Source organism: Eublepharis macularius, chromosome 17 (assembly GCF_028583425.1).
Source record: "Eublepharis macularius isolate TG4126 chromosome 17, MPM_Emac_v1.0, whole genome shotgun sequence".
Lineage (NCBI taxonomy): Eukaryota > Metazoa > Chordata > Lepidosauria > Squamata > Eublepharidae > Eublepharis > Eublepharis macularius.
Window position 1 is genome coordinate 11,298,822 of NC_072806.1, and position 71,870 is coordinate 11,370,691.

At 47.6% G+C, this 71,870-nt stretch overlaps 1 protein-coding gene across 1 annotated transcript; it reads right to left on the minus strand.

The window, feature by feature from the left end:
- Nucleotides 1-8,286: 8,286 nt before the first annotated feature.
- On the minus strand, nucleotides 8,287-44,496 carry WNT4 (Wnt family member 4). The gene is made up of 5 exons (XM_055001698.1): nucleotides 44,249-44,496; nucleotides 19,319-19,554; nucleotides 11,599-11,730; nucleotides 10,029-10,171; nucleotides 8,287-8,905 (listed from the first exon to the last, which is right to left on the minus strand). Exons 1-5 carry the CDS (start codon nucleotides 44,323-44,325, stop codon nucleotides 8,438-8,440), a joined length of 1,056 nt encoding a protein of 351 aa, XP_054857673.1. The 5' UTR covers nucleotides 44,326-44,496; the 3' UTR covers nucleotides 8,287-8,437.
- Nucleotides 44,497-71,870: the final 27,374 nt, after the last annotated feature.

The window sequence follows — 71,870 nt, forward strand, 5'->3', positions numbered from 1 at the left end:
CAAGAGCGGATTTCAATCAGAGGAGACAGTGGCTGCTTCCACACACGTTGGATAATCCACTTTCAATACTCTTTAGCTAACATTTGGAACTGCTTTTCCATGGCTGATTCCGCACACGTTGGATAATGCACTTCCAATCCTCTTTATAGATCATTTGGAACGGATTTTTTCATGTGCGGAACAAAAAATCCACCTCAAACGATTGATAAAGTGCATCGAAAGTGCATTATCCAACGTGTGTGGAATCAGCCCATGTGTGAAACAAAAAATCCAATTCCAAAGGATTGCTAAAGTGCATTGAAACTGCATTATTCAGTGTGCGTGGAAATGGCCAATATTGACCTTGGGGGACCAATAATGAGACTCAGGCTAAGGCATTTTAATATTTTTAATGCCAGTCTTGAACAGAGTGCTTCAGCCAGGCCTGGCTCCAGAACTCTAGTTAAGTCTGAAACAGAACTATGGCTGTGCCTGGATGACCCCCCCCTCCCCCAGTCCAAGTTTGATTCTGAATCAACAGTGAATTCCTCCACTGTCCTTTGCTACCCCCGTAGCGCCAGGGAATCAGTAGCTGAACCTTTATTTGTGCCATGGCCAATGAATTCCATTCCCAATCCTAGGGAGCGTGCCGAGGCAGAGGAAGGGAAAATGGCTTCGATGTACCATCCTAGACAGCTGAAGTTAGCCCAGGGATTCCCCATAGAGATTAAGGAAGTGATTGTTGGTGGGTGGCTCTGGACTAGCCGGAGATCAAGAGGTTAAAATCCAGCACAACGTTCCGTGTTCCGGAAACAACTCCCTGGAGGCTCTTCTGATCAGCACCACCAACATAGGACGCAGCTGGGGCACAGCGTGGGCTGCCTGCCCTTTCCCCATCTGCCCCGGCAGCTTGCTGTAGCTCAGATCCTTTAGTTCTAAGATGGATCCTCCTCTACGGCATTTTCATGTACAGAGAGAACAGGAGTTCTCTCTTGTGTAACAGAACAGCACGAACGGCGGGGGAAGAAACCCGTCCCATAATGTCAGCAGTGCTTCCGTGGCTGCATCAGCTCAAGAAAACTGTTCTATTTGGCTTTCTACTACATCTACCACGAGGGGGGAGATCCACAGGTGAAGACATAAATGGTTCCTACAGCCTTTTTAAAAAAGTGACTATTAAGTGGCAAGGTCACTCACAAGTTGATTTTGGAAGGGATATTGTCCCATTGAACCAGCCTCTTGAATACTCTTGAGTGTGATTCGGGTTGCGTCTCTTGCAATCAAGCTCTAGGGGCATGGGCTTCAGTTGCGAGAATAGAATTCCGCATTGCCAGAGTTGGAGCTTTCATTCTGGAAATTAACTTTTCCATCCTTCATGGCCACAGCAGGAGAAGGTTGAAAAGGTGCGGGATCATCGTTCCTTAAACCTCTGAGGCTCCGACAAAATAGGACATATTCTCACCTCCCTTCTTGACAATCTACTCTAGGAACACAAGAATATCCATGATACTTCAGACCAATGCCAGAGTTGCGCCAAATCATGAGACATGCAGCAGTTTTTTTTAAAGGGGGGAGTAGTAAGGGAAATAGAGCAGTCAGCATGCCTTATCTACTAGAGACTCGTCCACCAGACAGCTGCACACGTCCTTATTAAATGAACGGGATGAGCACTACTCATTAATTTAAAGCTGGAATATATCCTGGCCCCTGCTTAACGTGAACGTAGATGTCAGACGACTTTTTTATCTGCCACACCACAATGATTCAGGTCACCTCTGGGCCAGCGGTCCATCATAACCTGCCCCCCCCAGTATCTGATATTTAGAAATAGACTGGATACAATCCCGAAACAGAAAGAGATTAGGCAGAACGAAGCCCCCTTGGAACAAACAGAATCTGAAAGTATCTGAACGTATAGCTTTTTGCTCAACTCTCACTGCTTTAATGGCAGCATAAGAACGTACAAAGAGCCCTGACACAACACACCAAAGACCCATCTAGTTCAGCATCCCATTTCCCAGAGTGGCTTTCCAGATTTCCCAAGAAGTCCCCGTGGGGCATGAAGTCAGTATCCCTCCAGCAACCTGCAAGTTTAATTTCATTACCATTGATCGACTTATCTATGCATTTTTTGGGATCCTATTTCAATAAGGACCTAAGAAAAGCCCTGCTAGATGAGCTCAGAGGTCCATCAGCATTCTGTTCCTTGGAGTGGCTGGCTGCTAGTGCTTCCCACAAGCCCAAAAATGAACAACAAAGGCAAAAATCTTCCGTTGCTATTGCCTTCATCTGCAACTGCAAGTGACATTCATAGGTATACTGCACCTGGACATGGAAGGTTCATTTGGCCCTCTTACCTTAAGACAGAACTATCCTCCATGAATTATATCTCATGTTTTCAGGACTTTGCTCTTTGTCTTTGAAAACTGGAGTTACACTTCTGGGTGGTGCCCGTAACCTGGAGACCCCACTGCCCTGTAAGTATCAAATCCCATATTTATTTATGCAAAATCAGTTACACTGATGGCTACCATGATATCTGGGTTAGTGAGTACCGCAGGGGCTTTCAAAAATAAAGCACGGAAGAGTTCTCTGCAATGAGAGCCCGTGCCGTTCCCTTCCGGGCTCTTGGCCTGGCTCATTACGGCGCTGCTAAACAGGGGACATGCCCTGACCTGGATAGCCCAGACAAGCCCCATCTCGGCAGGTCTCAGAAGCTAAGCAGGATCAGCCTTGGTTAGTAATTAGTTGGGAGACCTCCAACCAGGTCCAGGGTTGCAGAGGTGGGCAATGGCAAGTCACTTGCCTTGAAAACCCTAGCAGGGCTTGCCATAATCTGCTATGATTTGACGGCACTATCCACCACCACCAAATATCGGATGCAATATAAATAAAACCCTAAGTTAAGTTAGTGAGGAATGCTGAACAGTTTGTGTAAATAAAAGAAGACATTCCCAAGGGTCAGTCTGTGCCTTGGAACTCTATTTATGTGCTGATTGCTGGTTGCCTTCTTGGCCCTTGTCCTAGGTGAACAGACACAACATGGAAGCCTGGGAAATCTTCTTCCTAGCAGAGGAGCTCACTTTCTGGTTCTGAAAGCCAGAGAAATGTTTCGAGAACTTGCTCTCTCCCTCCCTCACCAGGCTGGCAACATGAAAGTCAAGGAGAAAGCTGGAGCACGGCATCCAGAACTGAAAAGTGGTCCAAAAGACATGTCACTTTGAAATAAGGATTGATAGGAGAAGGGGCGGGGGGGGGGGTTTGCCCTGATGACAGCTGTGCTTTTCATCACGACAACAACAACATTTGATTTATATACTGCCCTTCAGGACTACTTAATGCCCACTTGGGGCAATTTACAAAGTATATTATTATTATCCTCAGGACAATCACCCTGTGAGGTGGGTGGAGCTGAGAGAGCTCTGAGAGAGCTGTGACTGATCCAAGGTCACCCAGCTGGGTTCTAACAGAGGAGTGGGGAATCAAACCCGGTTCTCCGGATTACAGTCCTGCCGCTCTTAACCACTACACCAAACTGTTTCTCACCAAAATAAAGGGATGCAAACACTATGTGGTGCCCCCATTGGGCAGGGACTTTGCTTCTTCTACATAACCCTGGTGTCCCTTTGGAAGCCTCTTGCCTCCAAGATGAGAGTGTCAGAGCCTAAACTTTAAGTGGAGAGAAATAAAAGCAGTTAACTTTCTCACTCTTGCCCTCTGAATGAGACTGAGTTAGTTGCAGGGTCCCTGTTGCTACAATAGCCTCTGCCCACCTCTGGGCAAGATGGATAGACAAGACCACTACCAAAGGCTCAACTATTTGCATCGCCAGGAATGGGTGAGCCAACCCCATGTGTCTGCCCACCCCCTTGCACAGGTCCTGCACTTAGAGAGAGACAGCTAGAGACCAAAGCTACAGCTCTGCAACCAGGCTGCCCCTGCCCAAAGATCTTATTTGCAGGAGGTTGGAGATGGGTCGAGATGGAGGATTCCGAGCCTGTTTCTTCCTCCTTCCTTACAGAGGAGGCAGAGTGCAAAGGGGCCCGTTCTGGGCAAACTGCTGAGCTCCTCACAGGAGGTTTTGCTGCCGTGTCACCCGGCAGCCAAAAAGTTCCAGCCGGACCTCATCTGGAGCCTGTTCCAATGGCCACAGCACTCCCCCGCCCCGTCACTGCCATGGCAGAGGCAGCCTTGAACGTCCCTCTTCCCCTAACCTTTCCCCTCTTGCTTTCCGTTAGGAAGAGGCAAAGGGGAGTTTTGCAGTGCTGTCTGCACTTGGCTGGCCCCTTGCAGGCATTATGGAACCAGCGCCAGAAGCTGGGGCTTTTTGTGGGCTGGGATCGGCTGCAGCTGGCTGGTAAATAAGCAAAGCACAAGAATGTTCCCGTAACAAATAAAAGGACCCCCCCTCATTTGACGCCAACATCAGATAAGATGCAAAATAACCCCTTTCCACAGGCTGCTTTGAAATGGCTTGCAAAGAAGAGAGGAGAGAGCAAATTTCCTTCTGCCCCGGGGATGCTCCTTAGAGATAGATGGGGATTCCTTTATCTGGGCCCAATGAGAGATTTGTTCTGTCCTTGCAATCTACCGTTCCTGTCTATTTGTTTCACGCTTCTATAAATAGACTGTCTCTAGGGTTTTGAGCGAGCAGAGAAAGCCGGCCGTGACTTCTCCAGATTGGAGCATGATTCACCAATAGCGAGCAAATGTTCGTAACGCTGGCCAAGGGACAGATTTGAGTCCAGTAGCACCTTAGAGATCAACAATTTATTTATTTGCTTAACTTTCTTTATCACCTCACCTTTCTCTCCAGAGGGAACCCAAAGTAGCCGATACCCTCTCCTTCATTTATTCTCCCAACAACCCTGCGAGGTAGGTTAGACTGAGTGTATGTGACTGGCCCCCCAAGGTCACCCAGCAAGCTTCCATGGCAGAGTGGGGATTCAAACCCGGGACCCCCCGGGTCCTAGTCCAGCACTCTAATGACGACACTCTGTGACTCTCAAAAGGTTTATACCCTGGAAATCTAGTTGGTCTTTAAGGTGCTACTGGATTCAAGTCTTGCTCTTCTACTGCAGACCAACAGGGCTACCCACCTGAAACTTGCAGCGGGACAGATGCCCACCCCATGCCCCTTCCAATAAAGCAAGCAAACCTCCAAACAGCCCTTCCTGGACTGAAAGGCCAGTGCACTGGAAATGAAAGAACACTTCTGGGCAGAGAGCCCCAGGAGCCCGCCTAGGGCTGTCCTTGGCAGAGATCCGTCTTTAAGGCACTCTGGTGTAATGGCAGAGCTTAGAGCACGGCACAGTAAAATGCCAAGAGAAAGGACAATGCAGGCTCGAGCTGGATCCTCTTGGGAGAAAGAATAGCTAATGGGAAATGACGTATATCCACAAGAGAAGATGGAGAGGGCAGAGAGAGGAGTGGCTTACTGAACTCATGGCAGTAGTGGGATTTGAACCAGCAGAATGCTGGTTCACAGCTCAGCCACTTAATTACCATGCAATAGCTGGAGCATACTTGCAGCTGGAGAGAGGCAGTGGAACTTGGGGAGTCCAAAGGTGGGAAGAACGGTGTTGGTTTGCCTCTGCAAGCTGGACGCATCAGCTGCGATCTGACACTTGTCAGAGGCCCCAGAACGTTTCTTGCCGATGTTTAACAGACCTGTGTGGCAGGTAATGGCAATGACTGAAGCTAGTCCCATGTGCCACATGTTCCTCACTTGGATTGCCCACAGCATCATGTTCTCAGGACGGGTTTTTAAAACCTTCCAATGCACGCAATGACGGCAGCAGTCAGATCCCCGGCAGGCCTCGGGCAAATAAGAGGGCGGATGGAATAAGGAGAGGGAGAGACTGGCAACGTAGAGTCAGATTGCTGGAGGTGGCCCTCCTGTTTCACGTATGGGAGGCCAGCTGTGTTTGCAGGTGGCTAGAAGCCTCTCTGCTTTCCTTCGCTTCCTTCTCCTTCGGGCTCCTCTCCTTTCCCCCCTACCATCATACCCCAATTCCCTTCACTTCTCAAGAGTACATGCCCAAAGCTCATGCCAAAGGACGTGGCTGCCCCGGATGTCTGTCCCTGGAACTCTCACATTGCTGCGGTGGGGGACTGGGGGGTAGGGAAAAGGGTTGACTCTTCCTGCCCATGCTGTTTTCTCTGTTATTAAAAAAAAAAGACCCTTGTAGTGATTGTTGTCATTTAGAGATACACCCTTATAGAAACAGAAGTTGGAGTTATAGGGGATCCCCAGGGTAAGCTGGGGGGGTGCATTTCCTGTGCCATCTCTGTCACCCCACCCATAGGCAGTTGGCTTGTCAGGCCTGAATGATCACTCATAAGACTGCGGTCTCATCTGTCGCAAGCCCCAACTTCTGGCCTCCTCCGCCGCCTCTGCCAGCCCTCCGTTGCCTTTCCTCCCCACCAACCAGCGTTGCCAGCCTTCAGATCTCCCAGAATTGCAACTGATCGCCAGACTATAGAAATCAATTTTCTTAGAGGAAATGACTTGATGGCATTATACCCTACTGAGGTCCCTCCCCAAACCCTGCCCTCTCCTGGCTCCACCCCCAACTCTTCAGGAATTTCCTAACTCAGAATTGGCAGCTATACCACCGACATTTCTCCATGAGAACTCCTAGCTAGGTCTTTCTGAGTTGTCACATTACTTATACCTCCATTCGATTGCAGCTGGGACACTGCAAATTGCTTGCCTTGTGCAGATGCCCAGAATACTGAAGCGTCCCCATCTCCCTTCTGGGTCTCACACTCTGCCTTGTTACAACATTTGGCCACAGGTGTCAGTATTGAAGTTGACCTTGGGTGCTGGTTAGGGGCAACATAACCTGCAAATCAGGTGTTGCCAAAAGCTCCCTCCGGTCTTCTACCTGCTGCTGTTCAGCACTGTGAAGGCAGGGGGTGCTGGTGAGCCATCCAAGATCCATCCCGTCTCACCCGAAGGGATGGAGACTCTCCGGGGCTAGGGAGCCCCAGATTTCCAGCCGCAACAAGGATTTTTACAGCTCTGCCTTCCCTCTTCCAGCGCCTTACAGCAATGCAGGAGCTAGGCTTCAGAAAGAGTCCTAAGGAGCACAGTTGTAAGATGTTAAATATTCCTTTAGGAAGTTCCCGTGATGAAAACTCTAAAGGGGAACAGATTTGTGCACGCCACTAAACACAAGCATGCCAAGCAGCTTCAAAAATCTGTCAGAAATCCCCATCTCTGACTCGCAACAAGATGTAAATGGTGAATAGTTTTCCAAAGGGAGGCACCGGGGTTCAGAATCGCTTAGACGTCTCACGAGGAAGGAGATGACGCTCTGCACATGTTCAGAAATGCTCTCCTCGTCAAGCCTCGTTCAGAAATGCTCTCCTTTATTTTGCACAATTCGTGGCTGATCTTTGGGGGCCTAAAACATGATTTCCAAAACAAGAGATTCTGCTGAAGGCAGTATGCCAGGACGGCAAGTCCTTTCGATGGCCAAGTATGTGAAAGTGATTGTGATTATGCTGTGTTTCTGAGCAGGTGCAGAGAGCCTTTCTTCTCCCAGTCTCTCCTTTGCATGTTCAGCCCCAGCATTGGAAATTACTTCTCGAGTTTAAGACCAGTGGCGTTCTATTCTTGAATTAACCCACAGATGGCGCTGAAAATAGTTTCTGGATACTGAGGCTGAGATCTGAACTAAGTCCCGACTCTGCTTACGAATTCTGTCATTGGAATGAGTTTAAGGATTTCTCCTCCCCCTGAAGCCGAGGCAAGCAAGTATGCCACACAGTTTGCACAAGAAGAGCTCTGACCCACATGGCGCAATCCGGTGGAAAGTTCTCCTCGTCAAGCCTCCCCCCTTGTAATGAACAGAAATGATGCCTCATTCATTGGCGCAAGACTTGTGCCAAGAGAATTTCCTGGTGGATTGCACCCTATATATGTTGGCAGGATGAGAGGAAGAGAAATTCCCATTTGGGCTATCCACAGATTCGTAAGCAACTCAGCAACAGAAAAGAGGTTATGTCCAAAACAGCTCCGACACTGAGAAACTACAAGACACCATTACAAAAATGCTCCATTCCAGGGACAGCACAAATGTCTCTGGATGGAAACCTCATTTTCCGCCTGGCATGACAATCCCCACCCATTTCGGGTTTGTAGGTGGAGCCGCAGAGCCTTGCCCGCCTAGCCTCTCCCTGCCCATATTAGTGGCACCATCAAATAAAAACACACCCCGTTCAGAAGAAAGGGGCTCTGGTTTGGGCAATAAATAAAGTAGATAAAGGAAAACAAACCAAAAAAAAATATAATCACTATTGCAACTTTAAATATTTTCCTTTTGTTGATAGAAAAAGTGCCCCCCTCCCCGTTTCCTCTCGCAATGCCTCCCCATGTTTGTCAGCCAAAGCCCTCTCTCTGCGCTTGGTCTCTGGGCTCCGGGCCCGAAGGCAGCTCCTGTTTCCCACGTCATCGACAGGTGTGCATTTCCACCACGCGATGGCACTGTTTACACTTCACAAAGCAGCACCAGTGGAATTTGCAGCTGCACCTTTCCACCACCTCCACCTCGTCCGTGTGGAAGCCCCGGCCGCAGCACATGAGCTCACAGCCATCTATGGCCTTGGAAGTCTTGTTGCAGTGCCTCCCGCTGGTGCCCAGGACACCATTCTTTAAGTCATGGTCACAGAAGTCCGGGCTGGAGTCCAGATAGACCAGATCCTCGTCCGTGTGTGGTTTGAACTGAGAATTTTTGGGCACCAGCACTTTGGTGGAGCCGATTTTCTTCTGCTCGACCTCGGTGGCCCCGTCGAATTTCTCCTTGAGCACGTTGCCCACTTTGCGGAAGGGAGGCATGGCTTTCCAGCAGGTCTTCACCTCGCAGGATCCCGATACCCCGTGGCACTTGCACTCCACCCGCATGTTGTTGAGGATGGCCTAGAAAAGAAGGGGCAGAGCTGTTTGAGGGTCCTTATGAAAAGTCTCGAGGATGAACGCCTTCTCGAAGAGGGAACACCGAGATCCATCAGACACAGTAGGGTGTAGTGGTTACAGCCTCTTGGACAACAAGTGGGAAAACCTTGGCTTAAATCCCCACTCTGCCATGAAGTTGACAGGGTCATTCTCTGTCAATCTAACCTATATTACAAGGATGTAATGAGGAATGAATGGATGAATGGGACCATATACACTGCCCTGATCTCTTTGGAGGAATAATAAATAATCAATTCCCCCCTTCTTCATCACATTTTCAGTGCAATCCCTTGAAGAGTTACTCCAGTCTAAGCCCACTGAAATCAATGATCTTATACTGGAATAACTCTGCTTAGGATTGCACTGCTTATGATGATAATGTAGTAAGTTGTCCCTTGCACTAGTTTTTATCCCTGAAGAAGTGAGCCGTGACTCACAAAAGTTCATACCCCACCACAAATTTTGTTAGTCTTATAGGTGCTACTGTACTCTTGATCTTTTCTACTGCTACAGACAGATGGACACGACTACCCATCTTGATCTAGTTTTATCGCTGTGAAGTAGGTTACGCTGTAGCTAAGTTTATATATGGCTGAGCAGCATATCTTGGATTTCCTCACTCCCTGTCTGACACTCTTAACACACAGTTTTATTAATGTCCCGTGTTAGATATAGACTCTCTTTTAACAATATGTTGCATTTATATGGCACTCATAGAGCATTTCAAGCCCTCTCCTCTCACTCTAATACTTATAACAGCACCGTAAAACAGGTAGTATCATCCCCATGTTACAGGTGAGAGTGTGAGAGAGAGAGAGAGAGAGAGAGAGAGAGAAAGACCAGTGCTTGGGAGCAAGGCTGAGATTTCAACCCAGGGCATTCCTTGATCTGCAGCTAGGCCGACCAGGCTTAGCTTCTGAGATCTGATGAGATCAGGTTAGCCCAGCCTATCTAGGCCAGGGTATCATCAGATACTGCCTACATACTTTCAAACCTTTCACTTTAAACTTAGGAAAGAGAAACTTAGAAGGTCTGTGAGTGTTTAACAACACGCCACTTCGCACAGGCTACGTGCAACCCCCATTACCTTCCTTCCGGCTTCATTGTTATGAAGGTTCATGAGTGCCCTGCTCGAGGAAGCGCCTTTACTTCTTTCCCGCACGTCGACGAAAGACTGCGAAAAGGCCACACCATAGGCAATGTTGTCAGAACAGCCGGACCACTGGAAGCCTAGCGGACAGCAAGGGGCAGTAAGAGAGCAGAAATCAACAACACTTTGAGAGGCAGCGGGTAGTGAGAAAGAGCATGACGTGTGTTTTGTGCGGCAGCCCAGATGAACCAAGCATTCCACTCCCTCTTGTTCCTCGTCCAAGGAAATGGCTACTTCCAGGTGTTATCTCCAGCCACGGACTCTGTCTGTATTCCTCTTATCCTCACACACTGGTGGGACATTACAGTCTCAGTAGTGCAGAACAGTGGAGCAACCCCAAGTCCTAATAGGCACACGCCGGACTCTCCCATTCATTTCTTTGATTTTAAAAAAAGTAAACAACGTATGGAACTCATTGCCCCATGACACAATGACAGTTGCATGTTTTAAAGGATGGTTTTGTGATGGACACGTCTGTCTACAGGTATTTATTGGCCCTGGAAACTAAATGGAACTTCCATGTTCAAAAGCTGTGTGACTCTGAATCAAAACTGCTGTGAGCAGGAGAGAAGAAGGGGAGGCTGGTGCATTCCTGGAAGCTTGTGGCTGAACCATCATTTCCCCCCCCCTCTCTCTGTTTTTTTTTTAAAAACCCAGCCTGATGAACTCGAAAGCTCGCACGCTGTTTTGTGTCATTTTGGCTGGTCCTAATACAAAGGTATTTGGTGGACTGTAGTTCGTGTTTGGAGTTTGATTTTGGATCAGCGTTGCTGCAAAAAACTTTTCTCATGGGGCTGGCCCGTGTCAGAAACTGGACAGTAGACTAGAAAGACCTTTGATCAGATGCAACGAGGGCCCATCTTCTGCTCTCCCTTAAATGGAGTGACTTAGAGAATCAGAAGGGAGCAAAGTTCCAGTAGTCTGACCTGCTGCCCTTCCACAAAGCCATTAACAACTGAAGCTCCGAGAATCAGGGCAGTTTCAGGCATCAAGAATGATCAGCCAGGACTGTACCATTGCAGTATGGTGGCTGATAGTTTGAATGCTCTGTTTTGCTAAAAAACCAAAGCCAGTTCCCTGGATATTCAAACCTATATGTGAATTTAAAGGGGGAAAACTCACAACGAGTCATCGACCTACAGGCTGAAGTGGTACAGTCCAACCAGAGTGAGGTTGCTGATAATTTACAGCAGCCTTTTTCAAAAGAGCCAGTTTGGTGTACCAGCTAAGGGCAGCAGGACTCTAATCTGGAGAGCCAGGTTTGATTCCCCACACCTTCGCTCTAAGCCAGCTGGGTGATGTTAGGGTCAGTCACTGCTCTCTCAGAGCTCTCTCAGCCCCACCCCACCTCATAGGGTGATTGTTGTGGGGATAATAACAACACACTTTGTAAACCCCTCTGAGTGGGCATTAAGTTGTCCCGAAGGGTGGTATATAAATCAAATGTTGTTGTTGTTGTTATTATTACATACCGTATTGCCACCCCCACCCCTAGAGACATACTCACCCTGAGGGCTGACTCCATGCACTGTGCGATCGCATCCACATTTGTCGAGTTCACCACTGCTGCACGCCCTTGTCACGGCGAAGGCAACGCCAGCAGAGGAGATGGCGTACACAAAGGCAGCCTCACGCGTCCCTGCCAGAGGAAGCGGATAAAGACAGGAGGTGAGCACATGAGTGTGCATGCGTTGGTGAAACTCAGCCAGTACTTTGGGATCACGGAAGAATCCACATAGAGGCACATCAAGGCTAAACGACACAGTCCTCCATGCCAGGAAAAGAGCTTCGCTTGTTACAGTCTACCTAGTAGGCAGCTTTCACAGAAGGTTAAAGTATGCTACTGCACCCATGTAGTTTCACAGCTTTAACATTATTATTATTATTATTATTATTTATATTTCTAACCCGTCCTTCCCGCAAGCAGGCTCAGGGCAAGGTACAACAATTATAAAAATACAAAGAAAATAAATAAAAATAAAAACAACGGTTCATAACATAAAATCAGCAATTAAACAGCTATTAACTGTCCCAAGATGGGGCCAATTCCAGGTTCCTGCCCATCAACATACAGGGGGAGGGAAGCAGACAGATGAAATACTGCAACCCATACATGGGTCAGCTAGCGAATGGGCACTAATGCTGGCCTCAACCATACGCCTGGTGGAACATCTCCGTCTTACAGGTCCGCCAAAATGATAGAAGATCCTGACGGGCCCGGGTGTCCTCAGACAGAGAGTTCCACCAGGTTGGGGCCAGGACCGAAAACGCCCTGGCCCTTGTCGAGGCCAACCGAGCCTCCCTGGGGCCAGGGACCATCAGCAGACGTTTTCCAGCTGAGCGGAGCGTTCTCCGGGGTACATACGAGGAGAGGCAGTCCCTCAGGTATGCTGGTCCCAGTCCGTTTAGGGCTTTATAGATCAAAACATGTGCCATATCTGCCATTTGCATGTGTTCTACAACCAAATTTTTATTTATTTATTTATACATTGGATTTATATCCCCGTCCTCCCCACAAGCGGTCTTAGGGCGAGTCACAACATCATATTAACAACAATTACAACTGTATATAAATACCATAAAAGACTATTACACTGGCTCGAAGGTACTGTGGGCTATGGCCACCACGTTAAAGAGCAAGATGAAGGAGACAGGCTTTCCCGCAGTAGCAAAGACCACACAAGCAGCCAGTGCACTCAGTGACCTATTGAAGACCCAGGTCTCTTACATACTTCAAGCAGAGTCTATGAAATGCCATCCTACATGGACAGAGATTGAACATTCCTGGGCACGGGCTTCAAAAACATCTATCCCTGAGCAAGGAAGTGTCCCATAAAATCATAAACTGTATACTATGCTGTTGGAACAGAGATGGACCTCTACATCTGCATGCTCAATATCTCAGCTTCAAAGGCTGGTATCTCCAATTAGAAAAGGTCTCCGGGAGCCGAGCTGGGAAAGACCTCAGCTGCAGCTCTGGAGAGTACGCACGAACCTTCTTATCAAGGATGGCCAATGATGAAGGTGAGGGAAGTTGTGTGTTGATGGCCTGTGCACAGTAGCCCTTGCTGCATTTATATAGCGCTTCTGAACATCTGCATTCATTTCAGATCCTTTATCTTTGATAGGATAGAGCCAGTTTGGTGCAGTGGTTGGGAGTGGCAGGACTCTAATCTGGAGAGCCAGGCTTGATTCCCCCACTTCTCCACTTGATTGAAGCCAGCTGGGTGACCTTGAGTCAGTCACAGCTCTCTCTGAGCTCTCTCAGCCCCACCCACCTCACAGGGTGTTTTGTTGTGGGGATAATAATGACATACTTTGTAAACCGCTCTGAGTGGGCATTAAGTTGTCCTGAAGGGCGGTAAATAAATCGAATGTTATTAATGTTATTATCTTGCTAAAATCCTTACGACAACTCTGTGAAGTTGGTATGCATTGCTAATCTCATATTGCAGATGGAACTGCTAAGGGACAGCGGCTTGCCTGAGGTCACCTGGGGAGTTCAGGGAAGAAGTGAGATCCAAATCACAGACTTTCAGACTCATCGCTCAGTTTCTCAGAAATGTTGAAATACCAGTTTTGAAGAGACCCAAAATCCGGGTCAGCATAAAGCAGCTTCCAACGGCGAGGCATTTGAAACAGCTGAGCTTTCTAAATGCTTTTGTGTGCAATGATTTTAAAAATCAGGATACTGGAAAAACAAAGTTCTGGACTTGAAGAAATACCATCTATAACTACACTATTAAGTTAGACTTGCAGTTAAATATCATCATGCTAGCAAAACATTAAGATGTCTGACCTGTCTCCGAAGGTATTCTAACTACTGTTAAAACAATAACAATCAGTCTTGTCACAAGCAAGCACCGAGTCAATACTGACCCCTGGGGGGGACGTCGCATCACAATGTTTTCTTGGCAGACTTTTTACAGGGTGGTTTGCCATTGACTTCCCCAGTCATCTACACCTTACCCCCAGGAAACTGGGTACTCATTTTACCGACCTCGGAAGGATGGAAGGCTGTGTCAACCTTGAGCCAACTAACTGAACCTGGCTTCTGCCAGGATCAAATTCAGGTCGTGAACAGAGCTTGGGCTGCAATACTGCAGCTTACCACTCTGTGCCACTGGGCTTGTCACACCTTACAAGTTTTTTAAAAAATCCTTAAGTCTATAATTTCAGGAGTCAGTGGCCACGTACTGAAATGCCTTAAGTGTTATCCTTGTTTGGCAAAACATGAGCACAAACTAAAGGGTGTGTATGTGGGTGCACGGGGAGTAGTGGTGGTGGTTATTAGTACATTACAATATTATGCAAAAATGCAGATGAAAACAAGATCTGTTCAAAAAAAGTAAGTGATCCAATCAAAGCGAATGTGAACAACTCCCACTTGTTGGCAATATAAGATGAATGCACACAGTGAACAAGCCCCTCTTATATCTGACGAAGTGAGCTGTGACTCACAAAAGCTCCTACCCTACCACAAATTTTGTTAGTCTTATAAGGTGCCACTGGACTCTTGCTCTTTTCTACTGCCACAGACAGACTAACATGGCTACCCATTCTGATCAAGCTCCTCTTGGCTCCTATTGATCGCTAGCTTGTCAGGAAGCAGATTTGATAACTAACTACCATTGCAGGCACACGAGTGCGCCTTGCCTGCTAAGACCAATGTCATAACCATTATTAACTGACACAAAACACAGAGAGAACAAAGTACAACAACAGAAAAGTGATCTTTCGTGACCCAAGTGAATGAAAAACACTTGCGGGGGGCGGGGGGCGGGGAAGCAATTCATTCAAAATGCAATTACTTTTCTCTCACACCTATAGACTTTCTCCTCCTTTCCTTCTCCCCTTCTCTTGTTTCTTACCAGTTTTCAAACACACCTTGGCCTCTAATTAAAGACCACCCTTCTTTTCTTCTCCATTTGTTTGAAGACCCCCCCTCCCCCCAAGGTGTGCCTATCAAATGCAAATGACGTCGCTGTGCTTATCTGGATGGCCTATCCATTTCTTTGAAGTGTTAAGCAAGAGATAGTCAAGGGAAGCCCTTGTGGATCAGGCCAAAAGGCTCAGAGACTCCATGGTGTTATACCCTGCTGAGGTCCCTCTCCAAACCCCACCTTCCCCGAAGTTCCACCCCCCAAGACTCCAGGAATTTCCCAACCTGGAGCTGCTGTAACACAGTGGTCAAGTGGTTCGGCTGTGAATCAGCACTCTGCTGGTTCGAATCCCGCTACTGCCATGAGCTCAGCAGGTGGCCTTGGGCAAGCCACTCTTCTCAGCCCAGCTCCTCGGCTGCATTGTGGGGATAATAATAACACTACCTTGTCCACCGCTGAGTGAGGCAGTAATCTGTCTAGCGGAGTGGTATATAAGCACAATTGTTTATTATTATTATTAATTATTATTTGTTTACCATGCCTAAAAGCACCAAAGTACCAAAAGGCAGGTTCAGATTGGGCTTTCTCCTGTTGGAACAGGAAGCTGGCAACTTCTGACCAGAGTTTATGAGAGTTAGACAGGATTATGTTTTTGTTTGTTTTCAAGTTTCATCTCAGCAAAGGACAGAGCATGGCGAGAAACAGCCCTGCAGGGTCGGCGCTGTGGTTTACAGCACTGATTCGCCTCTTCCACCAATCCCTCCTCTTCACCGACGACAAAGGTATTGAAAGCTTTTAGCCAGGACAAGGAAATAGAACTTCCACAGTCCGAGGTAATATACCTTGAGTATCGGATGCTGACGACAAACATCACCTTGTATGTCCTATATGTAAAATTCCAGAGGTATCTGGTTGATCCAGAAAGAGAATATCAAACCTTGACTGTGGTTTGACCCAGGAAGGAACTGCCAGTTAAGTGTTTGCTTATTAGGGAAGTTCATGGTGAACAGGTCTAGCAACATTGTTAACCTTGACAGTGAAACATGGGATCGCCAAGGACCCAGTCGTGGTCAGAGGTTGCATCATTTTCAGGAGCTAAGAAGTTGTGGTGTCTGATCAGGTGTTCAGATGGGAGACCGCTGGGAGGCTCGTTCCACAATGGAGTTGAACCTCCACTGTCAGAGGCAGTATACCTCAAAATACTAGATACCAAGGACAAAGAACAAGGAGTGGCCATCCCCTTTTAGCTCTTTGTGTGAGTTTCCCAAACGCATTGGGTCAGCCGCTGATGGAAAAAGGAAGTGGAGCGTGGTCCGACCTCGTAGCATCATTCTTGTGTGGCGGAAAGTGCTGTCAAGTCATAGCAGACTTACAGTGACCCCTGCTGGGATTTTAAAGACAAGAGACTCACAGAGGTGGTTTGCCCTTGCCTGCCTCTACAATAACAACTCTGGTCTTATTTGGAGGTCTCCCATCCAATTACTAACCAGGACTGACCCTGCTTAGCTTCCGAGATCTGATGCTTACACTCTTACACAGGTAACAGGGGAAGAATGCATGTGGAAGAAGGCCCTTCAACTCACCAAAGGATCAGGTGCTCGAGTCTCAGGCGCTGCTGTTCCGGACCGCAGGTTCTAACCATCCTCCCGATTACTGCTCAAGCCCTTTCCTTGCATTTCATTTCCAACCAAGCCAGTATTGAAACTTGGGTTTCCCATACCAAAACCTAACTCTTAGCAGAATTCCAATTTTTTTTTTTAAAAAAAAGCAGCCGTAACTACTCTTCAAAACTCTTCTGCGTGGAGCTCCAAATAAATCTCCGCCCCACACCCTTTCTGCTCAACAGCCTTGTTCCCAAGCCAAGCAGCTTCAAGCTGACTCAGCACAAGTGTCGCCGCGATTCAGGGGGAAGCTGTGAATACCTGCCACCATGAGGCTTTCATCTTGCAAGCCTGCCAAGGACAAGGGGATCACTCTGTTTTCTCTCCTCCAGAGAGGAGGTGCAGAGAGCTGTCTGTGTGTCCTCCGCCCCACCATGAGGATTGGTGCGTGGAGAGAGAGAGAGAGCGTGTGTGTGTGTGTAGGGGGAGAACCAAAAGAAGAATATTGGTTTAGTGGTTATCAATTAAGTCTTGCAACACTGGGTCGCTGCCAAGGGTGGTTAGAGTGTAACAGACCCTTCTGTCTTGGAGGATACTGGAAGAAGCCAGACGGAGGCCTTTGCTGGGTTCCCACAGCACCCGGCAGTCCAAGAAGAGCATAGACGCCCTTGACCCTTGCAACCTCTCTCCCAGTTCAGTGGGTCTCCCCAACAAGGGGAAGAGAGAGGAAAAATACCCGCCTCGGTGGTCAGAACACAGAGGGGCACCAGGGACTCATTGTCAGTGACCCAGCTGGGAAGGCAACTGAACGACCTCCGAGTTAAGCAAGGTTAATAGCAGCCTAACGTTAGTCGGTTTGCTCTGTGGCCGCCTAAAAGAGAGGCGACTTCAATTTCTGGTATTTCTGGTATTTCCAGCCCTAAACCTTCATAAGCACAAATCTTCGCCCCCCTGAAGACAAGCAGAGGAAAGTCAAATAAGAAGCAGAGGAGGAGCGGCCGTGGGGCGGGGGAGCCGGGGATAAAAAAGGCTGCGAGTCTCAATACTTGAAAGGGAGTAAGATGGGAACGATCCCACAGACTTCGCTGCTGCATGCCTTCGGTTGTGGAGGGGGGTGGGAGAGGAAGGAAGCATCTCGGAGACAGCAAAAACAAGCCGAGTTCTCATACTGGGCTCTTCTGTCCTCATGCTGTGTTATGGTTTTTCGGCGTTTGTAATTAAATGGAACCTCCATAGTCAAAGGCAGGGTACCTCTGAATGCCAGCTGCTGGGATGCGTCAAGAGCAGGGAGACTCTGGCTTCTGCTTTCTTCCTGAGGGCTTTTGGGGAGTACTCTTAACTTGTCGTTTTAGTTTGGACTGCGGAACCGTTTCTTGTGGATTTTACTCTTTTGCTGCTTCTACTATTTTAGCCAAAGGTTGCTTGCTGTATTTAGTGTTGTATTTACTTCTCTTCACCAGCTTTCATGCTCCGTTTGTTCTTAATTTGCAACCCAGTCCTGGATACACATTTATAGTAGAAATGTTGTATAGAAATACCTAAAAAGCATACAGTTTGGTTGGCCGCTGTAGCTTGACAGACCTATGGTCTAATACAGCAGGGCTTTTCTTAAGATGGGCAAATCTATCAATGGCTGTTAATCAATATCGTAACTGATGGAACCTTCACGTTTAGAGGTAGTCTACCTTGGAATATCCGGTGACTGGAAAAAACAGTGTTTGCTGAACAGAGTGTGATGTCCCTGAAGAGAAGCCAGATTGGCAAGATTTTTTGGTAATTGATGGGCCTTTCATTCGTAACTGGGCTTCATTAACAATTTCAAAGGCTCGAAGCACTTCACGTACATTTTAGTATCCCTGCCTTATGAGACTGTTGCAATGAAGTCAGCGTTGTTTCCCCCTAAATGTGGGAATCCATAACAAAATGTTGCGAACGTTTTTGATCTTGCTCTGCTCCTTATCAGAAGGTGTCCGTGTAGGCCTTCATTTCGGGCTGCCGAGTCTCCCGCTTCAACCATCTGTCCCCTTTACTCCAGAAATTAAAGGAAATTCATTCCTCCAACATGCTGGAAAGCAGGAAAGGTTCCTTCTCTCCTTTTCCGCTCCAGTTCTAGAGTGCTCATTCATTCATTCATTCATTCATTCATTCATTCATTCATTCATTCATTCATTCATATCCCTTTTTCTCCCCAACGAGGACCCAATATTTTCCTCCTTTCCTTTTTATCCTCCCAACAACCTTGAGAGGTAGATTAGACTGAGAGTGTGTGATTCGCCTGAGGTCACTCAGCAAGCTTCCATGGTCTTCTAGATCCTAGTCCAACACTAGCCATTGTGCATTGCTGACTCTGTGTTTCCCCTTGGGACTGACTGGGGACCTTTTATCAGCTTCAAGTTTTAAAGGATCAGGAGAAAGCAACCTGTCCCTTTAACTTTCTAAGTGTGTACGTTCACCTTCCACCAGCGTGGGAGGGAGGGTTAGGACTGGAGTTTGTTCCTCTCCTGTCCCTAAAACCAAAACCCAGTATGCCGCTGCCCTGCCTGTAGATCAGTTTCCCAGCTTTGAGCTTGATGAGGCAGAGGAACGAGGACTCTCCTACACAGATGAAGTACACATTTACCACTGTCTTAAATTCCACAAGGCCCAGCTATGGCTAAGACTAGGTCGAGAGTTTGCATCAACCCGTTTCCCCAATAAACCAACACCCTCCCTCAACCCTTCTGCAAAAAACCCAGGGCCTCACCTTGAGTTACCACCTTGCCGAACACTGGCAGGCTGTCTAACGTAGAACAATTCCAGCGGCGGTTGCGAAACTGGAACTGGCACTCCTCGATGGCCAGCTGTGCCCCCCGCCGCACCGAATCCATGACTTCCAAGTTCCTCTTGCACATCTGCACTTGGCGCTGGATCAGGCCCTTCAGCTTCTCGCACGTCTCCTCGTCTGAGATGCTCCCCACCGAAGACAGCTTGGCTAAATACCTGTTAGGGCAACACAAAATGAAAACCGTTGAAAGGGGGCAGGCGACAAGATACTAGTCCACAGTTCCCATGTCCAAGCCCTGTAGCTCTTACAAAGATGCAAATGTCTTAACTTATTTGCAACCTACATTTGGGTCAAAGAATCGCCAAGAGGGTTAGCAGTATACAATCATCCAAAACGACATTAAAATAGTGGTTGCGGGGGGTGGGGTGGGCATCAACCCACAGCCATTTCTCTATTAATTTACTTCATTTATACTCCACGTTTCTCCCTAAAGGGGACCGAAAGCAGCGTACGCTGTTCTCCTCTCTCCTATTTTATCCTCACAACAACCTTGTAAGGTAGGTTAGGCTGAGAGTGTGTGACAGGCCCAAGGGGGCCAGGAAATTTCATGGTCAGCGGGGATTCGAACCTGGGTCTCCCAGATCCTAGACCGATACTTCACCACACTGGCTGTCTTTATAGCTCCCATGCCTCATCTTTCTGGGACATCTGTTTGCTAGTGTCAGAAACAGAATGCTAGACCTGAGGAACCTTTAATCTGGTCCATCAGGACTCTGAAATTCTTATCAACATCACCGCCACTACTACAAGTTCTCCAGGCTTTGGCCTATTGCTATTTCAGAGGCTCCTGTGTCTGGCTTTCTGATTACCCAGTATTTTCTTTTGGGGGGAGAGAGTTGGAAGATACCAGAACCTTTGTTCGACATCCCACAGGTCTTGGTTGCTGGCTTGACACAGAATGGTTCTCAATTGCCCAGGCCACGGAGCACCAATCCTCTACAGAGCCCCCTCCAGATAGAATGAATTATGCAAAGTAAGTGCCTCGCTGCAACACATTCACACCAGAGATTCTCACTCCTTGGCATTGTCTAAAACCCACCGGAGTGGCACTGCATAATATTGCCCTTGCATGCCGTTCGGGGTACGCCCCTCCCTGAGCTCTGCCTGGGGGCCAGTTTGCTCTCAACAGCCGCTCTTTGTCTCCCCAGAATGGAGAGGCATAGACCTGACGCAGCCCAGTGTATCCAAGGGCTATTAGGAGAAGCCAGAGTGGTCTGAAAGCAGCCAAAGTCAGCAGAGGGAGGACACCAGCTGCCAGCTCCGGCTGCCACAAGCCTCCCTCCGTACGGGTATGTTCGGATCGACCCGAGGCTCCCTCCAAACCACTTCCCTCCTTAAAGACCACAGCTAGCTCGCCTGGCTCCTTTTGCCGAACGGAGCCAGGCCTTTCGACCACTCCGAGACAGAAGCCTCTTGCAAACAAACCCACTGGAGATCAGCGCATCCTCTGGGGGTCCCCAAGGTCTCGGAATGCTCAAAACGGCTGCCTTGCCCCCTTCTCCCAAGCGGAGGCCTCCACTGCTTGCACAACCCAGAAGCCATTGTGATAGCTGCTCGTAGCATTATTCAACCCCGTCTTTGTCACCGAGAACCAGCCAGAGTCCCAGCGAGAGCTACAAGGGTCGGCTCCGGAAGAGGCTTCATTCTGCAGGCACCTCCCTGCCTTCCTCTCCCCTCTGCTAACTGCCTCGCCTTTCATAAGCGAGCTTAATCGAAGCCTCCACCAGCTGCCTCCTTGGATTCCAGAATTTGAGACTGAAACATGCAAGTATTTGCCACTAAAGACTCAGAAATCAGATGTACAGCTCCAGTAAGGGCTCCTCCTTGTTGGGAAATCAAGCACATACGCAAAACACCGCATCTCACCCTTCAGATGTTTGCAAGGGTCGTTTCTGAAACCTTGGCTCTGCAGTCCTCTTTCTGCATTGTGTAGGCGCATGCCCATTTCCTGTGGGAAAAGATTTCTGGGGCACCCAATGTACAAAGTTACCTAATGTCAAGTGAGCTCAGCTCAGTATAGTCTATTCTGAGCAGCAATAAGTCTACGAGGTGGAGAAGGGCCTTTCACTACCCGAGATCCATTTCCACTGACATTGCCAGTGGCTGACCTCAAAACTGTCTACATGCAAAGCGTGTACTCCACTACTGAGACGTGGTCTTCCCGAAGTAGGTTCCCCCGCCCCAGCCTTGTGCAGATGAGAAACAATTGTGTCCTATGAACACGTGGACCGTGAGACTCAGGTGTACACTGGTGGCATGCTCAATGTTCTTCTCAGGCCTTTCTGCATGTAAAACATGTGCTGTACCATTGAGTTGCCCTGACCCTGGATAGCCTGATCTCAGAAGCTTAAGCAGAGTCGACCTTGGTTAGTAATCGGATGGGAGACCTCCAAAGAAGACCAGGGTCGTTATGCAGAGGCAGGCAATGGCAAACCACCTCTGTTAGTCCCCTGCCATGAAAACTCCACCAGGAGTCGCCGTAAGTCAACTATGACTTGAGGGCAGGAATTCATTTTCACCATTGAGTTATGGAACCTCCTCCCAGGCTGCCTCATACCAAGGCATACAGCTAGTCCATCGCATCTGCCTTCTTTGACTGGCAGCTGCTTTCCAAGGTCTCAGGCAAGGATCTTATGCAATCCAATGAAATGCTGTTCTTTTAACTGGAGATGCCAAGCATTGAACTTGCAGGCAAAAATACATGTCCGGGGTTTATGCTAGAGTCCCTCTGAATGGAGAATTTTGGGGTTGTCAGATACACTTTTTGGATAAGAGCCGCTCCGTTTCATGGATTGGCAAGCACAGCTAATCAGTTTCAAGGGGGAACACCTGGCTCGTATCCTCTGCCCTCGCTCAACTTACCACCAGCCCTGGACACTGATTCGACTTTTATTCCAAACAGTCTCCAAAGGCATCAGTGCACATGGACCCTGTTTCATGTTCACAACAACCCCACAAGGTGGGTTAAGCTGCAAGAGTGACGGGCCAAAGGTTACCCGGTGAGCTTCATGGCTGAGTTGGGATTTGAAAATGGGTCTACCCAATCTTAGTCTGGTGCTCTAACCAGTATACCACGCTGGCTCTCTTGCTGCCTCCACTAGATATTTCTGAAGGTGATGCTGATGAAACAGCCGATAGTCACCGTGGCCAGGAAAAATGGTGCCAGGGGACAGACCTCCTCTCTTCAGAGCAGAAGAGAGTTCCATTTGGCAATGGAAGCGGATGAATGTTCAGGAACTCAAGATATTTCCCAGATTTTTCCAGGAGATGGAGAGTCCGACATTCAAAAGCGGAGGATGAACTAGAGAGCAACAGGCCCCTTTCAAACATTTCCAAACAGATGCTTCAGATAACGCCTTCCCCAAACAAATGCTTATTGCTGTTGGAGATGATAAAAATGAAGATTAATGTGTTATTTCAACGACAGAGTGCGGTATAATGGGTTCAGAGCCGCTGGCTCTAGAAATAAGGTTGCCAGATGTCCCTTCTTGCAGCTCATGACAGTTTTGGGGAGGCAGAATGGTGAGCCCTCTCGAAAACTCTCCACTCTGCAAAACAGCTTCAAGATGCTTTGCATGTCCATCTTAGCAACCTTCTCTCCAGACCTGTGGATTCTCTTAACTGCAATAAAACACTTTGTATTTCTTCCATGCAATTATGTGCCAAAATCCCCATATCCTGGATAAATCGCTGAAAAGGAGAAGGTGTTTGCTCCTTGTCATAATTTATTCTGCTTTGCCAGCCACCAGAAGGAGCAGGGAGGGCCATGAAGAACATAGAATCCCCTTACTGCTGCAAGCCAAGTCTAGGCCCAGAACCTCACAATTGCTGATTCCGCACACGTTGGATAATGCACTTTCAATGCACTTTATCAATCGTTTGAGGTGAATTTTTTGTTCTGCACACGAAAAAAATCCATTCCAAATGATCTATAAAGAGGATTGGAAGTGCATTATCCAACGTGTGCAGAATCAGCCATTATATAAACCGATGGACCTAAGAATGAGAACCTTTTTTAGTTTGAACCAGAAACTGAGATTCCCAGATGCCTGGATTCCATAGCACACTCACGAGTCTGCAGAATTCTGACTTGTTAACTCTACCCCTCTCCCATCAGCCCCAGTTCACAAAGTTTCTCCTTGCAAGAGAGAAAGTTACCACCACAAAATCGAGTTGGTCTTTAAGGTGCTCCTGGACCCGAATCTTGCCTCCACCATGAATGAAAGATCTGCCCTATTGCATCTGACCAAGGCCTGTCTCTCTGCCTATATCCTCCCTGCCTAAGGAGACTCCGCTGGAAGAGCCACTTAAGTTGGAAGAAAGTGGCTCATTTTCCAGAATGGAGTGATAGGTTATAGGCCACACTTTGGGATCCCAATTCCAGCAGCAGCCAATCAGATACACCCAAGAACAGGGCATGAAAGCAATGATACGCATTCCCAGGTAACATGGAGAAAAAACTGGAGAAAAAACACGAGGGAGGGGGAAATAGCATTGCACAATACCCCCCCCCCCCCCGCCCCACCAAAACATACATGGATTTCACAGGAACAGTGTTTTGAGAGCAACATTTATCAGCTCCCTCTAGGCTGAATTCATTTCAAAGCAATTTGGAGAGCATGCTAGTAGGAACATGTACCGTAAGCCTTTCCTTTCTGACAGCTTGACAGAAAAAATGCTTTTGCTTCTCGGGCTTGGAGGCCAAGGAAGAACGCAGCCTGTCCTCTTTCAGCCAGCCACTCTCATGTCTGTCTTAGGGTACCCTTCCTCTTGTCCAGAAGATGGTCCCAAACACCGAGGCACTGCCCTCATCCCAAACATGAGGTCTCCTCCACAGCTTCCTGTTCTTAACCTTCTGGGTCCTTCTCTCTTCTCTAACGTGGCTTATTTTGCCACTGCATTGCACAACATTCCATGTGACTGCAGAGAGTGTCATAGCCACACATGAGTGTATCCCGTTGCCTGCTTTTATGCCTTTGCAATGCATCTGATCTCATTAGATCGGGGAAGCTAAGCAGGGTCAGCCTTGGTTAGTGATTGGATGGGAGACCACCGAAGAAGACCAGGCTTGCAGAAGCAGGCAATGGCAAACCACCTCTGTGAGTCTCTAGCCTTGCAAACCCCGGCAAGCGTTGCCTGGTCAGCTGTGACTTGACAGCACTTTCCACCACCAGTGATCGGCTCGGTGGGGGCCCTGCTTGCAAACCTTGGAAAATCAACTCCCAAGAGCATGCTCAATCGCTGGCTACTCTAAACGGTGCCCTTTGACCTTCCTGGGTTATTCATTGTCAGTCCAGACACGCCAGGCATCTCCCCTGGGGACAGCCTTTCATCAACCCAACAAACAAGCTATGATCCTGGTTGGGGGAGTGGGAAGAGAGTTGTTCTGTGTGAATTTCCTCTCCTAACCCATTGGGGGAGTGGGAAGAGAGTTGTTCTGTGTATTTCCTCTCTTAACCCATTTTGTGCAGGTATCCTAAGCCCTGTAGCCCAAGGGTCTTCAAGTTTTCCAGACCCACAGAGTGGCCAGCATGCAACAGAATTCATGCAACCTAGTGATCATATGACAGAAAGAGGAGCGGCCAGAGTTATGACCTCCCTGGTGTCCAGGCCAGGGCCAAAAGAGATGGGGTCAGGAAACACAAGCCAAGCACTAGGAGGGGTAATCGAGTGAGGAACAAGCCAGGGACCTCAGACATGGAGCAATCTTCTCTACTTCTGTTCGCTTCACTTTGCTGTCCTGCTTTTCTCAGCATACATGCAAAGAGAGGCAGGAAGCACCGAACCCATGCTCTCCATACTGCAGGTTCTTCCCAAAAGCAGCAAAAAATGACTCGTGACTCATCTGAGGGTCTCCCTCAGGGTCCCTTCATGGGTCGAAGACTACTGGCCACCATTATCAAACACAAGGGGACACTTACCCACAGCAGGTTCCAATTTTCTCAGTCATGCACGTTTATCCTGCTCTTCCACCAAAATGCTTGCGGGGGGGTTCACGCTCCTGCTTCCCTCCTCCTGCATTTTATTCTTGAAGCCGCCTTGTATGGTAACTTAGGTTGAGAGAATGATTATCCCATGATCCCTTTCCTCCCAAGTGAACTTCATGGACAAAACACTATGCTGTAACATAGTGCTTATGTGGCTGGGCTGTAAATCAGCACTCTGCTGGTTCGAATCCCACCACTTCCCTAATCTCAGCAGGTGGTCTTGGGTAAGCCTCTCCTTTCAACCCCAGCTGTACTGTGGGGATAACAACAACACTGACTTTGTTCACTGCTCTGAGCAGGGCACGAATCTGTCTAGAGGAGTAGTATATAAGCACAGTTATTATTGCAGAGTGAGTGGTTGGGCTGTGAATCAGCACTCTGCTGGTTTGACTCCCACTACTACCATGAGCTCTGCAAGAGGCCTTGGATAAGCCACTCCTGTCAGCCTCAGCTCCCCAGCTGTATTGTGGGGATAATAATAGTACTGACTTTGTTCACCACTCTGAGTGGGGCACTAATCTGTCTAGAAGATCAGTATATGTGCAGTTATTATTATAAAACAGGACTCGAGCACAGATCTTCCCTGCGGCAGCCTTTATACCCTTAGCTGCTGCACCACGCTAGCTTGCTCTTTTAAGACTAAACAGAATGTTGGCAACCAGTAACAATTTTTCTCGTTCTTGTTGTGCCATCAGCAAGCACGCCACCCTCCACGGCACTGTGAGCAACAGCCCGGTTCCTGCCCCAATCTAAATTTGGACGGGGTGCGCCAGCGAGAGCACAGACAACGGGAAGGACACACAAGGATAGTGAAGGATCAAAGGAAGCAGAGGCTGATTTAGGAACCGTATCTTTTTATTGTCTTCCAGGCTGGTGCCGTATAATAGCTAAGCTCGAGAACCCCCTTGTTCAAATCCGGCCTCTGTGGTGAACACAGTGAAAACACAGGCAGCGGGAGGAATGCACAGGGATAACGAAGGAAGGAGAGGCTGATTTAGGAATCGTATATTTGTGTTGTCTTCCGAGCTGGTGCTGTACGACGGCTAAGCTCAAGAACCCCCTTATTCAAATCCAGCCTCCGCAGCGAACACAGTGACCTCAGACAAGCTGTACTCTTTCGAGACCCAGCCAAATGAGCCGCGAGGAGATCAGTGAATGGATCTCCCTGGAGCATATTTCACTGGTAAATGACAGCCAAAAGGGCACCCCACTCTGGACTTGCACTGGGGGTGGGGTGGGGGGTGGAATTAGCCCTTTCCAACCCATGCTATTTTCAGACACTGTCCAGGGACTACTACATATTCCACTCCAGTGGGGCAGATAAAGTACTCTCTGGAGCTACTGAGGCTCAGAAAACAGTAGAGGCCACATCCAAATGACCCCCCACCCCCCCACACACACACTCCATCACTATTAGCTAGTAAGAATGCTTGGAATATCTGTGCAAGGGTCTCCCAGTTTCCCCTCTTGTTTGACTCTGGGCCTCGCATGGGGTCACAATACTAACCTCCCTTTACAGGGTTTTGGTAAGGATGGCTGAAGAAATGTCTGCAGGGCACTTTGGATATAAAAGCTAAATCCCCATCTGCAATACGGGAATGGCCCTGACCTGGATAGCCCAGGCAAGCCGGATCCCGTCAGATCCCGTCAGAAGCTAAGTAGAGTCGGCCTTGGTTAGTAATCGGATGGGAGACCTCCAACAAAGACCAGGGTTGCAGAGGCAGGCAAAGGCAAAACCACCTCTGTTGGTCTCTTGCCATGAAAACCCCAACAGGGATTGCCATAAGTCAGCTATGACTTGATGGCATACTCTATTCCCACCAATATGGTGGGAATAGGTGGCCTTATACAGTCCACACTCTTTCAGCCCCACTCGTGCCCCGAGCAATATGGGGATTGCCCTACAGGGAGGTTGTCATTACATGGTGATGGGCATGGAGCACTGAACACTCAAAGGTACTACGTGAACCATTATCTTGGGGGTCCCTTTTAACGCAATTTCTAAAACATGAATGGCTAAATGCAAAATAATAACAACATTCAATATGTATACTGCCCTTTAGGACAACTTGACGCCCACTCAGAGCGGTTTACAAAGTGTGTTATTATTATCCTCACGACAATCATCCTGTGAGGTGAGTGGGGCTGAGAGAGCTCTGAGAGAGCTGTGACGGACCCAGCTGGCTTCAAGCAGAGGAGCGGGGAATCAAACCCGGCTCTCCAGATTAGAGTCCTGCTGCTCTTAACCACTACATGAAGTGGAAAAGGATGACCTCTTCCCCAACTGTTGCATCTGCCAGGTTTTCAGTGCAATCCTAAACAGGTACTCCAGACTAAGCCCACTGGCTTGGACTGGAGTAACTCTGCTTAAGATGGCACCGTTTGTCCCCTGTGCCATACCAACGGCCCCTGAAGCGCAGGCTGTGGATTTATACCCCTTGCCAGAACAGTCACCGACTGGGAACGCCGTTCGCCGGATAACCTCTGACCCTTCTGCTGGAGGTGCCGTCAGCTAGGCCGGTGCAGATCCTGCCAGCTCCGAAAAGCAGGCCTTTCCTGTTCCAGCTAAGCCCGAGAGCTTCTGTTGGCAGCGGAAAGGATCCCTTAAAGCCACCCTTGTTTTTTCTTGCAAAATTAAAATTAGTCAAGGTTGTCAAGAGCTGGTTGCAGGAATCGACTGGGGGGAGGGCAGGGGAGGGGGGTTCCTGAACAGTAAATAGTGTCTTTTAGTAGGCTTCTCCTCGCCGTAGGGGATATCTCCCTACACTCAGTCCGACTGATCCGCTCCGACTAGAGGCTACTTAAGCAGGAGGGGAAATAAACTCCTGCCTTTGGCATGTGCTGCATTGACCAGCCCAAGGGGAGGCAGTGGCTCCTCTTCTTCCTCCGTTTCTCATGCCGTAGAGTCAGAGAGTGGGAGGCAGCGGCTACTGGCGTGCCACCGGCCACTGTTCACTCACCTCCTTGGGAAAGCGACAGTGGCTGGGAGGAGCAGTGGCAGCTGCCGAGTGGGAGACATCAAAGCACCCAGCGACAGCTGTTACTTGTCCATTCATTGTCGATGAGGACCCAATTGGTCCGAATTGGGGACCCGAAATGCCTTACATCATTCTCCTCTCTTTTATTCTACCCCAGAAGGTACGTTAGGCTGAGAGCCTGTGACTGGTCCAGGGTCACTCAGCGAGCTTCTACAGCAGAGTGAGGATTCGAACCTGGGTCTCTGAGACGTAGTCTGTCATGCTAACCACTACATCACACACCGGCAGATGGGTGAGGAGGAACAACTAGCCGTATCAGCTGCCCTTTTCTTCCTTTCCCTCTCGCATCAGCCCTTGAATTGCAGACTGAAAGGGCTTAAACTAACAAACGCTCCTTTTTATCCCTTGAGCATAGACAAGGTATCTGACTCCTCAGGCTATTTGGGAAAGAAAAATATGCATGCAAACACCCGTTCCATTTAGCATGCACATGTGCGAGCGCACACACAGACGCACACACAAGGTGCTGCCTGGCTCTTCCAGCCTTGTCTCTCCCTCTGCCCAGGACAGAATTCCCACATGTTCTCACCCTTGTAAGTAAGCAGAGATGGAACAGCGCGGGTGGCGACACACCCAGATCCAAGCAGACGCGGCTTTAACCCTACAGTGCAGGAACAGTGTCCTGCCATGCCCTTGAAGATCAGAAAGAGACCGAACTGGATTGGAGCAAGTCTGCTGGTATCTTGGACAGGCGAATCAGAAAGCAGCCGTGGAGCTTCCAGGGTGGCCTGGGGCCAAGTCCTTTCTCGCAGGGGTGTTGCAAAGGTTATAGTGGAGGGACGGCGGGGTGAAAACGTGATCTACAGAGACGGCCTTTGGCTTTGCTCCTCTTCGCCAAAGGCCTTTCAACCAAAGGAGTGCAGCATTGTGCCCTCCATATCTGACGAAGAGAGCTTTGACTCTCGAAAGCTCATACTTTGGAAATCTAGTTGGTCTTTGAAGCGTCATTGGACCTGGATTGTGCCCAAGAGTCTGAGCCACAAATCGGGAAGTTCGTGGTTCAAATCCTATCTCTGTCAGAGGCTCGTTAGGCGGCCTCAGACGAGCCTCTATCAGCTTCACTCCCTTCTGTACTGACAGATTATGGGGGAGACAGACGCCCCAGGCTGGCAGGTGGGAAACGTTGAAAGAGTTCATGGCAAATTCAAACCAGCAACTTTGTGACTCACACCCAAAACTTTTAATCTGCTGATTCAAAATTGTTTTCTCTTGCTTTTCTACTCCTCTGTGGTTTCATGGCTTTATTATTTTCTGTCTTTCACATCTACAAAAATGAAGGTGAGACCCCGTGCGTCACAGCGGTTAGAGCTCAGGATTAAGGAGATCGAGGCTCAAACTCTTGCTCCGCCATAAAACTTTTTGAGGGACCCCAGGCCAGTCTCTGTCTCTCAGCCTAACCTGCCTCACAGGGTTCATGTGTAGTAGAGGTGGGCACGAACTGTGAAAAAAATGAACACTGTGGTTCGTGGTTCGTGCATTTTCACAAACCACGAACTTCCATGAACTGGTGCAAGTTCGAACCAGTTCGTGGTTCATAGTTTGTGGGGTTTAAATGCCCCTTTCCATGCCGCTTTGCAGTGGCACGGAAAGGGGCATTTAAACTCACGGATCAGCTGCTTGTTGGGGAGATCCCCAACAAGCAGCTGATCCATTTAAACAGCGGGGGCTTGGCTGCCCGGCCAGGAAGCTTCCATGAACCGCTGGTTCAGGAACCATGAACCGGGCTGGTTCGTGGTTCTTTTTGGTTCATGTTCCGTTTTGTGCCCACCTCTAGTGTGTAGATAAAAATGACGGCAGGGCCAAGTTTGCTACCCTCATTGCTGCAGAGGGAAGGCCTGATAAAGATGTAATAAATAAAATGGAAAGAGCTGCTGGAAGTGTTCTTTTGACATCTTAAAACTTTGCTTTCCTGGGTGTTCTGTTGAAGCTTTTAAAAAACGGAACAACGGAAGAACAATTAAGCAGAGAGAGACAGAAGAGAACGTGCCTACTTAATTGGGGCCAGTATTCAGCTCTGGAACCAATTCCAGTTGCTGGGTTTTAACCCTCAAATGTGTGTAGCGGGTATAAAATATAAAATATGGGCACTTCTGAACATGCACGGAATGCCTTTCCCCTCCAGGAGGGATTGATCCAGCTTGCTCCTGGCTCAGCCATCAACTGCGTGTGTTTCCAAACCCAGATCTCAGTTTGGAAAGCCTCCCTGGGGTCACACTCGGCCCACCACAAACCCACTTCGAGCCTGGATTGCAAACCAAGCAGTCTCCAAGCAAGGTTGCGCAAATGCGAGGGTCATACGCATTGGGGGAAAGAGGAAAGAAGAGACGAGGAGGGATCCCGTTCAACCTGGGCTCCGATCTGCCCGGGCTCAAAGGTACCTTTTGTTTCTGCCCGGTTTAAGCTGAAGGATGAAGCACTTCCCCAGTTTGGAAATGATCAAAGAACCTCAAGACACAAAGTAATGTCCAGCCCCAAGTCACCACGTTTGGTGGTAGAAAGTACAATCAAGTTGCAGCTGACTTACGGTGACCCCATTGGGGTTTCAGGGCAAGAGACAAACAGAGGTGATTTACCGTCGCCTTCATCTGCATAGCGACCCTGGACTTCCTTGCTGGTCTCCTATCCTTCAAGAACTAACCATGGCTGACCCTGCTTGGCTTCTGAGAGCAGATGAGAGCAGCCTAGCCTGGGAGCTCTCAAAACAACTCAGAATTTGCTTCTTAGCCAGAGGCCAACTGCAAAGAAAGGGGAAGGGAACAGTTCCTCCCTCCCCTTTGGATTCTTCTGGGCCTGTTCCTCTCTCCACCTGTGTGTGATGGTCACTACCCAGTGCTCCTTGCCCTGTTTGCTGCCTGGTTGGTAGGGGAATCAACAGCAATGGCCCCGCCAAGCATTAACCATGGTTGGGGGAAACCGGGTGGACATGACTGTGTGCTTGGAATGATGACAGCAGAAGGGCTACCAGAGGTTGTTGGGCACAGGGCGGTCCAAACAATACCGAGGCTGTGGAGTGAATGAGCTATACTTGGACTCACAATTGCATTTTGGAGGGTGTGATTTCCAAAACCACAACACCAGTTAGAACACCCCAAAAGGAGCAGGTAGTACATCCCGTTGGCTCCCAGTGTGGCAAATGCTCATTTATGCCTTGCTGGGTTGTTTGAATCCGGCTTCTTCCTCAAAGCATAAAGGTGTTCATGTGTGTAGCGGGAGGGCAGCTGCCCTCTTGCAGGTAGAAAAGCAGCTGTGGGGAGGGACTGAGCAGAACCAGGACAACAAAACTGGCTGCAAAGTGAAAGGGCTAACCGTTCCTCTCCCTCCCCTCTTTCACTTCTCCCTTAAAATTTACAGCCTCCAAGAGGCTGCTTTCAGGGTTTTTTTTAAAAGGCAGAAAATACAACGCACATGGCTGCGTGCAAGATGGAGCTTGGCTGGCAGCTTTGACAGAACATTTCCTTCCATGCTACATTTCTCCGAAATGTTGGAGAATGCGAGTTCCAACAGGCTAAAAAAGGCTTTCAAGAGAACGAAGAAGAAGAAATGTGTGTATGTGCGGGGGGGGGGGGGCACCCTCCTGTCATGTGAAACGCTCCCTGAGCTTAATTACTAATCCAGCAAGTTGCTGAAAAAGCAAAGCTCCACCAAGCTGCCTGCAGAGGAACACCAACCCACAGGCCTAAAGTGACAGGCTCAGGGAACGCTCTGCACACCTGGGCACACAGCAAGCAGGAACAGGGCCAAGCGGGAGTGCACACGCACTGCCGGAGACGGACACGTGAGCCACACGGGCCTATCGCGCTGCAACGCATACAGGCCAGTGAGGGGGAAAAAAATGCTACGAGACCAGATGCATTCCAGCGCAGAACCCATGCAAGCTGTTATCTCCCGAAAAAGTTGTCCGACTACACTTTTTGCCCTCTGGCAGTCTCGGCTCGCTTCACTGTGGGGAGGAAAAAAAAACACCTCAGTCTGAAATACTAGAAGGCTGCAGTCTTTGGCACATCAGAACCTGGTGGGTTTTTTTTTTTTAATGAATAAGGTCCCAGGTCCAATCCTGGCACCTCGAGTTTTCAAAGCGCAGCAGAACAAGGGCAGGCCCCGGGCTGAGATCTTGGGCAGTCAGTGCCAATCAGAGAAGATGGCACCGACAGGCTCTCTCAGGACTATATCAAGGCAACTTCCTAAGTTTGAGTCTCACTGATAACGGGGAAGGGACAGTAGCGGAGGACGTGCATTCCATACAGCAGGCCTCCGGTTGAATCCGTCCCGTCATTATTTCAACTCCCCCCGTGGCTCCTAAAGCGGCTTACAACATTGTTCTCTTCTCCTCCATTTCATTGTCACAACCACCTCCCTGTGAGGTATACTTGAACTGAGAGAGAGCAAGTGGCTTAATGTCTCCCAGTGAGCTTGCATGGTAGAGCAGGGATTCGAACCTGGATCCTAGTCACACTAGAACCAGGGCTCATTTCGAGGGGGAATGCACAGGAATGCAGTTCCAGCAGTTTCCCAAAGAGGGCACATGTCAGGTGGCCCCGCCCACCTGCCTCTCGGCCGTTTTGGGCCCATTTCAGCTTGGATTGGGACTGAAACAGCCCGGATCAGGTCTCTGATGGGTGGTAGATCACTCTCCCACTCAGCAGTGGCCAGATCCTGACCATTTTGGGCCCCTTTTTGGCCATTTTCAGTCCCTTTTTGCCATTTTGGGCCCAATTTTGGCCCTGAATGGCCAGGATTGGGTCCAAAACAGCCAGGATAGGTGTGGCACATGCAAATCAGTTATGCTAATGAAACACTTCCGGTAATGGCAAGGGGCGTGGCATATGCTAATGAGTTATGCTAATGAGTTCCTCCAACTCTTTTTCTACGAAATGACCCCTGACTAGAACCATTACATCACCCTGGCTGTCTCCAGGCTGCCGTGCAAAGACTTCTTCAAAAATTTCCAGCGTTAAGAAGTTTTTGCAGGGTAGTTCAGAGAGTTGCCACTAGTAACTGAGCTAGAACCAGCCCATTGGTCCATCTGCGTAAGGCCGATTCATGTGCTCACATGCTGGAGTCCAGAAGTCCACAGAGGGCCAACACCGTTGTCTCTTTGTGTTGAGTTCCTAGGAAGCTAAAGGACTGGAGGAAATGGGGAAAGTGTTCGCATTTTGCGCAATGCTCCCAAGAAGGCTGGAATAGCCCAAGATCAGTCAGTTACTGCTTTGGTATTTCCAGGATCTCTGGCAAAAATGAAGGACCCTCCCCTTAGGTTTTGCTCCCCAGTTAAAAGGTGGTGGTGGTGGTGGCAGGTGTTGCCCAGGGCCCTGAAAAACCCTCAAGCCGTGCCCTGGAAGATTCAGACTGTAGCCATTCATTTGTGTAATGAGGTCAGAGCAGTGTGTTTGAGAGCATATCTGCACCATTGGGAACTGGTGCTCTCTGGGAAGCCCCCAAAGTCATTCTTATCCTCTCAACCAAACCTAAGGTTACAGATCCAGAGGAGTTAGCCTTGTTGGTCTGTAGTTGCAAAATAGTAAAGAATCCAGTAGCACCTTTAAGACTAACCAACTTTACTGAGGCATAAACTTTTGAGAACCACAGCTCTCTTCATCAGATGCATAATAGTAAAGAGTCCAGGAGCACCTTTAAGACTAACCAATTGTATTGTAGCATAAGCTTTCGAGAACCACAGCTCTCTTGCATCTGATGCATAATAGTAAAGAGTCCAGGAGCACCTTTAAGACTAACCAACTTTATTGTAGCATAAGCTTTTAAGAACCACAGCTCTCTTCATCAGATGCATAATAGAAGAGTTCAGTACCACCTTTAAGACTAACCAACTTTATTGAGGCATAAACTTTTGAGAACCACAGCTCTCTTCGTCACATGCATAATAGCAAAGAGTCCAGGAGCACCTTTAAGACTAACCAACTTTATTGTAGCACAAGCTTTCAAGAACCACAGCTGTCTTCATCAGATGCATAATAGTAAAGAGTCCAGGAGCACCTTTAAGACTAACCAACTTTATAGTAGCATAAGCTTTTGAGAACCACAGCTCTCTTCATCAGATGCATCTGACAAAGATAGCTGTGGTTCTCAAAAGCTTATGCTACAATAAAGTTGGTTAGTCTTAAAAGTGCAACCTAACCTAAATGAGCTAGTACCTGGCACATCAGTCTGAAGGTGGTGGGGAAAAACAGACAGGATAATGTACTACTTTTTATCCAAACAAGGCAGTATTGCAAAGATGGATGTCTTAATAGCCGTATTCCAATTTACTCTCTAATCTCCAGTCCAAGCAAGTTTGTTAATGATAGGATGTTTTGGAAGTCTTTCATTCATAGGGTCGCCATAGGTCAAAGGCGACTTGACGGCACATTACACAATACTCCAGTCAGGGGGATTGGATATATATTGGCCTGTACAAACCCACAGGCCAAACCACAAATAGATATTTATTTTAGACTATTTCTATGCCACTTCTCCACAGAGTCTACTCAATTAAATTGCATTTATATATAGTTGCATAATTCTTTTCCTTGATGGTTTCAGTTTTGTTTTTTGTTATTAACAAAGATCACCCAACATCTCGAGGGGAGAAACTGCCAAGAATATGTGTACCTGAGAAAAATCCTTTCAGCCCCCCCTTCCTCTGCAAATTGCCTTCCCCCAAATGTAGGGAGAAAGTTGCACTCATTCATTCTCCCCTAACCATCCTCATCTCGAGATTTAGGCCGTCGTCACACGGGCTTTTTTTTAGCGCTAAAATGGCGCTATTTCCCGGCAAACACCCACCTTATTCCAACACTGATGCGATTTCCTCATTGCTGTTTTTTGCTTGATAGTCGCGCTATTTTGCGCCTCAGTGTGAAGGCCTCACATCGATGTATTTCGCCTCGCAACGCCCTATGCCCTCCCTTCAATCCCAGAATCCATTTCTTCCTGCGACTCCCCTTTTTTAAATTTTATTATGTCCTTATAACGCCATAACGCCATAACACAATGCAAACTTTCTGCTGAAGTAAAAATGTCTCAATCGCCATGGCAGAGTCTTCAGCGATGGGGATCACGTCAGACAGGGAGTTTTCTGCGGGCAAAGGGCTATTTATATAATTTCAAAGTTGGAAAAACAAAAGGGTCGTAATGTTTTGCTCTAACGGAATGTTTATATGCTGTTATTCCGTTATAGCGGAATTAAACGCCAGAATAATAAAAAAAAGGGGGGGAGGAGCTGCTTCTGCGCGGTTAGAGAGAATAGAACAGAGTGCTTCGGTGTGGACAGCTGGTGGCGCGAAGAGCCGTTAGGTGACCCAAAGAAACGTTACTGTGCCAATAACAGGTAGGACGCTATATGCTGTAAATTTAACGGAAGAGATGCCCGTGTGACGACGGCCTTAATCTCTCCAAGCTGTTCATCCTTTAAAAACAAACCAGAGGGAAAGAATTATACACAGAGCAGAGTTTGATCTTGTCTTCTTCACAGACAGCTGGGCCTGGAAGGAGTTGTGATCCGGGAAGTTTCCAGTTCAGTTCTCAATCATGAACTCTCTAGGTGGCCTCACACAACTCAGTCTCAGCCTCACCCCCTCCCTCCCCAATCCTACGATAAAGGGATAATCATACCGGTCTACCTTATATGGCTGTTGTAAGTATTCCAACAAGATAACCATGTTTCAAAGTGCACTGAACGCTGCGTGCGCTACACAGACTCTATCGCTATCACTATTAGATTGATTGCAGCAAAGATTCCAGAGTTATGGAGCGGGAAGTAATGAGTGCCTCTGAGCGTATGCAATGCGCTCACCAATCTGTAATCAGAGGGCAGGGGCAGTAAATTTTGAGGGGACATGGAACAGATGGGAGTCTCGGTGCCCCCTATGCATTAATTACTCGCTTGCCACAGGGTGCAACTCAAAAGCAGGCGCAGAAAGGTTCCCAGGGACTAGAAGCATGAAACTGCATCACAGCAAAGGGTGTTTTATCTTGACCTGCTCCGTCTCCAGGGTGGCCTAAGGATGCCTTCCTCCTTTCCCCTCCACAAAAGTGCAAACGCCAGACCGATCCCCCTCCCGAACAGGCTCACCCTTTGCCCCCCACCCCAACAAGCCCCACCCTTGCCTCTACAGAGACCTGTCAGAATCAGGAATGAGCCGGCGAAGGGTGCCCGGGGCACATTTCCTCCAAGCATGCACCCAGAACAAGTTGCAACACTGACACACTCGACTCCAGTAATGCAGTTGGTATGTAGCGCCCCCCCTCACCCACCCCCACGGCTGGAGCTCATCCAAGTTAGGCACTGTAAATCTAATTGCAGTGTAAATGCAGCTCATTTAATAGGATCCCACCCCGTTGGCAGGGGGAGAGAAAACGGTCTCTCTCTCTCTCTCTCTCTCTCTCTCTCTCTCTCTCTCTCTCTCTCTCTCTCTCTCGGCTCTGTAGTCCTCCCCTTATCTTGTTTTTGAAAAAAGATACTCATCACAGCGGCTGCACTTAAGGGCTATTTGCATTCATTACAGCAGAGCTCCCCGCCCCCCCCTTTCCAGCAGATAACATCCTCCCTCCCTGCACAGCTGCAACTCCCCCCCCCACTCTGTATTTCCAATTTCCAGCTGGATAAAAAGAATCCGCCAAGAGTTCTTTGCTCTACAGGAAAAGCATCATGCTGCTAAATAAGCATTGCAACCCCCCCCCCCCCAGTTCCCAGCCGCGCTGAAGGACAAACTCAAAGCAGCCTGAATGGAGAAATGATTGCACTTATTTTGGGAAAATCCTGATTTTGGGGGGTGGGGAGGGTACTGGTGGAAGGATATCAAAAGACAACTGGGTTAAAAAGCCCCACGGCCAACACAACCTACACTTTGCAGCCGGGTGCAACAATGACGATGGGTAAATAGAACCTCCCTGTGCAGAGGCAGTGTACCTCTGAATGACAGACGCTGCAGAGGGGAAGCTTTAGGTCTCTGTGACCCGCCCTGAGAAACAGAACCCTGAGCCAGAGAGTCCAGAGTCCAGTAGCACCTTTAAGACTAACCCACTTTATTGTAGCATAAGCTTTCGAGAACCACAGCTCTCTGCGTCAGAACCACAGCTGTCTTCATCAGAGGCATCTGATGAAGAGAGCTGTGGTTCTTGAAAGCTTATGCTACAATAAAATTGGTTAGTCTTAAAGGTGCTCCTGGACTCTTTACTATTTTGCAACTACAGACTAACACGGCTAACTCCTCTGGATCCTGAGCCAGATGAATCTTTGGTCTGAGTCAGTAGGGATTTGTTTTAACAGAGCCATCATGCTGTCGTTTCAGGTGGATAGCCGTGTTGGTCTGTCGTAGAAAAGCAAGATTCGGGTCTAGTAGGACCTTAAAGACCAACGAGATTTCCAGGGTATGAACTTTTGAGAGGCAGCGCTCCCTTTGTCAGATACGAGGAGTGGAGCTCTGACCCTCGAAAATTCACAGCGTGGTATAGCGGTTGGATTAGGATCTGGGAAACCAAGGCTCGACCGATCGCAGAGAAAAGTGGGGTATAAATGAAGTAGATAAATCAGGTTCCTAGCAGTTTCAACAACAACATGACCCATGGCAATGTAGTGGTTAGGGAAACCTGGGATCTCCTGTTGGCCCTCTGCCAAGGACCTCACTGACGGACCTTAGGCCAGTCACTTAGCTGTCATTCAGTAGCGACGATACTTATCATTTATACAACCTTTTCGGTATCCGAAGTGTTTTGCACGCATTTCCTTGCCATAATCTTTACAACAGCCCAGTGAGGGAGACCAGTACTATCCAATATTGGGGACAGGACTCTCAGGAGATAGTTTGCCTAAAGCAACCTGGCAACTTTATGGCAGCAGTGGGATTTGAGCAAGGGGACTTCCCTGGATCAGGGCTCATTTGCTTAGCCACCATATAGCACCAGCTCCCTAAGTGGCACCCTATTCCCACCTCTCAGGCTTGTTGTAAGGATAACACTGAAGGACAGCAGAACGACGCATATCCGCCCTGAACTCTCTGGAGGTAAAAAGAGATTACTCCAAAATAATTATCAAACCTCTTGAGTCTGATTCTCAACTGTATCTTTTTACTTCATTTATGCACCGCCGTTCTACCTAAGTTGCTGACATCATTCTCCCCTCCTCCATTTTATCCTCACAGCAACCCTGTGAGGTAGGTTAGGTTTAGAGTTTTTTGTGACAGGCCCACAGTCACCCAGCAAGCTTCTACGGCAGAGTGGAGAGCCAAACCCGGGCCTCCCAGATCCTACTCCAGCTCTCGAACCTTCACACCTCAATGGCTCTCACAACAACAACAACAACAACAACAACAACAACAACAACAACAACAACAACAACAACAACAACAACAACAACAACAACAGCACTTATATGCTGCTCTTCTAGACAGATTAGTGCCTCACCCAGAGTAGTGAACAAAGTCAGTGTTATCATTATCCCCACAATACAGCAGGGGAGCTGTGGGTGAGACGAGCGACTTACCCACCTACTGAGCTCATGGCAGTGGTGGGATTCGAACCAGCAGAGTGCTGATTCGCAGACGAACCACTTAACTAATCTGCTACAGCCGCTGGGATGCACGTGAGAGTGGATCGGTCCATTAACTGTCTGGGAATATATCTGGTGGGCTGCTGGCAATCCAGGAATAAGCAGAGCTCAGCGGAACTGGTAGCTCTGCAGGGGCTGCCTGGCCCACAGCCAACGAGCAGTGACCACTATAGTCAAAGGCATGCCGATACCTTCCGTATCACCACCAATCAGTCCTCAGCCGAGCAGCCCCTGCAAGGCACCACTTAACTAAGACCCAGCCGGTGGCAGCAACAGAAATACACCCACCCGTCACCTTCTCCTGAGCTGGAGTCAAGCTGGGCCTCTTTAGCACAGCTTGCTGCCAGGCTGTGTTGACAATCTGGCCCTGGCTACATCTCTTCAGATCACGGATGGAGACTCACGTGACTTGAATGCTCCTCCATAGGAAAAACATCCCTGCGTGTAGAAAATCAGCACATCTAGCTAGGCCAGAACACACCCTCCTGGTGTTCTAGTTTTCTACATGCAGGGATGTTTTGTAAAGAAGAGCGCTCAGTCACATGAGCCCCCACTGGAAGGGGTATAGCCTAGACACAAGTTGACCTCTTCAGTAGGAATGAGGGTTCGGTCTAGCCCACACCTGGAATTTGATTCCAGATGTGCACTAGACAGCCTTCCTCGATTGGACCAAATATTCATCCACTGTAGCCTCCTGTTCACTGTAAAAGCCAATGGACCCAAGGCAGCCTACAACCAGGGGCACAGCCTGTAGCCTCCCTGAATTCAGAGGTATAGTGTTTCTGAATATGGAGGTTCCATTTAACTGTTTCATCTGACAGCCACTGAAGGATCTCTCTTCCTTCATGAAATCTTGCTCCTTATCTAGAATGCCCTCTCTGATTGCTCACATCAGCAAGGGAGAACACAAACCACTGGTTCCCCTTTCCTACCACACACAGCCACTCTGCAGGCTTACCAGAGAAATAGTGCCAAGACTGTACTTGAATATGCGCCGAAGCCAAGACTGCTCCTGTGTAGGTAGTAGATTTCTTCTTTATAAAAGGTTATGAGTTCATTTATTAGTAAGATTGGCAGTGGTAGGAGGCAGATCCAAAGCTCTCCTGCCGGCCGCTTGCTAGAACAGCCATCCTCTTATAAGCAGAACTAACGGGGCAAAGGTCGCTGGAAAGGATCACCCATCTAAATTCATTACACTGGAAATTCATTTTTTTTTAAAGAGTTCATTTCATTGTTTCGCAATCATAGCCAACTCATCTGTCATTCACAAAGGCACTGAGCCTCTGCGCATGATCATCATTTCGGATTGTTCTAATAAAACGGATGTTTTAAAAAACATTTCACAACATCTTTGAGCGAGATTGCATTTGAGAAACTGGAGTACCTCACTGTGTAGCGCTGTACCGGCAATTGCTCACCTGCACATATAAGATCATCACTTGACATGTGCCACGCACCATGTTTAAGCCATGAAACACGTGTGGGAACTTGCCCGAGATGGTGTTAGGGTGAAAAGTAGCAACCGATTTACTCAAAGCATTCATCTCCCAGATCTATGGAACAGTTCCTGCACCTTTCATTAGGAATTCCTCACTCTCGCCACCTCCCCTCCAAAAAAACCCGATAGCTCAACACCCCAAAACGCTTATCAGTCCCCGATTCCTGATGCTCTCTTGCACAGGCATGCAAACCCAGCCAGCAAACGATAGTTTCCATCATTTTTGAAGTGGTGAGTTGGTGCTGGTAAGAATGAAAGGTGTGTGTGTGGGTGGGGGAACTAAACTTGCAAGAAGAATCCACAAGATTGTACAAAGTGACACAAATCAGCGGCTAGCTGCGCATACCACAACCATTCTTTCTCTCTTCTTTTTCTCTAAATACAAGATTTAACCCAACAGGGGTCTGACTACAGCACACACAAACACACATGGCAAAATCTTTTCCCCGCCCCTAGGGGAAGGGTAGCTTAGGATATGGGTGATTTATTATTATTATTATCATTATCATCATCATCATCATCATCATCATCATCATTATTGATTAAATTTATAGCCTGCCCTCCCCACAAACGGGCTCAGGACAGGTTACTGCAATAAATAGGAATACAAAAGATAAAAACACTAGAGAGAGAAAATGCAGCAGTGGGGAAGGAGACACTTAACCCTATTCTTTGCCAAAGACTTCTTCGTTCTAAGAGCGTGATCTTGAACAGACACACACTCTTCTAAGTCCTCTCAAGTCAAAAGGCTTAGAAGGGCGTCATTTTGTTGAGGATGGCAACATAAAACTATCTCACACACAGCAGCTTCATCCCCTTGTGTCGTTTCAAACACACGTCTGGGAAGGCAAATATGTATTTGGAACCCCGGAACAGGAAAAATTAAAGGTGATTTTCTGAAAACAAAATTCTACATTCTGTGATAAATTCCTTGAGTGGGATGAGGTTTGCACTTGCGCATAACTGCACGCCCGTGTGCACGCATGCACACACACAGCCCTTCCTCTAGTCACCCCACAAATATAAAGCAGCATATGTCTTTAATTTGACCATTGCCGAGGCACTTCCAAGTCAAGTGGGTGACTGAGAGTTGACTAGATAGAGAAATGTCTGCAGAGACCATTTGGATAGCACCTTAGACGGGTAGCAATTACTGCAAAGGGAGAAAGCACCTAATCTCATGGCTAAGTGTCTTCTAGCAATAGCATGGGAAAGACAAGCAAAAGGGCATTATGTGGCATGTGTGTGTTAACAGTCCCTCTCCTTGCTTTGTCAAAAGTCAGCTGAGTAGTAGATGCAGAAACTGTCTACAACCAAAGCTTCTTGAGAATGCAACAGCCTGGAAGTCAATTTGACCCGTTCCCACCCAACCTAAGAATATTAATCCAATGCAATGCTGCTAACCAACTTGATTTAAAAAGGCCAAGGGAAAGAAGGCCACGGGGTCTCAAGCCTTGATGTGACCTTCCAAATGTGCTATTTCCAGTTCAGTCTTGCACCTCAACCTATGTCCGGACCAAAAAAAAAAAAGGATATTTAACTGAAATCCAGTCTATGGAGATGGGCGCTGTCCAAGTTCTATACAATTTCTGACCATTGGCACCTGATTTTGCGGGAATTTGCTTCTAACACAGGGTCCAAGTAAAAATGGCAACACCGAGCATCACAGGTGTGACATGGCCTTGCAAAACTGTAACAAGGGATAACAGTTGGATAGGAGTGGCTAACTGTGCAAGAGGGAGTATCTCAAGCATTTTCTACATAATTTGGAGCATAGAACTGAAGTGGCAGCATGCCCATATACACCTTGGTCACTGTTTCCCTCTATCCTTAATTCCCCCAAACGTGAACTGCTCAGAGGCCCATCAGCCAAAGGAGATCATGTTCACAAACACAAAGCGTACCAAAGCAACTCCCCCCGCCTCGCCCTGAACATACTTGGCAGCCCCAAGAGATGTGAGCAAATAGCAGCGCATAGGATCCTAATAACGAACAATATCTACAAAATCTGAAGTGCTGTGAGTGGTTACGAGGCCTGGAGCATTTGAGGTAGCATGCCCCAGCCATGGAACTCCCTCTCCAAGGAGGGCTTGCTTGAAAGTAAAAGCCCCCTCCATAGACCTTTAGCAGAACTGATATTAAACTAGAAGCGTACATTTTTCATCTGTGACATTTTCTGGATTCCTATGGTGGAGTTAATTGTTTTTGCTTACGTTGCTCGAAAAGTAATAATAAAATGATGCAAACTGCAGAACTAAAGTTTCTAAAACTGAATAAAGGCTTACTCAGCTGCAAAGCTCTCGGACATGGGGAGAGTAGGCAGCTGCTCGCCTTTAGCACAATCTACATCACAGGGCTATTGCAAAAATAAAATTGGAAGAGGGACTTCCACGCACACAGCACCCCCGAGTTTCTTGGAGGAAAGGCAAGGTTTTAAAACATCCAGTTAATACAGTAAATTAAAAACTTGTTTTTAAAAGTGAAATTAGTAGCAGCGGGGCCTTAATTTCTTTTCTTTTAAAAAACCAGTTTGTGCTGCAATTGTATCCTGCAACCTGTTCCAAAAACGTGTGTGTTGCATTTCTCGCCCGCTGTCCTTCCAAGGAAATCAGGATGGTTATCCCCAGGGCTACTTCCTAATGCTCACAACAATCCTGCAAGGCAGAGCAAGCTAAAAAAAAACTAGCAACTCTTTTAAGTTTGACACAACAGTCTTGCAAGGCAGACCAGGCTAAAAATCTAGCAGCTCTTCTAAACTCAACACAACATATGTGTCACACACTGTTGTTAGAACAGGGGGGGAATGTTGCTGAGACCCCAGATGCAGGGCCTCATTGTCACAGCACAACCCTAGAAATGCCATCCAAAGAACCAAACCCCACAAGCCGGAGTTTGGAGGGACCTTAGAAGATGCACGGATTTATTCTGCTAAAAATCCCTGGCTCTTAAAACTATTCGCCTGTAAGTTAACAGGCTTCAATCCTAAACGCGCTTCATTTGGAGGAAGTCCCATTGAATAAAGCAGGGTCGACGGCTGACTTAACAGCGCAACCTCGTTTGCTCGGGAGTAAGCCTCCCCTGAATCGACCCGAATACACCCGTTGGGTTAGGTCTGTTCTCCAAAAGCGCCTTCTAAATGCATCAGAAGGAGGCAGCTTGGACTTAAAGCAAATACCCCGGAAACCGAGTCGGTTTTTAAGGTTCCGCTGGACCCGAATCTTGCTCCAAAAGCGCCTAGAACCACATCGCAGTCTCGCCCCTGAAACGACCAGTGCAGTCCTACGCAGAGTTGCTCCCGTCTACGCCCAGCGAGTTTCGACGGGCGCGATTCTGCATAGGATGGCACTGAACGGCTGGGCTCGGAGGCGGGTCTACTCGGGAGTAAGCCCCAGCGGAGGCTCGGAAAGAGGTTTCCAGGACGCCAGCAGGGGGACCGCTCCGTCGCGGGAAGTTGGAGCGGAAAGGAGGGAGGTGGGCCGGTAAGTGGGGCGCCCCCGCGGGCTCGCCGCGCTGCCTCGAGGGGCCGAGCCTGCAGCCCCCGCCGCCCGCCGCCCCTGCCAGGGCCAGGTGAGGCGCGACCAGAGGAAGCGCGATCCCGGGCCGAGTTGCCCCGGCGGAGCTTAGACGGGAGCGGCTCTGCCAGGGACTGCACCGAGCGCAGCCTCGCCAGCCCCGTGCGCCGCCGCCGCCGCCGCCGCCACCTGCTGCAGGCGCGGGCGGCGGCAGAGGCGCCCCGGCCCCGGCTCGACGCCCCTCCCGCCCCGCCGCGGCGCCCGCACTCACAGCCAGTTGCTGGCGTTGGCCGAGAAGGCGGCCAGGATGAGCAGCAGCAGCGAGCGCAGGAAGTAGCGCGGGCTCATCCTGGACGGCGCGGCCGGAGCCTCCCGGGGAGCCGGCCGGCGGGCCCGCCCGGGCCCCGGCCCGGCCCCGGCTCAGGTGCCGCCGCCGCCGCCGCCGCCGCCGCTCCGACGGGCAGGGCGCAGGCGGGCCGAGGCGCCGGCAGCAGCTGCTCGGCCGGACTGTCAGCGCGGCCGGGCGCTCCCGGGATGGAGCGGCGGGCGGGCGGGGCGCGGCCCCAGGGGGCGGCTCTCGGGGCGGGCCGGGGACACCCCCGAGGCGGAGCGCGGCGCCCTGGAGCCGCCTCGCGGCGCCCGCCCCGCCGCCGGCCTGGGTGCGCCGCGGCTGGCGGGCTTACTCGCGAGCAGCCAGCCGGGCCTCCCTCCCGCGCGGGAGCCCGCCGCTGGGGCTGCCCCACGCGCGCGACTCCCGCGGCTGACTCTCGAGGTGCTTGCGCGGAAAGCCTCGCCGGGGGGGGGGCGCAGCGGGCATCGAGGTGCGTCTAGCCCGAGTCTGAGACCTGGCAGCCCCCCTTGGTGAGGCTGCCGCCGTGGGCGTGCTTACTCGAGAGTAAGCCCTGGTAAGCTCGAGTCGGGTTGGGTCCAGGAGCGCCTTAGAGAGCGACTAGATTCCAGAGCATGAGCTTTCGAGAGTCAAAATTCCCTTGGTCAGACTCTCTAAGGCGCAGGACTTGAATCTTGCTCTTTTGTGTAGAACAGCCCTGACCTGGATAGGCCAGGTGAACCTCGTCAGATCTCAGCAGCTAAGCAGGGTCGGCCCTGGTTAGTAATTGGATGGGAGACCTCCCAGGAAGGCCAGGGTTGCAGAGGCAGGCAAGGGCAACCCACCTCTGTTAGCCAGGAAAACCCTGCCAGGGGTGGCCGTAAGTTAGTTATGACTTGAGGGCATTCTCCACCACCACCACTGCAGACCAAGATGGATTACCCACCTGAATCTTTCAGTAGGTTTTATTTCTGCGTAAACCTGTGTAGCAGGCTGAGCCTTCCTGTAGGCTGAGCCTTCCACCGCTTAGCACAAACTACCTGCCACACTAGCTATAAGTCTCCCCCCCTGAAACTCCATAATATTATCATGATAAATGTGACAGACTTTTCCACCTGATCTACTTAACACTGGACTGCAATATTAGTATTTGCAAATTGCTTTGGGTGCATCCCCAAACAGTGTCACGCTGGTCTGTCCTGGAACACATCTCGGCTCTGGTGTATTCAGGCATTTTGAAGTCAAAGTCTTGGTAAAAGCTAGATTGGGGTGAGGGTTGCCAACCTCCAGGTGTGGCCTGGAGTTTTCCAGACTCCAGAAATCAATTGCTCTGTAGGAAATGAAAGCTTCAGAGGGCGGACACGATGGCCTTGCACCCTTTTTGAGTTCCCTCTACCCAAACTCTTCCCTTTCCAGGCTCCACCCTGAACTCTCCAGGAATTTCCCAACCCAGAGTTGGCAACCCTACTGGGGCCCCAGCAGCTGTTCAGAGAGGAGGAGAATGGTTTCTGATGGCTGAATGGAACCTCCATGGGAAAAGGAAGTATACCAGTAACAACAGAGAATGGAGACTGGCAACAGGAAGATGGCATATGACTAGCCCCATACCTGCTTTGTGTTTCTTTAGTAGGGTTGCCTGCTCCAGGTTGGGAAATTCCTGGAGATTTTGGGGGTAGAGCCTGGACAAAGTAGGGTTTGGGGAGCAGAAGAATCTCAGCAAGGTATAATTCCATAGTGTCTACCCTCCAAAGCAGCTATTTTCTCCAGGTGAACTGATCTCTGTGGCCTGGAGATCAGGTGTAATTCCGGGAGATCTCCAGCCACCACCTGGAGGCTGGCAACCCTATTCTTCAGGCTGTGGCTTGGGGCACTCCAGTTCTCTGTTATGAACATGGGCACTGACAGCTGACCCATGCACACCTCTAGCAAGAATGGAGTAAGACGGAATCCTTCTGGCTGCAAGCTGGAGATAGAGAGCAAGCCAACTTGTGGCCTTTGTTGCAAAACTTCTGGAGCAGTCTGGTTGCCAGAAGGCCGAGACGGATGGCTTAGGGTTTTGATAGACCACAGAGATTCTCTGATCTCTCTTGCTTGTAGTAGAAAATGTTTTCCACTACTGAGTTCATTACTTTCTCTGGTGAAATCCCAATAGTGCCGTGGTTGCTTTGGAAACACACTTCATAAGCTCAGAGTCACTCTATTCTTAGCGTAATATTCCAGGACTGAGGTGCTGGGGCAGCTGATCGGATGGCATTCCATCTCACATCCCCAGAAACCCCAAGTTCCAAATCCTGTGTGTGCAGGAACCTCTCGTCAAGAGGCAAGGCATTCTGCATATAAAGCAGAGATCTAGTTAAGATCCCAGACTTTAAGCGCAGCACAGCGACTCTTTTGGAATTCTTATACACCTGATAAATGGAGGTTCTGTTCAGTGAAATTGTATGCATGTTTACGCGGATGTATTTCTGAGTTCAATAGGATTTACTCCCTAGTAAGTGTGCTCAGGGTCACAGCCCTGGTTGAGCTCTCAGGTTTTTTTTTTTAAAGTTAGGATTGAATTTAAAAAGTCCCTGATTAACTGGAAGCCTATTTATTTATTTATTTATTTATTTATTTACTTACTTACTTACTTACTTCTTTACTTCTTTATTTATTTGTCATGTTTATAGTCCACCTTTCTCACTGATACTCAAAGCGGATTTCACCATGTGAACTGGTAACAGCCTATAGGAATAGACATCTAATACGCCCAGTTAAGGTTGATACAGCCAATATGAAGAGTCACTGAATGAACAGTGTATTACCAAAATCGGGGCATAGCATGTTAGGTTGTTCTAACGCAGTACTTGTAAAGATGGCATAAGGTAGGTGCCCTCTCAGAAGAAGGGTATGAAGGAATGCCTGTTCTAAGATGCAATCTGTTGCATTGCCTTTGACCAAATTTTCAGAGCTTTGCCTGTGAATAATTACTGATATCTATTGATTGAACAACAAAAACCGGCGTGATTAATTGACTAAGAATGAATGGTAGCCCTAGTTTGAAGGCTGATTCAAAGCCAAGCCCTTTATAGGAAAGATGTTCTGCCTCTGAGCTCATTGGTAAAGAGATCAGGATTATCAATCTATAGTCTCTTAGTACAAGAGCGACATTGATCAGGTGTGTAAGAATTCCAGAGGAGTAGCCCTGTTAGTTTGTTGTGACAAAATTAAAAAGCAGTCCAGGGGCTCGTTAAAGGCTGACAAATTAGCATAAACTCTTTTCCCGCCAGCTCTGTCTCATGAAAACTTATGGCGCAATAAATGCTTTTAGTCTTTAAGGTGCTGCTGGATTTCTGTTTAAAAATTGTCGGGTGTAGAATTCAGAACCCCTTGCTTTCATATACATATATATAAGGACAAGTTTCTAGTCCTTCTGATGGTAAAGGTCAACTTGAAGGTGTGTGAGAAATACTTGAAGAAATTTTAGCTGACTGGGGAAAGAGGCCAAGCAGGATTTTTGGGGGGCGGTGGGGGGGGGGGTAGGGAGTGAGACTCAATGCCATGTGTAACTTCTTGGCCCTCTCCAAGATTAACAGAATCGGAAAATTATGCAAAACAAACCGTATCCATCTAACCTGGGCAGAGCAGAAAGTTGGGCAACGAACCGGAGTGGGTTGGAGTAGACAGGTCTTAACCTGTCTCCCAGATCTCTGTTTCGGCTGGATTTATTCTCTGTGCGGCTTTGCGGATGAGTTTTAAATCCACACGGAGAATACTTGTGCTCCTGCCCAGGTACACAAAATCAGCCTGCATGCCTTGCCCAGAAAGAAGAAATTGTAGCTCAGCAACATCATCGTCAACAACAACAGATAATTTTTTTTAACAAGCTTCTTAACTTCAGAGCCAAGCCCTTTCCTTTATGATAATGTAGGTGTTGCTTTTCAGTCAATTTTCTCCCAAAGTAATTTACACCAATCAAAGAGGCTGTGGCCCTGCTTGCGGGTTTACAGACTTAAAATGACGAAACATGCAAGGCACAGGGGAAAGGGAAAGAAGCCAGGTCGGTTTGAGAATAGCGAGATTCGAGTCCAGTAGCACCTTAAAGAAGATTTCCAGAGTATAAACTTTGGAGAATCAAGCTCTCTTTGTCAGACACTTCGTCAGGGGCATGACTCTTGAAAACTTATATTTTGGAAATCTTGTTGGTCTTTAAGGCATTGCTGGACTCAAATCTTGCTCCTCTACTGCAGACCAACAGAGCTGCCCACCTAAAACCATTGAAATGTGTGTGTTATGTGCCGTCAAGTCGCCTCTGACCTATGGCAACCCTACGAATGAAAGACCTCCAAAACGTCCTATCATTGACAGACTTGCTCAGATCCTGCAAACGGGAGGACGTGGCTTCTTTTATCGAGTCCAGCCATCTCGTTTTAGGTCTTCCTCTTTTCCTACTGCTTTCTACTTTTCCTAGCATTATTGACTTTTCCAGAGAATCTTGTCTTCTCATGATGTGACCAAAGTACGAGCTGAGAGTGATCCAGTGATCCATTTTGATCCAGTTGCTGCTCGATGGATCTCCTTGCTTGGATGCAGGTTGTCCAGACCTGCAGCCCCCTTGGCCCTTCAGGGCAGCAGCCCACTGAAACTTTTCCTAGTGAGTAAAAGGGCCAGTCCATCCCTGGAAACTGCATATGACTCCGGTAACTCTCCACACCTCCCATTAGATCTACCGAATCGTGGTTTGGTTTCATCTACAGCAGCGCCGGGATATTTTGTTCAGCTTTCTCCCCTTTCTCCAGGAGGCCAGCAGTGGATGGCATCCAAGTACCCCTCCAAGAGGAAATAGCCCTGGATTATTTGTATTAAGTATTGAGATTTCAGCTCATAGTAAGAGCTTTATTGAAGATTGAAAGCAGATAGACTGAAAACGGGCTCAACAGGAGCCAATTATATACACACAAGCCACGCCCCTTTAACAACCAATAGGCACACATAACTAGAATCCTTAGTTTGCATTAACTTATTTACAGTACTGTGATTGGTCTTTATTACACAGCACTGATTGGCTGCTGCCAGCAGGAAACAACCAATTGTAATGAAGACTTCAGGAACCTTAGCACAGACAGAAGCGAAGTCAATACATAATAATTTGGGGGTATGTTTCCCTATGGGAGGCCCCACCGGCTGGCTCCATAGGAGAAGGTTTCAGCTGCAGGCTGTTGCTCTCCCCTGGTTGGCAATGGGCCTTCACCAGGCCATGAGATTTGGTAAATGTCCAACCATGCTGATTCCCAACGCCACACCTGCTTTTGCTGCCATTGAAGCAGAGGCAGTGTGGTGTAGTGGCTAGAGTGCCAGGCTACGACTGGAGAGACCTAGATTCTAATCTCTGCCTAATGTCCCTCACGCAGTCATCAGGAGGGCAAAATGGTAGAGACGAGAATGGCGCACGCTGCCCTCATTTCTCGTAAGGGGCAGAGCCGTCATTTTCTTCCATTCTTGCTGGCGAATCTTCTCTAAGTGAGTCGATAGGCTCCCAATATACTGGATGGACAGTAGATTCAGGACAGAAAAAAGAACAGACAGCCCCCCAACTTAATTAACATGTGGAACTCACTACTGCAGGATGTTGCTTTAAAAGGTCATTCGGCAAAAGGAGGAAAGCTTTATCATGGCTGTAAGCTGTGAGGGCTAAACAGAACCTCCATGTTTAGGGAAAGTATACCTCTGAATGCTAGTTGCCGAGTGGGAGCAGCCACTGCGGGAGGCTTTAGCTGATGTGTTCCACCCTGTGGACCTTCCAGGATATCCGATCGGCCTCTTTATGAAGCAGTTGAAATAATTAACATAAATTAGGTGGGTCTGATCTAGTGAGGTTCTGTTCTGTGTTTATGCCTGGTGCCGCTGCAGTATTCTTGCAGAAGGTAACTGGGCTGCTATGAACGGCTTTGATGATTTATCTATATCCCGTCCTTCCTTCAAGGAAGGATTTTTACCCTCACAACAACCCTATGAGATAGGCTAGCCTGAGAAAGATTGTCTCAAGTAAACGAGGATTTGAACTCGGGTCCACTCTGTCTGCTGTATCACGCTGGCTCTGAGCCAGCTCAGCTCGGTAGTGACAGGGAGAGGCTGTGACTTAGCGGTCAAACACCTGCTGTATATTCGGAAGGTCACCAGTCTAGTCCCCGGCATCTCCGGATATAGGATATCCAGCAGCAGGTGATGTGAAAGACCCCCAGGCTGCCTGGAGAGTGGCTGCCAGTCAGAGTAGGCAATACTGAGATGGGCTAATGGGCTGATTCAGTATCAGGCAGCTTCACCAGGCCCAAAAGGCACTCATGCAATAAGGCAGGACAGACTATAGTCAGACAGACATTTCCTTCAGGTAAACTGGACCAGGTGTTTTTGAGGCCTTAGGTTGTCAGCAGTAGCCAGGCTGACCAGTAGGGGGAGACATGATCACATCTAATTTAAGAACTTAAATGCCAGCACCCAAAGGGGCTGGACCTGGACTCTCTCACTGGACCGCAGGGAGTTGGATTCTCCCAACCTTAGTTTCTGCAATGAGTTGACCTTTTCAGTCAATACCTGCTTCTCAACCCTTATCCCCAGACATTTGGACTAAGCCAGCGGGTGAACTAGGACCGTCCAGATCTGGGTTCGAATCCAGCAGTCAGCCACTGGGCAACACTTGGCCAGTTGTACTCTGTCTCCCTAATTTGCCTCCCAGGGTGGTTTGAGAAGCTAAAATGGGATGCAGGAACCCTATTTATGCTACTCTCAGCTCCTTGGAGGAAGTGTGGAATTGGGAAAAACTCAAAACCCAAACACTAGACCAATGCTTCTATTGAGATGTTGAACACTTCCAGATTGAGGGTTGGTTCTAGAGTTTTAAAAGGCCCTGGGAAATCCTCTGCCACAATTACTGTTTTGATTTTCTGCAACAGACTAGCACAGCCCCCCTTGTGGAAATTAGGAAGTTTAAAACATTTAATAAATATTGATATTTAATAACTATGGCATATTTAATCCATTTACGTGTGGAGACCTTTGGGTGGCCAGAACTGGTAGAGATGCGGGCGCGATGGTCCTAGGTAGGGTTACACTGGGAAATAAGGGTTAACAGGCTGAGGGACCCGATACTGGCAGGGCGTAGATGATTGTGTTGAGTGCAGATAATTGTATGTACAATCAGGTCCCAACCCTTCTGCAATCGCTTGCAGATTTCGAATCCATCATGCAGTACAGTAGATTTTATCATCCTGCATGGAATTGAACCATCCTAAGTAGAGTTACACCCTTCTTAAGTCCATTGAAGCCAATGATCTTAGAAGGGTGTAACACTGCTTTGAACGGTACTGAAAATATCCTGTAGGAGTGGTCATATTTCTTATGCACACCAAAAGCATCCTTTACGTGTCAGGTGAGTTCCAGAACCGCCTGATAACGACTCGGACAAAATATACAGAGAATGCCTCTGTTTATTCTTGGCACAGCGGTCCCATCTATTGCCACCAACTTAAACAACAAAAAAATTAATATCCCTCTAAGTTAACACTCTAGTGTTCATTTCATGACATCATCTGCTTTCGGAGAGAGGTCTTGGCTTTGTGCAAAGGGTTCGTACAAAATGAGGTTGGTATTTTATCCCAGTTGAATTAAATAAGATTTATGGGATGTTGTCAACTGCATTGTGTTGGAAGTGAAAGCATTCAAATGTAGATTTAAAAAAAAAACCTTTGAATTGCACTCTGGTAAATCAGTGCTGGTTTTGTAAGGCCTACAGGCTGACATTCAATCCGTTGGTGATTCTTACAGGGTTATTTAAATCACCGTGTCGTCTGGGCATTTTATTTAGTGTAAACTAAACAGTGCTCGACAACTCAAGTAAAGATAGTAGTGATGCCAACAAAAACCCCCCAAAAGATTGTTAAAGCTACTCCATTGGTATCATTTACTGTGCTCAGTTCAAGGTATTTGTTGTTACATACAAAGCTGTTCACGGCTTTGGTCCGGCGTACCTACGGGACCGCCTCCCACCCTATGTTCCTCCATGGCAGCTTTGCTTATCGGCAGGGTTTTTTTTTTCTGGGAAAAGAGGTGGTGGAACTCAGTGGTGGAACTCAGGACCGCACAATGACGTCACTTTGGGTCAGCTGGAACAAGGGGGGAGTTTTTTAAAGTTTAAATTGCCCACAGCAAAAATGGTCACATGGTCAGTGGCCCCACTTCCTGATCTCCAGACAGAGGGGAGGGCAATCTAAACTCCTTTCTGTCTGGAGATCAGGGGGCGAGGCCACCAGCCATGTGACCATTTTCAAGCGGTACCGGAACGCCGTTCCACCACGTTCCAGCTGAAAAAAAGCCCTGCTTATCGGAACAGGGTCTCCTGCAGGTGACAGCCTGCACATGGGCGAAATCAACAGCAGCCTGTACACAGGCTTTCTCTGTGGTGCCCCCTACCCTGTGGAACACCTGCCTGAGGAGGTCAGGAGAGCCCCCACTCTCCTGGCTTTCCGCAAATGAATTATTCAAAAAGGCTTTTTACTCAGATAAGTGGGAAGTATTGTAAGGATGGGGTCTCAGATGCTTTGCTAGTGAGTTAGGGACCATAGACTTGCATATTATTTATGTTGCCTTGCAAATTATTTGTTGCTTTGAATATGTACTCCTGTATACTACCTGTGCTTCAAGTTATCTAATGTCAGTCCTAGAATTGCTTCTGCTCTGTTTCAGCATTTCTTCAACTCTGTATTGGATCCTTGATAAATGCTACGTGTTTGTAAACTTGTATTTATTTGCCCATTGTTTATGGAAATGTCCTTGACCCTGTATGGAGATATCCTTGATACTGATTGTATTAATTTAACAATATGTAATCTGCCTTGAGTCTCAGTGAGAAAGGCGGACTATAAATGACATAAATAACTAAATAACGAAATAAAGATAACGTGGATCTAGAACCTGTAGATCCACTCCTCTTCCTTTAACCACCCCCATTTGACACCACTCCCTTCCTTCTTGAAGCAGCAGATAAGATATGAGTAATATATCATGAAAAAGCCCTTCTAGTGCCTCACGATGGCCAAGCCCAACACGTTTAGAACGCGTCCGCACTTGAGTTTCATTCACGAGAATGCACTTTCCGGTGGATACTCGGGGCCAACCCCAAGAAGATAGTGGGGAGCTCTGCATTTGGAATTCCCATTATTTTTAAAAATGCAATTATTAGGCATGTGCAGTCCCAAGAACGATCTCAGTGGCAGACAACAGTTTGAGTTTGGCATGAGATTTTTAGAGCTTACGGGCTGTTCTGTAACATGAGAATTACTCAACTCGTGTAGAAAATAACAGTGGGTGTACATGGATTGTACGTGCCTTCAGTGTAACTTGTGAACAGGGCTACAATCTGTCAGCATCCCATTTAATTTGTCCTTTACGTTGCAACTCAGAATTGCAGAAAAATCTTAAGTTCTCTTTGAGCCCAGAGTGCTTGCATTTTTAACATTTAGCCGTACACTCGCCTATCTTCAGAGATTATAGTGTCTTACAGACAGCTACTTCATCCATCAACTCCGTGTGTCTTGGCTAGGTGTTTTCAAATGTTCTCCCAATATTTACACAGTACAGGCAATAATAGCATTCCTCCCTCCCTTAAAATAATTTATTTGACCAGTGGAATTTCTTTTGCCAAACTACTTTCTGGGGAATTGGCCCTGATTTGTGGCTACAGAATTTCAAAGGTTCATTATGGACTTTCTTTATGAAAGTTTAGGGGTCAAAATAAAGGGAGAGGAGACAGCTGGAATTGTCAGCAGAACCAGGAGCTGCCAGTGGCTATTAGCTGTGATTCCTAGATGGAGCCTCCATGTACAGATGCAGTGTATCTTGAGAAGCCAAAGCAAAAAAAGGGTTAGTTATTCTTGGAAACAGGCTGTTGGATTAAGTCAGTTCCAGCAGAGATCTTCTTAATTTTCCTTTCACGTTCTTCCCACCTGGTTGCTTGTAGAGGCAGAAATCTTGTGGGAATAGCCTTCCTTGGCATCACATCCATGGAGTGAGGTCAGGGGAGGAGGAGATGTATATTATTTATTTTATCCATTTACTTCATCTGTCCCCTGCCTTTCTCCCCAACAGAGACCCAAAAGCAGCTTACATCATTCTCTTCTCCATTTGATCTTCACAACAACCTTGTGAGGTAGATTAGGCTGAGTGTATGCAACTGGCACAAAGTCTCCCAGCAAGTTTCCATGGTAGAGTAGGGATTCGAACCTGGGTCTCCCAGATCCTAGCCCGACACTCTAGCCGCTACACCACGCTGGCTGTATGCATACTGCACTGCCCAAGTTACTAGAGTCTAAACTGTTACGCCCTTCTAAGCCCATTCGCTTCAGTGGATTTAGATGGTTATAACTCTACTTAGGATCTCATTATAAATAACACCCAGAGTAGTGGGAAAAAGTGACACAATGTGAATTTAGCTATATTGTACTGCTGTTGCAGTTACAATGCTGACTGTAAAGGCTTGAGATGAGGGCAAATAAAATTCTTTGAACATTTTATGCTGTTCTACTGCTGTTTGTTACTGGATTTTTATTGTTTTATGTTCCTTTTGTTATTGTTCTGTATTCTCAGGTTTATAAAGTGATGTTTGCATTAGTTTTTTCCCTCATGTTGTGAGATGTCCCGAGTGCCATTTTGATAGAACGACAGGGTGGAAATGTTTTTAACAAATATGTCTACAGCATATGCAAAAAAAAAAAATGTCCAAAATGTCCCCGTTTCAGTGAGAGAGGATCTCAAGTGGCAGATATTTGACTTTTCTTGGCCTGGGGCTTCACTTACCAGTCAGAGTAGACATTACTGCTTTAATGGCGTGTCCCTAGAAGAAGCTGCTTCATACCGTTCATGGTTCAGTGGAATAGCATCTGCTTGGCATACAGAAGGTTCCAGGTTCAATACCTGGTATCTCCCAGTTCAAAGGCTCAGGTAGGAGGTGATGTGAAAGAGCAACTGGAGAGTTGCTGCCGGCCAGAGCAGGTATTGTCGAGCTAGATGGATCAATTTTAATTTAATTTAATTAATTTATTACATTTATATTCCGCCCTCCCCGCTTTCGCAGGCTCAGGGCAGATAACAAAATTTACAAGTATCAAATACAGTTAAAACTTTAAAAACACTGCATCTAATCGATTAAATTATAGCTATACAAGCATACAGATGTCATATATTTACATATAAATAATTAATAGTCATTAAAAAGCAGCACATAGTTTAAATTTGATGTTCCGCACAACGGTTCTTCCAGAGCAATACATGCAGTATTAAGTGTGGACTGCAGCATCCACATTCACATATGGGTGAGATGGTTTAACCCCCCCTCCATGGCGGGGGGCACCACCCGGCATCAGCCATATGCCTGACGGAATAGCTCCGTCTTACAGGCCCGGCGAAATGCAAGCAAATCCTGCCGGGCCCTAGTCTCGTAAGACAGAGCGTTCCACCAGGCTGGGGCCAGGACCGAAAAGGCCCTGGCCTTGGTTGATGCCAGGCGGGCCTCCCTAGGGCCAGGGACCCTTGTTTTATCTTGTCATAACTCGAGAGAAGATGACCATCACAAAAACAGTGGAGGATCCTCTTGGATGAGGCCAACAGACCATCTGCTTGTTGTGAGGCTAAAACTGAGGAAGGAGAAAACAGTGTTGAGCATCCTTAGCTCTTTGGAAGAAGACGGGGAATAAAAATGTGATACTTTTACCGCTGAAGACCCTGAGTGTGTTACGTGTCACCTCAAGTCACCTCCGACCTATGGCAACCTTATGAATGAAAGACCTCCAGAACGTCCTTTCATTAACAGACTTGCTCAGATCCTGCAAACTGGAGGACGTGGCTTCTTTTATTGAGTCCAGCCGTTTTGTTTTAGGTCTTCCTCTTTTCCTGCTGTCTTCTACTTTTCCTAGCATTATTGACTTCTCCAGAGAATCTTGTCTTCTCATGATGTGACCAAAGTACGATACCCTCAGTTTTGTCATTTTAGCTTCTAGGGAGAATTCTGGCTTGAATTGATCTGGTGTCTACTTTTTGGCCGTCCATGGTGTCCACAAAACTCTCCTCCAGCACCACATTTCAAAGGAATCAATTTTCTTCCTGCCAGCTTTCTTCATTGTCCCAACTTTCCCATCCATACATAGTAATGGGGAATACCATAGTATGGATTATCTTGATCTTGGTTCCCAGAGCGTCATCTTTATGTTTAAGGATCTTTTCTAGTCCCCTCACAGCTGCTCTTCCAAGTCTCAGTCTAATTTCTTCACTGCAGTCTTCCTTTTGGTTGATGACTGAGCCTGAGAAGAGGTTAAAAACCTTGAAACTTCCAGTTCTACCTTGAGAACTTGCGACCTACCCAAAGCCTTCACAGCTGAGCCTGAAAGGCGGGTTGGTTAATCTTGGTTCTCTCCCCCCACCCGGCTCCATGGAGTTCTTGCTTCAACTCGGCTATTTAAGGAGGCTTTTATAGCTGCAATTTGTTTATGAACCCAATAAACAGCCCATGCCGCCCGGGCGTATAAGAGCAAAGCCAAGCCAGCAGAAAAGCAAGTTGGGCGCGGGCCATTTGAAACGGACAGCACAGCTGGCGGGCAGCGCAAGGATGTCCTTTCCAGAGGTTACAGATGTGTGCAGGACCTTGTGGGGAAGGCTTTCCCCCCCAAAAACAAAAACAGAAACAAGAATAATTGGTTTATTCCTGAGGTAAGCTGTATAAATAGGAGGGGGAAAAATAATGTCATGTTCCAATGCAAATAGCAAATTGGCAGGCTGCGGTCCACTGAACAGCAAATGGCAAGTTCTGGCTAAAGCTCCATCTGCTTCCTTGTGTTGCTGCCTGGCAAGAGGCTGTTCCTCTTTAGTTGCTTCATATGCCAACTATTTCTGGGTTATATACATACATGCCAACTGTCTGTACTTACAAGGGACCATCCCTATTTTCTGCTCCCTGTCCCTGGTAAGTCACTATTCTGGTGTCCGTGTGTGTCCTTTAGGGACACTTTATTAACATTTTTTTTTATTTTTTAAAATTTATTTCATTTATACCCCAGCTTTCTCCCCAAAGTGGTTTACATAATTCTCCTCTCCTCCAATTTATCCCCACAACAACCCTGTGAGGTAGGTCAGAATGAGAGGGCATGACTGCTCCAAGGTCACCCAGCAAGCTTCTATGGCAGAGCAAGGATTCAAACCTGGTTCTCCCAGATCCTCGTCTGGCACTCTAACCACTACACAACCCTGTCTGACTTTGTTACTTCCAGGAATTGGAGTTGTCATGCAAGAGTTCAGCTCCCTCGTATATCAGTGCAACCCAATGCAGAGTTACTCCCACTGATGGCTTTGTAGTTCTCTGAGCAGAGAATGGATGCGTACGCCTCTCCCCGTAGGTACCCCAGAGAGCACTTAGATCAGCAGGCAAACACCTACGCGTGGCCCCTGGCCCCAGGAAGGCTCAGCTGGCCTCGACCAGGGCCAGGGTGTTTTTGGTCCTGGCCCCGGCCTGGTGGAACTCTCTTTTGGAGGATACTTGGGCCCTTCTAGATCTTTTATCTTTTCGGCGGGACTGCAAGACAGAGATGTTCCATCCAGCATATGGTTGAGGCTGGTATTAGGTCCATCAAATAAGCCTTCCTACCAGTCTTCCGTTAGCAGGGGGGCTATATAGTCATCTGCCCTCCCCACACATGTGACGTTGCAGAATGATACCAGCTTGCACCGCCTTCCTTTTTTAAAGTCTTCTTATGTTCAGTGGGCAGGGAAGAATGAAGGCGGCCATCTTGGGATGCTGCAGTGTATATCTGCTGATTTACTGAAACTCATGTCCTTTTGAGATCTTTGATTTTACTGTTTTGTTGTAACCTGCCCTGAGCCTGCTTGTGGGGAGGGTGGGCTAGAAATCAAATCAAATCAAATCAAATCAATCAATCGATCGATGATGATGATGATGCTTCATCCCTCTAGCAGGCACTCCTGGAAATACAAATGCCTGAACACTAAATGCTGCACACAGTCAGCGTTTTCATACACTGCAAAGGCGAGATTTCAAAATACCTGTAATGAATCAGGACAAGTCGGTTTTTCTAGCTAGAATTTATACCCCAGATACAACCCAATGGATTTGGGGCAGGAGGAGGGCTTCGTTGACGCCTCGAAAGCCCTCTCTGTGTCTGTGCGTGACATCTCCCCCCCACCTCCGGACCTCTTTTGCGCTCTTGTTTTGCAACTTCCATGGAGCATCAGTCAATAGCATCAGCGGGACGCTGCAGAGTTGGTCCTCTTTCCCCGCTGGGACGCCTTATCATTCATTGGCTTTCTGAAGGCAATGGGGAAAAGAAAAACCTCTCCCCTGATTATTTCAAGCCCCACACAACGTATTAGCTTTGTCTTGGAAAGGATCCATCACACAAACAAAACCCCCTGCAAAGATTTCCTAGTAAAGAATGGCTGAGCAGCACGGGGGTGGGGGTGGGGGTGGAATACACAAAAGAGCAAAGACCCCCCCCTCCTTCAGCCAACTTGAGTGTCTTTTCAGGGAGGGCAGGGTGCCAAGGCAGAGGAGTCGGGCTTTGCCAAGGGTGCAGAAAAAGAGAAGGCCTTTGAGATGAATGGAGGCAGGCTGCTCCTTCAGTAGGGCTGTGATGCTGATCGATGGTAGTTGCCAGCTCTGGGTTGGGAAATTCCTGGAGATTTTAGGGGTGGATCCTGAGGAGGCTGGGACTTGGGGGTGGGAGGGACCTCGACGAGGTATAATGCCCTAGAGCCCACCCTCCGAAGCTGCCACTTTCTCCAGGGGAACTGATTCTGTGGCCTGGAGATCAGTTGTGATTCCAGGGAATCTCCAGCCCCCTCCTTGAGGTTGGCAACCCCACTCCTCCTGAGCCTACGCTACCTCCCAGGGTTGTTGTGAGAATCAAATGGAAAGGGGCAGAATGATTTACACTTCTGTGAGCTCCTTGGAGAAATGGCCTGATGATAACTAAATAACAGCTGAGAGCTCCAAAGACCAAAAAGACGGTCATAAAATGAATTAATGCCAAGAATTTGGACCAACCCAGGACCTAGGCTTAAATAGCCTGAGAGGGAAGTAACCCCCACCTGATCTAGGTGTTGTCTCTGGTGCCTCTCATCCTGCAAGTACTTAGGCAGGTCAGAATCCTGCAAGGAACTATATACACAAGAGCAACAGGGTTGACAAGGACTTCCTTAGAGTAACGAGGATTCTCAGGAGAAGACAATTAGATTTGGAGTACACCCTCGGCAATACCAGGCTGTCAAGGGCTGTCTTCAGCGCCAGGGACAAAAGGGTGAGAGAGCTCTCCCAGGGCTGGACTTGTCTTCTGTACCACAACAGACTACCTCCTTGCTATTTTGGAAGCCACCTAGAATTTCAAACAACTGTCCTCCCCTCCGCCAATATCTAATCCACCCCCTTGTACCAAATCTCCCTAGACTGCTGAGTATCTCGAATCCTATTAGTCTTGAATTAATTGCCTTTTCTTGCCGGGCAGCAGCCTGGAACTTGCTGCCAACATCGGCAATCATTAACTGGGAGAGGGTGGCCGGCAGAGAAAGGACTCGTGCTGGGCTTGGCTGTGTAAGCTTAGGACCGTGCTCTCTTGTTTGGGCCCATTGGCTTTCTTCCCTGTGCATCGCACAACCTTTTATCTACTAGGAAAGGTCAAGGGAGGCACTGAACTGCAGAAAGATCTCCCCCCCCCATATCATTGGAAGGGGACCATGAATTGGGGTTGGTGGTCACATGACCCCCTAAAACATGGGAATGTGGATACCAAAGCGTCATTTTTAGCCTCTCTTGATTCTCGAAAGCTTATGCTAAAATAAAATTGGTTAGTCTTAAAGGTGCTACTGGACTCTTTTTGATTTTCCCCGAGGGTGTGGAAGACACAACTCTACGAATGCTTATACAAAGTGTCCCATATTTCATGTCTTCATTTCTGTTTTTTTCCCAACCTTTTCAGTTCTGCGCTTTCCATGACTGCGGTTTGCAGATTCATTTGCAAGTTATCTTTCTGTGGGGTTTCTGTAGCGTTCGTACATGCGACGTGTGTCATTGATGCATATACCTAACTATAATGTGGATGCACCAGAGGCAAAGAACATTCCAAAAATTTGCTCAGGGAAAATTTACGGCAACACACACACACACACACACACACACACACACACACACACACACACACACACACACACACACACACACACACACACACACACACATATTTCAGATCAAAACAGTAGGAAGGAAACATTCAAAATCCTCCATAGTGTGTGCACGCCAGTAATTAGGAAAGCAAACTCCTATTGAATGAGTGATATTCCTGCTAAGGACGAGCAGCGCTCCATTCTTTTTGTTTCATGGTTTTGTTCTGCTATTTGCTTTAACTAGGAGAATTTCTAAAATGAATTCTGGAATTGGAGCAAGGCACAATTAGGTGCAGCATTCAGTTCCTTCGGCTCATCTGCATTCCCCCACTCCATCTACATTTTCACTTCATTTCCAGTCCTCCCTTTCTTGCTGAGATTCATGGCCGGTAACACAATTAACGCAGTAAGAACAAGAGAAAACAATCCAGCCACCTGCGAATAAAACTCGATTACAGCATTAGGGAACAATGCAGTAAAAAACAATATAATACTTACTAGACAATTGCAAAACTGGCAAACATTGCAATAAAAACAGTGCAAAAAATACAGCAATGAAAACTGGCTCAATTTCTCGGACATTGACCATTTTTATTTCCTATTATAAATATACCTTCCTGAATAATTCCACTGTATGCATTGTATACATGTGCACTGTTCGCCCCCTCCACTAGGTGGCTCTAGGCAACTGCTTAGGGTGCCAGTGCTTAGGGGGCACCATCCAGCCCCGTGCCCCTCCACACCTAGCTGCCCCCCAGCCACGCACTGGCAGCATTGGAATCTACCCTGGGAGTCTGCTCGCTCCTTTCCTCCATCACTCCTTGCCTTCTTCCTCCTTACCTTAGCTATGCACCTTGTGGTTGTGATGATGTGGGCGAAGAGGCAGGTGGCAGCTTCTTGCGTAGGGGTGGGCACTGTTTCGCTATCTCCCACATCCTGATGGAAGGGGCACAGGAAATGAGCACCATCTTCCCAGTTTCTTGCACCTCCCTGCAGCACAGGGAAACAAAATTCTGGGGCTAGCCCTATGAGTGTGGGAGCTCTCCTGATGTCCTCTGGCAGGCCATGCCACCACGTGGGAGCCACAACAGAGAGTGCTTGGGTGTGGGCTGCTGTCAGTCTTCTACATTAGCATGATGGCAGCTGCAGAAGACTTTGTTTAGGAACAAGTTTGATAAAACACTGTACCGATTTTGATATTCTGATAAAACACTACAAAAAAGCAATCTTTATGTGATTATGGTCATATGATGGTTCTTTTGGGTTAAATGATCATTTCCCCCATGAAAATAATCTTAGCACAACCTACTATACAACCAAATGATTGCAGAAGCCTATCTCTGGGGGAGGAAACCCGAAGAACATTTTTAAAAAATCCATGTTCACTGACTGTTAACAGCCTCTGGTATGTCTATCACAGATAAGCTAATTTTCCCATGGTGAGCTGTGCTGTAGAGGTGTGGGCAGAGAAGAGAACTGGTTCCTTGCTGAATATTAAGAATGCAATTTCTCTTCTGCATACTGTCCTGATGGGAGCAGACAAGAAGGGAAAGTTTCCCGGAAACCACGTTTATATACCCTAATGCAATTCCCCTTGCTCAAAATACATCAAATGCTTTTTTCTACTGAAATAAGATTCTCCTGCTCCATCCATCCATCCATCCATCCATCCATCCATCCATCCATCCATCCATCCATCCATCCATCCATCCATCCATCCATCCATCCATCCATCCATCCATCCATCCATCCATTATATTTTTATGTTGCTTTTCAGCCAGAACTGGCACTCATAAGTGGCTTGCAGGAAAAGGATTAGGAGCAACCACATTCATGACTGATGGAAAAGGCTTTCTCTCCTGGAACTAAACCAGGCATGATGGAGAGGTCGAATGACCCATTGATGGCAATTAAGATTTGGTGAAGATTTTTCTACAGTAACATGGAGAATCCATTTCGTTTCTCTGGTATAAAAACTGCTATAGGGGATCAGAATCAGTGTGAACCTGTGTGAACCTCCGTTTCCCATTGCCTTTCAGCAAGGATGCATAACGTTGATTGCCTTTCACTGTTGCTCATCTCTGCCATCTCATAAATAGTGGTGGACTGCCTCGTTACATGGAGGTTCAGTTGAGCTATAATGGATCACAGCTGTCGACTCACCTCATCCTATAGCCATTTGTTTTACTTTTTAAAAGCCACCTGAGCTTTTGTACACAACCGCATCTCGAGGTAGTGAATTCCAATAGTTAATTATAAACACACAAGATATTTCAGATTTCAGGGCCTTTGATGGGTTAGACTCAGAATTTGGGGATGTCCCCTTGTAGGGAGCCGGTATAACTTCCTCTATATTTCATCCTTTAAATGCAAGTTTTATTTCTGCCGGACTTCAGTAACTGTCTGCTAAAACTTTTTTCACTGTTCTGTTCTTTACTAGTTTGATGATTTTGTTTTTGCATCTTTTCTTCTTTCTTTAAGAGGTATTTTAGATTTGAAAAGAAAGGCATTTTACAGTTTTTTGGACCAGCACAACTCCCTGCAATTCCTCTTTCCCAATTATATTTTCAGAATTTGCTTGATGCCGTTTAATAATGCAGACTAGTTTTAAAAAAAACTCACAAGGCTGTTTATTAACCCTTCCAACATCTTCTTAACTTGCTGGGACTTGCATATTTGGTCAGATGGCTGCTTTTTCTAGATTCCCCACTGTTTTATTTGGCTGGTATCTATTCATTCTCCTTAAACCTTGCTTGAAAATGGAGTCTCCTTTGCTGGTATAAGTTGTGAACTTGCCGTTTCAGTGGCTTCTTTATTGCTGCTACATTTTTTAAAAAAAAATCAGCTCTGTTGTTATTTTTCAGACTTTATTTCATGCTGGTCAGTTGTCATGGTCTGTATAATGTGATAAATGTTTCTCTGCGTTGCCTCGGGAAAAGTCTTAAAACTGTATTTCCAAGAAATGAACATGTACGATAGATAGAGTCTGAATGCGTTCAATACCACTGAATGAGATGCCACGACGAGTGACAACAAAATGGGTCCTATGCTTATGAAATGAGTAGAATTGGAGAGTTACACTGCGGTTGTGGCTGGGGGCGGGGCGGCGGGGAGGTGACCAAAGGAAGATGCTGAGTTTGACTCTAGGCATTTCTTGGGCCTGAGCGCGTAAGTTCGTTTCCAGTCTGTGCATGACAGAAATTCATCACGGCCTGCATGAGCTCAGTGATTCCAGCCAAGGATGGGGGGTGGGAGAGGAGAGGGGCGGGGGACCCTCCGGCAGTGCACTCCAGTTTACCCAGCCTTGCTGTGGGATTAACCGGGATCCCTTCTCACAACTGTGGCCGATGGGCAGCGTGAAACAGGAACTCCAACATCCCAGACGAGGTTATTTTGGTAGTGCTGCGTAAACCTCCCCTTTGGAAAATCTGACATACTCTTATCCCTTTTGTATTGGCTCACCAAACACTAATTAAGGCATGTAATGAAGACAGGGGCGTCCATTAATAAAGAATAATTATGGAGCAGGATTAAGCAGCTTATCGGAAACAGGTGGCGTCGTGCAGTTTGTCTGCTCTCCGGGCAGCAGGCATGAGCTAACGCTTTCCCGACTTTTCCAGGACTGGGGGCTAAGCCTGAGAACAGGGCCCCACCCTTCCCCGATCCCCATAGCAGCCCCCTCCCTTCCCAGCTGTGTCCTTTCTTTGATACTTGACTTTGTGGGATTGAAGTGGAGGCGGAAAGCCTGTCAAACGTATCGCCGAGAAGTCAACCTGCTTGCAATGCCCCCGCCTGCTTCCCTTAGTACATTGGAGACAAATTTTCATCTGTCAAGGAGAAATGATGACATCAAAATGGGTCTGAGCGGGTGGCTAGATCGTTTTTCCTTATTGGAATTCACAGGGATGCTGGCAGGAAACATCCCGACGTGAAAACGGCTCTGTTAAATCAGGCCAAAGGTATATCTAGTTCAACGTCTTGTTTCCTGCAACGGCCAAAGAGAGGCCTCTAGCAAGAAGCTGGAAAGCTACGGCCTCTCTTTCTGCTTTTGCCCCCCCCCCAGTGGGAATTCAGAGGTAGACTGCCTCCGAACTAGGAGATTATATTCAACCACTATGGCCCACAGCCACTGATGGAGTTGCCATCCACGCATGGGCGAAATCAACAGCAGCCCGTACACAGGCTTTCTCTGTGGTGGCCCCTACCCTGTGGAACGGCCTGCCTGAGGAGGTCAGGAGAGCCCCCAATCTCCTGGCTTTCTGCAAACAATGCAAAAACAAATTATTCAAAAAGGCTTTTGTATTGTAGAGAGGGGGTCTCAGATGCTTTGCTAATGAGTTAGGGACCATCGCCTTCACCACTATGCTGTCTTACGTCCTATCTGTTGCTTTAAGTATGTGCTCCCATGTGCTACCTGTGCTTCATGTTGTCTCATGTCAGCCCTAGAATTGCTTATGTTCTATTTCAGCATTTCTTCAGCTCTGTTTTGGATTCTTGCTAATGCGATGTCTTTGTAAACTTGTGTTTATTTACCCTTTGGCATTGTTTATAGAAATGTCCTTGATACTGTCTGTACTAATCTCGCACTGTGTAATCCACTTTGAGTCTCAGTGAGAAAGGTGGACTATAAATGACATAAATAAATAACTTCACCGACACCCCTGCATCATTTTATTTTATTTCTTTCAAATTTCTTTTCTGCCCTCCCTGCAAGCGGGCTCAGGGCAGATAACAACATATTAAAATACAATAAAAATTCATGCGGCTGTGAGTTCCGTGAGTTATACACAGGGATGTCATTTGCCTTTTTAATCCCAAGTAACACCCCCACCCTGCTGACACTCTTTGTCCCCCGCCAGCGCTTGAAGGAGTGGCAGGAGATAAATGGGAGTGGGAATGGCATCGCACAATGCCGCAATATCACTTCTGGCTCGGAGCACGGAACTGATGTTGGCACAAAGCAACAACGCTCTAGAAATTTGTATAGGGAACGTAGTACGTTACAAAGGATACGATCTGTTTGCAGGTGAATACAGAAAAGGTATTCTTCCTCAGCGCAATAAGTGTGTTGCATTGAATTTTGGAGATGCTGAATTTTATGACTGATACCTTCCCAGTGCTCACAGGGAATAATGGATAACCTGCAGGGCCTTTTTTCAGTGGGAACGCAGTGGAACGGAGTTCCGGAACCTCTTGAAAATGGTCACATGGCTGGAGGCCCCTCGCCCTGATCTCCAGACAGAGAGGAGTTTAGATTGCCCTCTGCACTACTGAGTGGTGTGGAGGGCAATCTAAACTCCCCTCTGTCTGGAGATCAGGGGGCGGGGCCTCCAGCCATGTGACCATTTTCTCTGAGGTCAACCCACTGAGTTCCACCACTTCTTTTCCCAGAAAAAAAGCCCCAATAACCTGGAATAAACACACAGACTTTTGCCAGCTCCTGACGGTATACCACGACCCTAAATAACTGCAAGAAGGAGATACTCTACTGAACTATCTACACCAAGGAGTATTTATTGCTGCCAGCTGAAGCACCAATACTCATGCTTTTGAAAGAGAAGTGGACGGGAGGGGCTTCCCTGCCCTTGCAAGCTTAGATCAGGAAACTGCTCCTTACCAGCTCCACAGTGCAATCCTAAACAGAGTTACTCCAGTCTGAGCCCATTGGGCTTTACATCTAGTAAAGTAGCAGGCTTTTTTTCCAACAGCGTTTGCACAGCAGGATACCTGTGGGAGTAGTGGAAGGAATACGTTGATGGGATGGAGGTGGAGGAGGGAACGTTGGGTGCATTTGGCTCCTTTGCTCGAATGTCTCTGTGTCTGTCAGTTTGCTTGTTTGCATCTCTCCGAGGAGAGGGAACGCAACACAGCTTGAACTTCTCTGTTGTTTTGTAGCTTGTGGTGTGTGTTGATCTTCTTTGAGCTTTCAGGGACACCGTTGCGATGCCTGTGGTTTGCAAAGCCACAAACGAAAGGTTAGCCGAGGGCATTCTATTTTTTCATTTCCAGTAGGCTATACTGGGGAGTCCATGAAAGTGGCAACTGTCTCTGTTCCCTGCAGGATTGGTTCTGAATTTCTCCTCCCTGCTTTTCTGAACCCAAAAGCCTCATTTTTCTTGCTTCTCCCTTGTGATGTGGAACTATAGACTGTTTCATTCTGCAAAATAGGCTTATTTCCCACAATTATTTGGCCTTCGGTAAATCAGTGCTACAAATTAGAGGTCTATTACAGGTTTTCACAACACACATTGGATGCATCAATTGGGTATAACATGCATACATACCCAAGCCAAGCAAATCTACAGAACAGACAGTGGAAAGAGGAAGATTGAAACTCTTGATAGCATATAAGGAATATAACAACAACAAACAAACAATATTCGATTTATATACCACCCTTCAGGACAACTTAATGCTGCAGTCAGAGCGGTTTGCAAAGTGTGATATTATTATCCTCGTGAGTCGTGACAATCACCCTGTGAGGTGGGTGAGGCTGAGAGAGCTCTGAGAGAGCTGTGATGGGCCCAAGGTCACCCAGCAGCTTCAAGCAGAGGAGTGGGGAATCAAACCCGGCTCTCCAGATTAGAGTCCAGCGTTCTTAACCACTACACCAAACTGGCTCTTTGTTAAAAAAGGAAGAAGGAGTATTTGCACCACTTTAATTTTCTAGAATCTGTCCCATGTAAATCACTGTCCATATTTCATCCTTATTTCTGTGTGAGTAACTTCTAGTATGGTCCTAGTAGGGATTCTTCATTAGGATTCAATCTATCTTCAAAATCGCTGAACGTTCAATAGAGTGGAGAACGGATGCATCTCTTCTTTGTTGCACATGAATGCTGATGCATTTGCATCGACTAAACACGAACTAAAGCAACCTCTCACACACTGCAGTTGCTGAGATATATTTTAAACTCTTGATAACTGGCTGTATCCCCTGCCATTACTTCTTTTGAATAAATGTCATGTAGTAGTACTATTCCTGATCAGATGTTGATTTTGCCTATGTTGCTGGTTTTTACTATCGATTGCTGGTTTTGATGCTTTTGCCAACATTGGGCCTGGTGCTAATACAGTCTGTCTGGAGTGGCCTTGGAAACCACAGCTACCAAATTCTGCTTCATTCGCTTGGGTGACCCAACACCTCTTTATGTCTGTTCTCTTGATGGTGGAAGGTAGGTAGGGGGAGAAAACCTCCGCTATGGAAGCCCAAGCGGCATTGCTCCTTGGCTGCCCTCTTTCTGCCCAGTCGGTAAAAAGACCGGAGGGCATTTCCTTCTGTTTTTGTTTAGCTTAGTCACTCAAGATGTGTCTTTAGTTGTGTTTTTCTGATGGCTAGAATATGGCTTGCTTGAAAGAGCGTCAATGGCAGCTACTAGCTGCCAAATACAGCCCACTTTATTGGGGCTGAAGTAAGCCATTCTGATTGCTTAAATGTAGCCGGCGAAAGAGAGAGAAATCTAAGTTATCTGGCTCGCTGGCTCAAAAATGCCGTGGAGCAGTAGACAGGATCCTGGGGCATGCTGCTCACTTTTGAGAACAGTTTCTGCTTTTAGAGGCTAGGTTTTTCTGACTACCCTTCCACGTTCAGTTTTTAAACTTGTAAACAGACAGATTAAATAAAAACGCCAGGAGTCTCCAGTACTTGTTCCTTACAATGAAAGCGATCCTATAAAATGTAGTAGATGTTAGAACTTCCTGCCACTTGACACAGCAGGGAACCATGAGATGTACAAGAAAGATCTGTTTCCCTTCAGAGTTCAGCTCCTGGCTAAATGTCCATAATAGTCTGGCTTGTCACTGCCTGTCAGCCAGTGGATGCAAGCAAAGTTTTGCAATTTTCTGGTAGGCACAGCACCGTTGAACGAATTAGCTCACAGAAACATATGGTCCATGTTATATAGAACTAGCCCCCCCCGCCCCCAGCTACTGAGATGGTGTGACAATTGACAAAAAAGTAGAAAGGCTGTTCAATGCAATGCCAATCGATACAATGCAGTTTGATGTGAAGATCTGCTAATTGTTGTCAGAAAAAGCTTCTCACAAATGTTGGAAATAGTTATGTTCTGATTCAGAGCTTTTGCTCTGTCTGTGACCTTGATTCAGTAAATTTTAGAAGATCTTGATTTAGTAAATTTCTCTGCAAACACTGTGCAAAAGAAGCAGCTTAAAAACTGGTCTCTCACGGTCAAATGAAGCCGTTGTAGAGACTGGAGTGTACCATATCCAGGGGGAAATGACCTGAGCCAAGAAGTACTTGTCAGAGATGCAAGAATGTCCCACACCCTCTGAGCCCATCCATAGTGGCTTTGCCACACAAACATGACTTTAAGAACGGTTTTGGAATCTGCCCTAAGGCAACGTATGAGAGCACAACGCCCTCTACTGGCAGCTGTTTGCAGCTTTGACATAAGACGAATTTAATGGGGTTGCCATGAATCCATTGCAACTTGATTGCATGTTCTTATTCGTCTATTAGACAAAGTAGAACCTTGCTGGATTAGGTGAAGGGTCCACCATTATGTTTCCAGTGGGCCACATCCAGAAATCTCCAAAGCAGGGCATGGAAACACTAACTCTCCTCTTTAGCTCTTCTCACTAGTGTCCAGCACTCAGCATTAGACTGCCCCTGAACATGAGGTTCCAGTTACCTCTCATGGATAGCCTTCTTCTTCCATGCATTTGTCTAATCCTTTACAAAAATATAAGAGCTGCCCAGACCGGATGGAACCAAGGGCATCTCTAGGCTGGTATCCCCATTTTCAGCTGTGACCAGTGGAATGCCCCCAGAACAGTGCGAGCACCATGTTTTCAGGGGAACCGCCTACTCCCTTATTAGGGTTGCCAGCTCCAAGTTGGGAAATTCCTGGAGATCTGGGGGGTGAAACCTGAAGAAACCTGGAGAAAGTGGGGTTTGGGGAGGGAAAGGACCTTGGCATGGCATAATTCCATAGAGTCCACCCCCAAAGTAGCCATTTTCTCCAGGTGAATTGATCTCTGTGGCCTGGAGACCAGTTGTAATTCCGGGAGATCTCCAGCCACTACCTGGAGGCTGGCCACCCTATCCCTTATGAACCTCCCCAAGGGAGGGAAAATTGTCTGTCTCCTCTTTTTCCACATCATGCATATTTGTAGCATGTCTTTCCTCCCTCCCTCTGTCCCTTCCCTTGATACAAATTTACTATTGTAACCTCCTTGGGGCAGGGACCCTTGTCTTACCCTCCACGAAGCACCTTGCACATGGATAACGCTGTAAAATAAATAAGCATGATGTTTCCAGGACATCTATTTTTGTAACGTTTTTGCTGCTTGTTCTAGGGCTGGAATTAATGTGGGGCGAAGAGCATGTTTTTTGTAAAATGAATGTGTGTAATTAATTGAATGTTTATTAATCTACGTCATTTGTAGACGGTGGGGACAAACATTGGCTAACATGATTGCCTTATCCCCCATTTGGTCCTCACAACAACCCTGTGAGGTAGGTCAGGCTGTGTGTGACTGGCCCAAAGTTACCCAGTGAGCTTCCATGGCAGGGAAGGAATTTGAACCTGGTTCTCCCAAATTCTAGTCCAGGACTCTAACCATTGTGCTGCACTTCCTCTCATGTTGAGTTTACACAATTACTCCATCTCTGTTCTCCTGTCTTGCCCGATCTCCTGCCTCTTCCCATAATTTGATATCGTTCCTGAAAGACAAAGCGTCACATGAAAGAAAGGATAGCATTCACTCTTGCTCTAAGCTTACTCTGCCACCCTTCCAGTCCTTGAAGCTGCACAAACCAAAGGGAGGGAGTTAAGCTGCCTCCCACCCTCCTTTTCATGGGATCAATGAATCTGTAGCATCCCCTGTTAGCGTAGAGAGTTGGGGGATGAGGCAGGGTGGGTGTGATGCTCAGTTTTGGTTTCGCCGCCTAACACGATTAAGTGCTAATCTGGATCTCCCCTTTCACGGCTTGGATGCCTTCGCGGAGAGAAGCCTTGCTAAGACCGGTCCTAATCCAACTCTCCTCTCCCCCAGCGGGGAAACTCATCCCTATTCAAGTCCTTCCCTTTGGAATGTGGAAGCCTGACATTTCTTTTCATGTTCAGCCAAAGGCTACATTCTTCCCTCCAGCGCCTAGTTTCTAGGAGATGAACCCGGCTGGAGTCTCCCTAAGAACTTCGCCCGGCGACTGGGGAGCTTTTAAGTGCCACATTGCCCCCGACACCTAGAGGAACATAAGAAAAGTCCTGCTAGATCAAATCAAAGGTCCATCTTATCTGCCACCCCGTTTCCCAGTGCCCAGCAGATGCTCCCTGGAAGGTGTAAAAGCAGGTCACAGAGTCCAAAACCTCCTCTTGCTCTCCCGCAGCCACTGATATTGACGGATCTACTGCCAGCAGCTACAGAGGTACCATTGAGCCACTGTGACGAACGATCCGTTCTCTTCCACGAATTTGGCTGGTCCCCCTTTTCGAGGCATCTGAGCTAGTAGCTTTTGTGACATCCTGTGCCGGTGAGTTCCACTGATGAATTCTTTCCTAACAGGAAGAAGTGCTTCCGATGCTACCCCACCGCCCAGGCAGATGCTAGAGGTAGAAGCTGGTGAGTTGTCAACTCTCACCCTGTTGCAAGAGCCAAACAATAATTAAAGCAGGAATAAATCATCAATAAAACATAAAGGCAAACAGCAGTTATCAGTCAACAGAAACTGTATTAGGATCAGAGGTCAATGCAAAAAACACAACCCTGCAGTGCAGATAAAAAACAGAACCAGATCAGGGAATACTATTACTATATCATACTTATTCTAAGACGAGGGATACTATATGTTGTCAACAGTACAGTGTATATCTCAGCAGTTGAAGTGTGTGATAGAGCAGACAATGTCTTGCACGGTGCCTTAATACTCATGGCACGTGTACTGACATTCCATATACATTAGAGAGAAGATGTATACATTCCTTACTCTATTGAATTTCTAGAGATTTTGAGGAAAGACTGCATTCAATTTAATGAGGCATGCCAAACAGACATAAATAATATAAGAGACAAGCTATTTTCTGAGGTTTTGGAAAGTAGATACTTTGGTCTTTCATGTGGTACCCCAAAGGATTACAAAGGGGAATCACTTTCAACTATGGGACAATTTTTTAACTATCATATTTCTCTAGGTAACAGTTACTGTTCTGATTGGGAGATGATTCACTTAAAGCTGCAACCCTGTGCAGAGTTAAATTAAGCCTCACTTTGCATAGTGCTGGACTGCCCAGCTTTGATTGAGCACCTTGGGAGGTCATCTTGTTCGGCCCTCTCACAATCTGGAGCCAGCCCTGCAAGCGCATCCTCTGCAATTTCATTGGGAGATGATTCACTTAAAGCTGCAACCCCATGC

Excerpts from the sequence above, each read along its gene's own strand:
- WNT4 (XM_055001698.1), bottom strand. The coding sequence starts at position 44,325 with ATGAGCCCGCGCTACTTCCTGCGCTCGCTGCTGCTGCTCATCCTGGCC. Across the intron at positions 19,555-44,248 it reads GCCAACGCCAGCAACTGGCT|GTATTTAGCCAAGCTGTCTT; the intron begins GTGAGTGCGGGC and ends TTGCCCTAACAG. Across the intron at positions 10,172-11,598 it reads GCATGGAGTCAGCCCTCAGG|GCTTCCAGTGGTCCGGCTGT; the intron begins GTGAGTATGTCT and ends GCTGTCCGCTAG.